This window comes from Taudactylus pleione, unplaced genomic scaffold, assembly GCF_031769625.1.
Source record: "Taudactylus pleione unplaced genomic scaffold, aTauple2 ptg000004l, whole genome shotgun sequence".
Lineage (NCBI taxonomy): Eukaryota > Metazoa > Chordata > Amphibia > Anura > Myobatrachidae > Taudactylus > Taudactylus pleione.
The window spans coordinates 7,003,234-7,075,322 of record NW_028284407.1 but is presented as its reverse complement, the minus strand read 5'-3'; the positions used below and the strand labels follow the sequence as shown (position 1 = coordinate 7,075,322).

Sequence of the window (72,089 nt, the reverse complement as noted above, 5' to 3'; positions counted from 1 at the left end):
CCTCAAATGCCACACTGTCCACCAGTTTTTCTATCACATGCCCTTTTGCCCCCAGATTTTCCCTCATATGACCCACTGCACAACAGCTTTTCCCACACATGCATCCTGCTTACTAGCTTTTCCATCAAATAACCTTCAGTCCAGCAATTTGTCCGAAATTGCTCCATCTACTTACCTGACTATCCGCCATGGCTGCACAGAATCTACCTGCAGTGTGTCTCATGTGAAGTTGAGATTGAGATGGAGCAGCAGAAAGGCCCCCACACACTGCTTTGTCACCACTGTAGTTGTTGGGCATCTAGCTGCACCCTTAATTAAGTCTTCAGACACTGGCCTGGTGGGACATTCCTGCTGACTGGTACATTCAGGGATGCCCTCAAATGTTGCCTAAAGCTGCCTAATAGTAGTGCAGAGCCTGCATAAAAGCAATCTTAAGCATGGTAATTACCTCTTCATTTTAGAATGGGCTCTATTTTTGGAAAAAGGTTTGCTATCATAGTTTTCTTTTTCCTTATGACACATTTTTGCCTCAAACTTTAATTATTAAAGTATGAATCTCTATTTTAATGTTACAGCACTGCATTGGTGGAGGAGGCTACATTCCTGAGGGGAACCCCAGACAGTGCGGAGACTTCGGAGCATTTGACTGGGATGGATATGGTACACACACTGGGTGGAGTAGTAGCAAGGATATTACTGAGGCTGCTGTACTAATCTTTTACCACTGATCTACCTGCTATTTTGGATATTAGATGAATACAGAAACATGTAAGAACAGAGGGGACGCTATCTTTTCATCCTTTAAACTATCACAAAATCAGAGATATAATTCAAACATACTGTATTTGCCTTTAATTAACTCTCTTGCTACATAACATTCAGGAAGGCTTTGTACCTGATGGGGCAGAACATGGCATCACCATACTCAATAGAAATAATTGGGGCTGTATAGAGATTTTTGGGTCACCAGATATCTATTTTATTGTGTTATCAGACTCATTGATGCATCACAAAACAAAATCAATGATTTGAAGCACAAAAATGAGCCCCATAATCCATAGAAGCTGCACTTCCAAACTACAGTATCATCTACTTCCCAGTTTTACCAAAACATTAAGGAAATGCACACCACATGTGCCAGGCTATGATACTTTAAGTTCCAAAGATTGAGAATCTCTCCCCAAGGAAGTGACAATGTGGTTTTGATATAACTATATATTTTATTAAATATGTATGGGGCAGCACAGTGGCATAGGGGTAAGCATTGTTGTGTCTTACCACTAAGACCATGGGTTCCACTACGATTTCATTTACAGCACTATCTGTGAGAAGAGTATATGTTCTCTCCCTGTATTTATGTAGCCTTCTTTCAGGTACTTGAATTTCGTGGTAGAGAAATAAACATTCTGTGTAATGTACTGTTGGTACTATAACAATAAAATATAATAATCATAAGGCAAAAACTCTGAATTGCATGTCTTCAATGTATTTTTGTGAATTATACTTTAATTAGCCGAAGTTAACATTGATTTTTCAACGTACTCATATTTAAACATAATTCTGCTTTGTTTTTTATTTTTTTAAATATTTTTACACTATTGCCCAGCATGAGCCAGAAAAAAAGAAGTAATATATATTGTGGGTCACTCTGTGTATAGATGTGAAAAGTTATTTTAACTATAAGGAAAAACTGTCACTATGGGGATCAAATCATATTTATTTTGTGCCAAACTCCCAGTGGGTCATCACTAAAATTCCCAAAATTCATGATGTATGCTCACTTGCCCTTAGGATTTGAATACATTTTAGAGAGGACCCCTCTTTCACATAAGGGTTCCCCTGAGTTTATTGAAGCCAGGATGGAGGGGGTCCTTCTTCATACATGGACCTCATCATAATTTCAAGAGTAGGGACCAGGCTTTTAGTTATTTAGATTGGAAAAGATGTTCTAATATTTAAGAATTATTTACAAATGTTCTGACTAGAGTAAACTGGTAAGTGGACCACAATACTTTGTTTTAATAACTCAGCTTATTCATGGAAAACTTTTGGGTCTATGCAATTCTTTTTAATTATCTGGGAATATTTTGGATCCTGGCAGCTGGTAGGAAGTAAGTAGTTGCTGGCAGAGTCGTAACTAGCTATATGGGCAGCACCGCCAACCTTCCATGGTTCTTGTATCTTGCTAGCAGGGTGCCTGGACCGGCACCCTGCAGGCAGAATCGCAGATGCAGTGCCGCCCGCTCTGAAAGGCAGACTGCAGCCATAACAGCCGCCCTGAGCATCCTAAGGGGCATATTCAATTGGGTGCGAGAATAGCCAAAAAAAAACGCACCTGCAAGGTTTTTCCTGCAGGTTGGGGTTTTTTGCTATTCAAATAGGTGCAGATTTTTTTCTCGCACCTCCAGAGCTGTCGGTGATTTAAGGTAAAAACACCGGGGCTTGGTCTGGCACCCCGGCGGTACCCACCCTGAGGGCTGATTAAGCAATTAGAGGTTTCCAATTAGCTTAATTAGTCCTTAATTACTTACTTTCCGATGCGGTGTCTTCTTCCTCCAGCGTCGGAAGCCGGGTCTTCTGCAGCAGGGTGAGTATGTCAGTGTGTGAGTGTTTGTTAGTGTTTATGAGTGAGTGTGTGTATAACCCCCGGTTTGTGTGGACCCCCCAGTGTCTGTGTGGCCCCCCCTGGAATGGGCGCTGGGAAAGCTACATCTCCTAGCAGCCCTTGCCCCTCCTACCAGCCCCTGGAGCCTCCCAGCAGCCCCCGGGACTCCCAACAGCCTCCTGAGAAGATAGAGGGGAGGCCCAGGGAGCCGTGGAGACCACCAGAGACCCCTGGACAGGTAAGTGTTTTCAGGTCTGAAAAACCCATGACCACTTTTTTTAAATTGGATACCGTGGGTATCGGGAGCGTGCATACCCGCGGTGTTCCAAAATTGGGTGCGAGGCGCACAAGGTTTTTTACTTGGCTAAACCTCGCGCCCAAATGAATATGCCCCTTTGAATGCTCCAGGCAGCGCTGTTGTTCTGGTCCCTTATGACCCCATGCCCATGGCATGACATTATGATGTCATGTGCTGCGGGGTGCGTGGCGGCACCGGGCGATGTAACTCAAGGTTACGGCACTGCTTGTTGGCATTGGTTTTCTTAAAGTGCGTCATCATTTCAAGGTCTCCCTTCATAGATTTCCTGGTTTAGAAAACTATTCTATTTTTTTTTTATTCTGTTTTTATTGAGTTTCAAAAAGCATGAATAAACAGAAAAGGATGGTAATGAACAGCAACTGGCCAATGGAAAACTGCCATAACACAGCTGTACAATAAGTTCAATAGCTATATCATTACACTGTAAAAGTGTTAATGATCAGTGTAAAAGAAGCAAAACTACATTGGTAAATATATGGAAAAAAAAAAGAGTTCACAATAAACGAAAAGGACAAAAATAGAAATAAAAAAGGGGGTCCGACTGCTCTGGGGTATAAGGTTAGTCTAACCACTACAACACACACTAGACATGCAAACATAAATACAGTATATACAAAGTAGTACTTGTCAAAGAGGGCTGATTCTCAATTCAGGGATGAGGAGTAAAATCTTACATCTAATAGACAAAGACGGGCGTATCTAAAATGGGTGCAGGGTGTGCGATGCACACGGGCCCCTGGGTCCAGGGGGGCCCACACCGCACACACTACACCCATATTATCTAAAACGTACCTCTCCGAGGTTCCGGATCGAGTGTCTCAGCACTTATCAAAACACCTGAAAATTACCGTGGCGGCCTTTTTTGCGTGTGCAGTGAGGAAATCGCCAGGAAAATGGAGGCCGCGCCATTTCCCCGGCAATCTGCGCATGCTCAGTAGACTCTGGGCACACTCTAGTTATTACATAAAGTAATTTTTAGAGATACGTACTATGCATGGCTTACTATTAACAAGAGATTAAATAGAACCACCTTAATGACTAAATACATGAGCATCTGGGGTAATCTGAGTGTCCAGCTTGGCCTGTTTGATTCCTGTTTTAAAGAATTAAGGAAACAAGAATTAAACAGGCCCGGCAGAATACCCAGATTACCCCAGATGCTCATGTATTACTATTTAGTCATTATGGTGGTTCTATTTAATCTCTTCTTAATAGCAAGCCATGCATAATACGTATCTCTAAAAATGACATAATGTAACAACAAGGGTGGCAGGTCAGCCTTTGACGACTGCAACAGAGCCTCAGAGGAGTAAGGTTGAACAAAAAGACTTCTTCTAAATCTGGGTATAGAAACCCTGGCTGTCTCAACGGGATATAGGGCCTGATTCAGAGCCGCTCGCTATTTGCGGTTGTTCGTTTAAAAAAAGGGGGTGGCTATTCAAATGAACCGTTCGCACTTTGCGGTCTGTTCACGCCTCTAAGTCTGAACGAGCGAGCAAAACTTTCGGTCGAAATTTTGAAAAATACGCCCCCTTGCCGCTCGCACCATACGTCATGTCCGCTATTTATTAGATTAATCGAGTACATCGAACAGCGTATGAACTGCTCACTATTCTTGTGGTTGGTTTTTCCAACCGCTATTTTGCGAGCAGTTCTGACTAAAACAACCAAGTGACGTGGTCAATGACGCTGCTGTATTAATTATGCACACCCATAAAACACCCGTTTTGACCTTTAAGCACGCCTGCGTTCTGAATTCCACTCCCCGTTTTCAAGCACCTTCCCCTATATAGCTATATAGCGAACAAACGATTTTCGGCCGCACTGACTGGTTCGCGCATGCGTATTACAATCCGTACGCATTCGCAGTTGTGCGAACATCGCTCACGAGCGGCTCTGAATGAGGCCCATAGTCAGGAAGCTGGCGGTCTAAATTCTGACCGCTGACTTCCCAACTGTGAAAGCCCGGCAGGGGACTAAAAATAGGCATAGAAATCCTGACGCCTATCATTAGCCCCACGCCGAAATCCCGACACCTGGCATTCCGAACGTAGGTAAGCCAAGCTTCGGGAGCTCTTAGCCGCAGGGGGGGAGGGTTAGGTTTAGGGACTCCCGGGGAGACTTAGGGTGAGGCACCCCCCTGCAAAGGTTAGGATTAGGCTAGGGAAAGGGAGGTTAGGGTTAGGCACCCCTCCTGGGAGGGTTAGGATTAGGGTGCAGGGAAGGGGGTGAGGTTTAGGCACCCCTGGGGGGGAGGTTAGGGTTAGGCACTGCTAAGGGAGGCTTGGGGGGGGGGAGAGGTAGAGATAGCCTACTTACCTCCCCTGTTGGGATCTTCATCTGCCGGTGTCAGGATTTCAACCGCCGGGCTGACATCTGGCGGTATTACATACATTTTGTTACATACATCTTGATAGGGAGCATTTGCATGATGTAAGTTAATTTAGGAAATAATACTGAATTGATGACTGCATTTCTGCCCAAAAGAGAGAGGGGTAAATTATTCGGGATGTAGTCTGGAAGCCGACGGTCTAAATGCCGACTGCCAGCTTCCAGACTCTCTAATCCTATGGTTTAGGGCTCCTGGGGGGGACTTAGGGTTAGGCACCGGGGAAGGGGGGGTTAGGTTTAGGCACTTAGAGGGGAGATTAGGGTTAGGCACCGGGGAAGGGGGGGTTAGGTTTAGGCACTTAGAGGGGAGATTACGGTTAGGCACCGGGGAAGGGGGGGGGTTAGGGTTAAGCACTTGGGGGGGAGGTTAGGGTTAGGCACCCCTAAGGGAGGGTTAGGTTTAGGGGGTAGAATTAGGTTAGCGATACTTACCTTAGGGACGATCGGGATCTTCACCCTTGCCGGGCTGCTGCTGTCGGGATTTGAACCTACTACGCCGAATTATTCCAGTCATGGGCAAATTTTTCCAGTTTAAAGATGACTCTCATATAATTTTGTTTGTATTAATACAGCAATCCATGGGGAATATATATACCAAGATATTTAACTTTATTGTAGACTATTTTGAATTGTGAGAGGACTGGTGTGGGGTGGAACTGTGAGTTCCCAGGTCCTTTAGGGAGGTCCTCCGTTTTGTCAATAATAATTTATAGCCGGCAATGAACCTTGACATGCCTCTGACTAAACACATGCATGACTATGCTTTTTCACAGATGCTAGATAGAGAATAGAACAGTATTCTTAATCTGACAAGGACAACATCACAGAAACAAAATCACATGTATTAGGGATATTTCTAGGTGGCTACACCCTGGTGACAGTATGACAATAAGATGTTATTTTCCTTAGAATTCTGTTATCATCCTCAGGCTAAAATTAAGTACATTGTGCCAGCCATTATGTCATTGAGATGGCAGGTTATGATGGCCCTGTAAGGGCAGTTGCAGGAAAACCTCAGATTTTAATCTACATGATCACAGAGTGGGGTGTGACAGTCTGGTTTGAAACCTTCTTCTCTGAATTGAGTCGGGGAGAGGGGGGGGTTCAGTTTGCTGGAAGAAGTGGGGATGTGGGGATGTGTCCTGGCATCAGGCAGCCAGTGAGAGCTGTGAGGGGTGGAAGATAGTGGGGCCTCCCAGTCCCTCCAGCCCTTACTATGCACTTTGCTTGATGGAAAAAATACTCTGTATATATAAAAATACCACATGTAAAAAAGTCAGTAAAGCACTTCATTTTTAATGTAGCCTTAGATAGGGCTAAAGCAAACTGTTAGCAGGGGGCAGGGTCTCCCTCCATCTTGTCCCCAGCAGCTAGTTAGACCTGTGAAGAGGGTGGGCCTCCCTTTGTCACTCACTGCTCGACTGACACCAAAGCCCATTATATAAGAGATAATTAGTACACAAAGGTATATGGACATAAAGCCAATGTAATAAATCTAATAATATATCATTATCAGAAATAGCTGCAGTTGTTCCAAAAAAATAAAAATTTGGAACAACTGGTAAATTTCTGTTGCGACAGAATAATTAATATAATCCGATTTCATATAGAATATATTGGTTTATATGGAGTTCATTTTCAGTGCAATATTGAGAATGAGGTTATAAGAACAGTAAATGTTTTTATATAGTTTATTGCATTTTCAATGGAACAGTTAGGATGCTTTAATAAGAGGCTTCAGGATAGTTGATAGAAAAGAATCTAAGCAAAAGAGGTTAGTCTTTCATTAGTAATGCAGGTTAGCTAAGATGGAGTGTTAGTTGTTGAATAAAGCATATCTGTACTTCAATAAGCAAGATTCAATTATGTAACTAGTAGCGTATATGTAAAACAAGCATAACAACAAGGTGTTGTAAGCAAATTAAACAATTCCTCCACCATACTACATACTTTCAACTGCTGGTTGTCCCATTTTCACAGCATTGAGAGAAGATAATCGGTCTCACTGAACTTAAGAAAGCATTCCTCACATATTAGTAAAGTCCATCCACATAATAACCATCTGAAATTGGCAATGAAGAAAATGTACTGTACTCTTTGGGTAACTTGCACCATACAATAACAATATAGCATTGATCACTGGACTGCCAATCACGTAACTTAACGCATTTCTCCACCTCTTTATTTCAGTGGTTTCATCGGAAGGGTCATCACTTGGGAACTTGTCATGTATAGATAACAAACATGTACTTATTTTTATATAGACTTATGCTGTTCTCCCGAGTCATTGCATTGATAACAGTGTGATGAGTGTATATACTTTTAGTACTTTACTTCCTGGCACAGTCTTTAGTGAGGTGAACAAATTAGTGACATTTGTATGACTTTTGTAATGTGTAATAAGAGCTACCTAAGCGTGCAGTACTGATACTACTGTACAAGCAAATAATATTAAAGATTTAGAATATTACATTATACTAACACAATGAAAAATGATCACATGAACAGAGCACTGTAGTATGCATCAGGCATGCACTTAACATTTGTATACATATCTTGCCTGTTTTTGCACTGCATGGCTATAAAACCAAGGGCATGCTTTTTATATTGTAATCTAAATGAACTCTGTTACAAGTTGTATCACTATATAGTATACCCTAATCACATACTGTTTATAGTCATACCATAGCAGCCATCCTAGATGTGAGATTGTAGGGCCTATTCATAATTGAAGGCCGTATGGCCTCCGATGATGAAGTATTGCAGTGGGGGATAGATTACACCGGAACAATTCATCATTGCTCCGGTGAAGGGACAACTGCTCCGAAAAGCAGCTGTCCCCTCGGTTAGTATCGCAGCTACAGAAGTAGCTGTGCTACTTACCTCCTCCCCGTCGGTCCGACTACGCATGCGTGACCTCAGGTCATGCATGCGCACAGCTGCGGGGGAGGTAGTAAGGAGGTGGCGGAGGGATCCCTTTTTGCTTCCCTGCAACTCCTTCCCATAGGAAGGAGCAGAGCTTCGAGAGCGAGTGGCGTCTGAAGATGGCGCTTGTCCTTGGCAACAAACTCTGAAAACTTTCAGTTTTGTTTGCTGAATACCAGGGGGTCCTATCAGACCCCTGATGATGGATGGCCTGCTACCATAATTATGCAGAAACTAGTGTTTCCGCATGGTTACCGGGCCATTTATCGTTTGATGAATAGGCCCCTAAGTCCCAGATTTCCCCAGTTTATGCCCCAGACCTGGTCAGTAAGAACAATTCTTTCACTCAGCTATTAATGAACCTTTGCTGATTTGCACAACCATTAATATTCCATCATTCTTCTATTTCTCTCTAGTATTTCTCTCTAGTTTGCTGAATACCAGGGGGTCCTATCGGACCCCTGATGATGATGGCCTGGTAACTTAAATATGCGGAATCTAGCATTTCTGCATAATTACCGGGCCATTTATTGTTTGATGAATAGGCCCCTTAATCATATACACGATATATAACATTTCCTTCCAACACATACATACAGAATCTTCATTACATTACACAATATAAATAGATAACCATATTGTTATGAATAATACCTGAAGACAAGTGTGATACCTCTAGAACCACTAATATGTCACATCTTTAGTGCAGATTATATGGATTCTTACTTTCAACTAGGATTAGCTCATCCAATAACAATGGGCAGCTCAGTAACCAGTAGAGATGTGCGCCGACCCCCGTGTTTTGGTTTTGGATCTGGATCTCCCTTGGTTTTGGATCTGGATTGGTTTTGACAAAACCTCACCTCCGTGTTTTGCTTTCGTGTTTTGGTTTTGGATCTGGATTTTTTATTTAAAAAAAACAGCTAAAATCACATAAAATGGGCCTTTTTTTGTTCCTACAGTATTAATAACCTCAATAACATTTATTTCCACTCGTTTCCAGTCAATTTTGACCACCTCACAGCTCACAATATTGATTTGTTCATCTTGTTTAGGCCCAAAATTTGCACCAAGAAAGCTGGCTGACTGAGCTAAGCTGCAGCAGTGGGCGGCACAAACACATGGCAGTTCAACTTCAAACATGGCACATCAGGAAACACTTTTATTATTCAAGAGAGGCCTGAGTAAGTTGGAGTATGTATGTAGTTGAAGGTAAGGGCAGGGACAGGAATGGTTGATTGGTAGTAAAGTTTAATTCGTTTTTTGATTCAAAAGAAAATGTATGAGGGAGAAGGGGAGGGGAGGAGGCTTTTACAAAAAAATGTTATACAGTACCATTTACATCAGTCCTTGCCACAGAAGAATCCTTGAGCAAGGCGGCTGCTGCTGGGAGTTGATTTTCTCATCCCAGAAGGCGACCAGGAAGAGTGCTTTCCAAAAAAAAATAAACAATTGACAAATAATGCTTTGCAAATCTTCTATAAAGGCATTTCCCATAGTGGCCTTCAAACTGCAGTTGTTCCCACTGTCCACTTAACCATATGAGATATGTGAACAAGCAGAACAGAGCAGCAAATGCAACATTTCAGATTTAAGGTTTAAGTCTTACGTTGTGTCTTTCTTGGGAATTCTTTCTTGAGCGCCATGCCTGCTTGCTGGGAGTGGATTTTTTATCCCAGAAGGGGACCAAAAAGTGTGCTTTCCAAAAATAAAAAAACAATTGACTTAAATAATCCTTTGCAAACCTTCTGTTCTGTAATGGAATTTCCCAACCTGTACAGACACATTAAAAAAACAGAGGGCCTGATTCAGAGCCGGACGCTCTGACCAGAGCGCTCGCTCTGAATCAGGGCCCTCCTACCTAAAAATGGAGCGGCCTCTTGGACGCTCGCATAGCTGTGGGTTACCACCCACAGCCTATGCGAGTGGCCATGATGATGGTCGCGATGGTCAAGACCATCGCGACCATCGGGCTTGCGACGAGACCCTGCGGTAGGGTCTCGCTGCCTCAAGCCCTGGAGTGATTTAGGCTCTATCAGAGCCAAAATCACTCCCACTGACATCACTATTGATGTCTGTGGGGCCGACCCCAGACGGTAGGCGTTCCCATGGGAATGCCTCTGTCTGGCAGCCATGCCCACCAAAGGGGGCGTGCTGTAACTCACCATCGACAGCACGCCCCCTTTGGTGCGAGACCCCGAGTGACGGATTCCCCGTCGCTCGCCGGGTCTCGCGCATGCGCACTTAGGCACCATTGACCCGCTTGCGAGCGTACAGCGCGAGCGGGTCAGAATCAGGCCCAGAGTTAGTTAGTGGCCTTAAAATTGCCATTGTTGCCACTGTCCACTTCTTAGATATGTGAATATGTTAGAATGTAGAAGGCCAAAAATTGGGTGGAGCACACATGGCTGATTGATCAACCATGGTGACTGGATTAGTGTCATAAGGAAGAGGAGGCTGCAACTGGGTGTCATGTTATAAGTTGGCAATATGGGGTATGTTGCTGTTAAGGGATCAGGCTGGTTATCAGTGGACACATTATTATAGTTGTTGTTATTTAGGGTTGCCATCTCCTGAAGGGTGTTTACCAACAGACAGAGACTACCTACCTATCAGCTCAGGCATATACACTTCCTGAGGAACAGAGCTCTGTTCTCTGGAGGGAAGCCAAATAGGTGGGAGCCCCTGTTCCAACATCTGAAGCTCTTATTGCTCCACATCATCTATTATAGATGAAAAAAAATTTAATCGGGGACATTTAGCTCCTCTTTCTGTACCCTGCTCACCCTTTTTGGACAGGAAGTCCAGGATGGATGGTTTGGAAGAAGAAGGCCTAACAACAGATGGGGATGGTCATTATCAAGACCTGGTCCCCCCAGTGGGTGTAGTCTGGGAGGTATTGGTTGGCATGCAGGCAGCGGAATAACAAAGGCCTCCATGTTGTCTGTGCTTACTATTCTGTATTTCAGTTTGCGATTCAGGTAGGAATAAAGTCGGCTACAGTACACAGTGACAGAATCACTGGATGTCTTAGTGCATTCAGGCCAAGTACGATCCATGAATTCCCAGACAGATTCCGGACAGATGAATCCTTTGCTTGTAATAATCTTTGGTAATTCCTGGGTGTTATAGCCAGACACTTTGAAGGCTGTAACTTTGAACTGCTTTATAGAAAACATGTGAATGAAACCTTTCCACACTGCAGAACATGATGGAGAAATCGCTTGAAGTTCAGCACCTAGAGCATCTTTTTTCATGTTCACTGAGGCCTATCCTGACTTTTGTTTACGTTTTTGAATAGAACAGTTTTAGAATTTAGGATGTCTACTCTATATAGGTTTGTAAATAAATATAGGCTTTAGTTTTTTAGAGCATATAACTATATAAGCTGTTAGGATAACATTTCTGCTATGTTTAAGATAAAAAAAAAAAAACTTTTTGTAACCCAATAACTTAAAAAATAAAGTTTTCATGCAGCCCCTTGACAAACAGCAGCACAGCACCCCTGCACATTTATGCTGATGACAGTGACAGCCAGGTGTGGCTGACACGTACACAATAAAAATTGTTTATTTACTATTTTGGGCAGCAGCCCCTTGACAGACAGCAGCACAGCACCCCTGTGCACCTACGCCGATGACAGTGACAGCCAGGTGTGGCTGACACACACACAATAAAAATTGTTTATTTATTATTTTGGGCAGCAGCCCCTTGACAGACAGGAGCACAGCACTCCTGCACACCTACGCCGATGACAGTGACAGCCAGGTGTGGCTGACACGCACACAATAAAAATTGTTTATTTACTATTTTGGGCAGCAGCCCCTTGACAAACAGCAGCACAGCACCCCTGCACACCTACGTCGATGACAGTGACAGCCAGGTGTGGCTGACACACACACAATAAAAATTGTTTATTTATTATTTTGGGCAGCAGCCCCTTGACAGACAGGAGCACAGCACTCCTGCGCACCTACGCCGATGGCAGTGACAGCCAGGTGTGGCAGACACACGCACAAAAAGAAATTTGACAAAAAAAAGACACTATGTTCTCCGCAGTGTTCCAAAGAGGGCCCCAGAGACAGACGTTACAGCATATTGTTACAGTGTCACTAATGACAGCTCCGGGCTTGAGCTATCATTAGTGCTGGCGAGCCAGCCAATCAGCGGCGGCTTCCATTAGCGGCCACTCATTGGCTGGGACCCACGTGGGCTTAGCCAATGAGCGGCTCCTCCACGTGAGTCCCAGCCAATGAGCGGCCGCTAATGGAAGCCGCCGCTGATTGGCTGGCTCCCCAGCACTAATGATAGCTCAAGCCCGGAGCGGTCATTAGTGATACTGTAACAATATGCTGTAGCGTCTTGTTACAGTGTCTCCCGGCCCTCTTTGGAATACTGCGGAGAACATTGTGGGACAACAGGTGAGTATTGGATCTTTTTTTACAGGTACAACCATTGGATACTTTATGTTGAGAAGGGGACATGAACATCTGGGAGCAGGTGAGTATGTATGTGTATGTATGTATGTAATAAAACTTTAGTTTCACGGTGTGTGTGTCTTGTTTTTTTTTACACATTTCGTTACAGGTGAACTACAGGTACCAGTAGTTCACCTGTAATGCCCCGCATGCTGGTACTTGTGGTTCTCAAAGTACTAGCATGCGGGGGAGGCTTGCTGGGACCTGCAGTTCTACTGTAAAGACAATGTTGTTAATTCAATTTTTAACACTACATGTACACTATCAACCCACCACCCACCACCCAGGGGTGGCGGGGATAGCCACGGACTATCAGCCTAGGCCAGGGGTGCCCTGGAGAGGGGGGTCCCCTTTATTGGAGTAGTCCCCAACTCCCCAGGGATTCCTGGCCTGAGCTGACTAGCGGTCAGGGCTGATGCTGTGGCTGGGGGGCCTGGTGATAGGGCACCCCTGGCTGTGGCATCAGCCCCCCACTAGAAAGGGTCCAGTGCTGGTTTTAATTTTAGAGGTACACCTATGCAAATTTTTTACCCCTATAATATAAACCAGGACTGGCCCTGCATCCTGTTGCTGGCACCTAATTTACGGTGGAACCCTACTCATTTTGTTCCTCGTAATTTTTGGAACCAGGACTGGATGGCTAGTCCGGGGCTGGTTATGCTTTTGGGGGGGGACCTTATGTTATTTTTTTTACTAACTTTAACAATTATTTTACAGGTTCAATACATAAGCAGCCTTCACATATTTCACTGGTATGTGCAGGCTTCCAGTAAGTAATCTCATCTAAACTCTCATCTAAACTCGCAATTTTGGGGAAAAATCTCACTTCACTTCACCATCGGAAAACTCACTTTCAGCTAAACTCACTTCTTAGTAAATTTGCGAGTTTTAAAAGGGAAAACTCTCCTGAGTTTTGGTGAAGCAAAGTGAGTTTAAACACAACCAAACTCGATTCTTAGTAAATTTACCCCTTAGATTGATATTTTTTTTTGACTATATATATATTTTTTTTTTGAGTCCAGAACTTGGGCCCAGATGGACACAGCACCAGCCCAGATATATCTGCACCAGCCCAGATGGACACAGCAGACAGCAAAGCACCAGCCCAGAATGGATCAGCAGCACCAGCCCAGGACACAGCAGACAGCACAGACAGCCCAGATGGATTCAGCAACAGCCCAGATGGACACAGCAGACAGCACAGTGACAGCACCAGCCCAGAATGGATCAGCACCAGCCCAAGACACAGCAGACAGCACCTCCGCAGCCCAACACTACCCACCCTCCCTGTTCAGTCTCCACAGCCGGAGTGAAATGGCGTCCATCGCGTGGTCCCTTATATACTACTGTACACTGATCATTAAGATGAAGCTCGCGAACCACCAGATTTCAGACTCTGTAGTTTTGCCTCGGTTTGAGATCCGAGTCAGGCGGGAAAAATCGAGCCTGCTTCGATCTGACTCGGATCTGCTAAATTCAGGTGAGTTCGGATCTCAGAGATCTGAACTCGCTCATCTCTAGTAACCAGTGGTTTTCACAATGTACCCTCACAAAAATATTTTGGCTTCACTTTGCCAGATACGCAAGTCCCTACCTCTTGAGTGGGTTCCTAGTGTAACATGGGTGTAGAAGTCAAAACCAAATGGTATATATGAAAGGAAAGTGAGACAGAGCCAATGGTTGGTATCACAAGCAATGTTTCTGAAGTGGAGGACAAGCTGGAAGGTTAGTGGCACAGACAAGGTTCAGAGATGGTAAGACAGGCAAGGGACTGTTCCTACACAGGTTCAACATAGGAAATATACTGGAGCTGAATCAATGGGAAATACCTAATGCTCGGGCACTGTGCAGTATTAGTTTAAATGGGCAACGAGATTCAAATTTGGTGCCATTTTGATGGCAGTGATCCCCTGACTGTCACAATATACCATACACAATGTCATGTGCCTGGCCTTAGAGGGCGTTCTTGTGGCAACACCAAGACCAGCCAACAAGAGAGGAAGCAGCCACCATGCCTGGAGTAAAGGACAGCAGAGCAACCAGATGTGGTAGTGATAGAGAGACTGCACCACCAGAACTGATCAGATGGAGCAGATCTCTGGTTTGCAAAAAATAGAGATTTTAACCTATAGCAAGAATATTCCTTTTTTAAACCTGAGCACAGTTACTGGAACTCTAATGCCCAAAGACTTCAAATCTAGCTAGTAAAGGCTTATCAATAATGAGATATTTTTGTGGTTTATAGGTAGAAAGGACACTAACTAGGTCTTCTAGGTGTTATAAGATGTAACACTTGACCTTATCCACTATACTAATATCTATTAGTGTACAAATGGTATGTGGTTAAGCAACAGTCAATGTTAATCTGCAGGTGGATTACAGTTATATATTCCAAATTTGGATACCCAGTAATGGTAACTATATTAGAAACCTCACTGATGTATAATCTTATTGAATATAAAGGATAACATTAATGTATAATAATGTCTGAGTGCAGATAGAGTATTCATATAAACGGCCAAATCCAACCTAATAATTATGAAACAAATCCAATTGTACATTCCAAGGTCATGGGCTGGAGAAAGACAAAATAACATTAAACATTATGTGGTCAGTGCTGGCAGCAAACAAATGATAGCCATAAGGATAACAAATGTCAGGAAAAAAAGAAAATGGCAAATACTGTAGGCGACTACTCCAAAGCAGGACCTAAAAAGAAAATACAAAGGAGAGCAGCTGTGTATCTTACAACTTTGTTAAATGCCTGTAAAAAGAAATGTTAATATATCCATTCATGTGTAATTTGGGTTTAACCCTTTCACAGTCCGAACAAAGCAAATTCTAGTAATGTAAAAAAATTCTTGCCATGTAATATAGAAGAAGAGAGATGTGTATAACTTAATTCCAAAAATTCTCAATTTGACCACAGAAAGGGAAGAAGAGTCATTTTACATAGGACATCAACCATTAGTTGTTAAGGGCAACTTTTTCACTGGTCTACTTCTCCACTCTTTTCCCTGTTCGATACATCAGGGGCATATTTATAATGGGTGTAGGGTGTGCGGTGCACACAGGCTCCTGGGTCCAGGGAGGGGGGCCGCACAGCACACCCTTCACCCATACTTTTTTTTTTTTATACTTACCTCTCCGATATCCCACGGAATAGGGCTACAGAAAACACCAGGAAAATAACCACTGCGGCCATTTTCCTGGCGTTTTACTCATGCGCAGTAGGAAATCACCAGAAAAATTACTGCCGCACCATTTTCCCTGTGATCTGCGCATGCATGCAGAGTCTACCGCTGCTGTCAGTTCACTGACGGCACCCAAGGAGAGAGGAGGGGGCACCAGATGGGGAGTGAACACGGACCCCCGTCCTCTCTTAATACACCCCTGTGATACATGATACATCTCCTCCAAGATTAAAAAAAGAAAAAAAAAACTGTTCGAAAAAGTGTTTGGGACCAGCCTGTTCCTGTGAATGTGGATAGTACAATGTATATGTAGTGTGGGGACAAAATGTTACCCATCCTTTCCACTCCTGGGCTCTTATTTTTGCTGCCTCCCTCAATTACCCCCACACCTCACTTTGACCTTCATCTCACATGTTCTAGCGCCTTTCTCTATTCTTCATCACTTACAGTATGTAAAAAAATGCTCAATGATGATATAAATACCAATATAACAACCAGCTATGTAAAATATCTGCTTTCTTTGCACAATCTGTATTTATTTCTTTAACATGTGGACCTAGCAAAAGTCATGTATGGGCCAAATTCCTGATGTATACAATGCTTTGTTGTTCACAATCCCTCATAATGCACAATTAACAAGTAACATGTTCTAAAAGTAAAATGAAATACTGTATATACAGGCAGATATAAAATCACATATTTATACCTGGAGGACATTAGTGTAAATATGACTTTAGCAGCCTTTTAAATGTGTTACAGTTAGGGGTGTGCACCGGCCACTTTTCGTGTTTTGTGTTTTGGTTTTGGATCTGGATCTTTCTTCGTGTTTTGGATCTGGATTGGTTTTGCCAAAACCACCCTTCCGTGTTTTGGGTTCTGGGTTTTGTGTTTTGGATCTGTATTTTTTTGAAAAAAAGCATAAAAACAGCTAAAATCACAGAATTTGTAGGTTTTTCTGCTCCTATGCTATTATTAACCTCAATAACCTTAATTTCCACTCATTTCCAGTCTATTTTGAACACCTCACACCTCACAATAGTGTTTTTATGTCCAAAAGGTTGCACCGAGGTAGCTGGATGACTATGCTAAGCGACACGAGTGGGCGGCACAAACACGTGACCCATCTAGGCGTGATACTGCAGTGGCAGACAGGATGGCAGTTTGAAAAACTAGGCCCCAAACTGTACATAATGCAAAGAAAAAAAAGAGGTGCAAGATGGAATTGTCCTTGGGCCCTCCCACCCACCCTTATGTTGTATAAACAGGACATGCACACTTTAACAAACCAATCATTTCAGCGCCAGGGTCTGCCACACAACTGTGGCTGAAATGATTGGTTCGTTTGGGCCCCCACAAAACAAGCTGGCAATTAATGTGTCCCTGCACAAACTGGAGGCAAGATGTCATCCTCATCCACCGATTCCTCACCCTCTTCAGTGTGTACATCCTCATCCTCACAAAGTATTAACTCGTCCCCACTTGAATCCACCACCACAGGTCCCTCTGTACGTTCTGGAGGCTGGTCTCCCTGGAAGAGCTGATAATTCATTTTGATGAACATCATCTTCTCCACATTCTGTGGAAGCAACCTCCTACGCCTTTCGCTGACAAGGTTCCCAGCTGCACTAAACACTCTTTCGGAGTACACACTGGAGGGGGGGCAACTCAGGTAAAATAGAGCCAGTTTGTACAGGGGCCTCCAAATTGCCTCTTTTTCCTGCCAGTACAGGTATGGACTGTCTGACATGCCTACTTGGATGCTGTCACCGATATAATCCTCCACCATTCTGTCAATGGTGACAGTATCATATGCAGTGACAGTAGACATGTCAGAAATTGTTGCCAGGTCCTTCAGTCCGGACCAGATGTCCAAACTTGGTCCTGCCTGCCCTGCATCACCGCCAGCGGGTTGCTTAGGATACCTAAGTTTTTTCCTGGCAGCCCCAGTTGCGGGAGAAAATGAAGAAGGAGCTGTTGACGTGTCACGTTCCGCTTCAGCTGACAGTGTGTTCACCAGCAGGTCTTTGCACCTCTGCAGGCTTGTGTCGGCCGGAAAGAGAGACACCACATAGGCTTTAAACCTAGGATCGAGCACTGTGGCCAAAATGTAGTGGTCTGATTTCAACAGATTGACCACCCTGGAATCCTGGCAAAGCGAATGAAGGGCTTCATCCACAAGTCCCACATGCCGAGCGGAATCGCTCCGTCTTAGCTCCTCCTTCACTTTCTCCAGCTGCTTCTGCAAAAGCCTGATGAGGGGAATGACCTGACTCAAGCTGGCAGTGTCTGAACTGACTTCACGTGTGGCAAGTTCGAAGGGCTGGAGAACCTTGCACAACACGGAAATCATTCTCCACTGTGCTTGAGTCAGGTGCATACCCCCTCCTTTGCCTATGTCATAGGTGGATGTATAGGCTTGTATGGCCTTTTGCTGCTCCTCCATCCTCTGAAGCATATAGAGGGTTGAGTTCCACCGCGTCACAACCTCTTGCTTCAGGTGATGGCAGGGCAGGTTCAAGAGTGTTTGCTGGCGCTCCAGTCTTTGGCACGCAGTCGCTGAATGGCGAAAGTGGCCTGAAATTTTTCGGGCCACCCAAAGCGTCTCCTGCACGCCCCTGTCGCTTTTCAGAAAATTCTGCACCACCAAGTTTTATTGTGTGAGCAAAACATGGGACATGCTGGAATTTGCCCAGATGTAATGCCCGCACAATATTGGTGGCGTTGTCAGATATCACAAATCCCCAGGAGAGTCTAAGTGGGGTAAGCCACTGGGCGATGATTTCCCTCAGTTTCTCTAAGAGGTTGTCGGCGGTGTGCCTCTTACTGAAACCGGTGATACACAGCGTAGCCTGCCTTGGAACGAGCTGGCATTTCTGAGATGCTGCTACTGGTGACGCTGCTGCTGTTGCTGCGTAAGGTGATACATCTACCCAGTGGGCTGTCACAGTCATATAGTCCTTAGTCTGCCCTGTTCCACTTGTCCACATGTCCGTGGTTAAGTGGACATTGTGTACAACGGCATTTTTCAGGACACTGAGGACACTTTTTCTGACGTTTCTGTACAGTCTCGGTATCGCCTGCCTAGTGAAGTGGAATCTAGACAGGATTTGGAACCGGGGACACACTACCTCCATCAATTGTCTATATCCTACTGCACTAATGGCGGATACCGGACGCACATCTAACACCAACATAGCAGTCAAGGCCTCAGTTATACGTTTTGCTTCAGGATGACTGCTGTCGTACTTCATCCTCCTCGCTAAGGACTGTTGGAGGGTCAATTGTTTAGTAAAAGTAGTGGTGTTCCTACTTCCTCTCTGGGATGATGAACGACTCCCAGCAGCAGCAACAGCAGCAGTGGCAGCAGTAGGCATAGCAATGCAGGATCCTCCGGAGGAATCCCGGATAGGAGAGTCAGTCATGCCAGTGACATGGCCTGCAGGACTACTTCCGATCCTGACTAAGGAGGAAATTGACGAGGAGGGAGTTGACGGTGTGGTTTGCAGGCGCTTGGATACAACAGGACAACGGGATATAGGTGTCCCTGGACTGCTTACGGTCTTAGCCAAAGTTTCTGAACTTGACAGTAACATTTTATTAACGCGCTGCAGGTGCCGTATAAGGGAGAATGTTCCTAGGTGGTTGACGTCCCTACCCCTACTTATTTCACCTTTACATATGGTACATATGGCAAGACAGTTGTTGTCCGGATTTGGATAGAAATATTGCCAGACCAAAGAGGTGGAATGTTTGGTCTTCTGCCCAGGCATGACCGTGATGGGCTTTTTCATCCCACGGACAACAACTGTCTCCCCCGGAGCCTGATTTAAACAAACCACATCACCATCAGAATCCTCCTCGCCAACTTCCTCCTCAGCGCCACCTACACCAGTATCCTCATCCTGTTGTACTTCAACAGTGACATCTTCAATTGGCATATCAGCAAGTGGACTGTGGGTGCTCCTTTCAGCACTTGCAGGGGGCGTGCAAATGGTGGAAAGGGCCACCTCTTCCCGTCCAGTGCTGGGAAGGTCAGGCATCGCAACCACCACCACACTTGGACTCTCCTTGGGGATTTGTGATATCTTCTTAGAAAACACAGTTCTTCGCTGTGCTTTTGCCTGCTTAACTCTTTTGATTTTTTTAGTGGGAGGAGGGCTTCCATCGTCATGTGAAGCTGAACCACTAGTCATGAACATACTAGGGATCGACCGTAGCCGTTCCTTGCCACTCCGTGGCGTAAATGGCATATTGGCAAGTTTACGTTTCTCTTCAGCTGATTTAAATGTTTTTTTCAAGGTCATTTTCCTGAACTTTGTCATTTGGGATTGTATGTGCCCTCTATTATGACATTGGGCATCGCCCTTGGCAGACGACGTTGATGGCATGTTATCGTCTATGTCATGACTAGTGGCAGCAGCTTCAGCACTAGGAGGAAGTGGTTCTTGATCTTTCTCTATTTTATTTTTATCGGAGAAAGTTTGGTCCTCCATTTATGTTATATCGATTTGATATATACGTGCGGCTAAACACAGAAAATATTTTTTTATTTTTGCTGGAGAGTAGTGCACTTTGTGGGTTACACCAGCCTTTAAGAAATGAGCCAGCCGGCTCTTTACTTATGGGACACAGGCGCACGCTTGGCGCTGCTCCTTTGTTGATGCACGTGCGGCTACTGCGCACACAATTCACAAACACAGAAATTAATTTTTTTTTTGGTTTGGACTGGAGTGTACTTTGGGGGTTACAGCACCCTTTAACGGTCAAGCCAGCCGGCCCTTTACTTATGACACAGGCGCACGCTTGGCACTACTTTGTTGATGCACGTGCGGCTACTGCGCACACAATTCACAAACACAGAAAATATTTTTTTTTTGTTTGGACTGGAGTGTACTTTGGGGGTTACAGCACCCTTTAACGGTCAAGACAGCCGACCCTTTACTTATGACACAGGCGCACGCTTGGCACTACTTTGTTGATGCACGTGCGGCTACTGCGCACACAATTCACAAACACAGAAAATAATTTTTTTTTTGGTTTGGACTGGAGTGTACTTTGGGGGTTACAGCACCCTTTAACGGTCAAGCCAGCCGGCCCTTTACTTATGACACAGGCGCACGCTTGGCACTACTTTGTTGATGCCCGTGCGGCTACTGCGCACACAATTCACAAACACAGAAAATAATTTTTTTTTTGGTTTGGACTGGAGTGTACTTTGGGGTTACAGCACCCTTTAACGGTCAAGCCAGCCGGCCCTTTACTTATGACACAGGTGCACGTTTGGCACTACTTTGTTGATGCACGTGCGGCTACTGCGCACACAATTCACAAACACAGAAAATAATTTTTTTTTTGGTTTGGACTGGAGTGTACTTTGGGGGTTACAGCACCCTTTAACGGTCAAGCCAGCCGGCCTTTACTTATGACACAGGAGCACGCTTGGCACTACTTTGTTGATGCACGTGCGGCTACTGCGCACACAATTCACAAACACAGAAAATAATTTTTTTTTTGGTTTGGACTGGAGTGTACTTTGGGGGTTACAGCACCCTTTAACGGTCAAGCCAGCCGGCCTTTACTTATGACACAGGAGCACGCTTGGCACTACTTTGTTGATGCACGTGCGGCTACTGCGCACACAATTCACAAACACAGAAAATAATTTTTTTTTTGGTTAGGACTGGAGTGTACTTTGGGGGTTACAGCACCCTTTAACGGTCAAGCCAGCCGGCCCTTTACTTATGACACAGGTGCACGTTTGGCACTACTTTGTTGATGCACGTGCGGCTACTGCGCACACAATTCACAAACACAGAAAATAATTTTTTTTTGGGTTTGGACTGGAGTGTACTTTGGGGGTTACAGCACCCTTTAACGGTCAAGCCAGCCGGCCTTTACTTATGACACAGGAGCACGCTTGGCACTACTTTGTTGATGCACGTGCGGCTACTGCGCACACAATTCACAAACACAGAAAATAATTTTTTTTTTGGTTTGGACTGGAGTGTACTTTGGGGGTTACAGCACCCTTTAACGGTCAAGCCAGCCGGCCCTTTACTTATGACACAGGCGCACGCTTGGCACTACTTTGTTGATGCACGTGCGGCTACTGCGCACACAATTCACAAACACAGAAAATAATTTTTTTTTGGTTTGGACTGGAGTGTACTTTGGGGTTACAGCACCCTTTAACGGTCAAGCCAGCCGGCCCTTTACTTATGACACAGGTGCACGCTTGGCACTACTTTGTTGATGCACGTGCGGCTACTGCGCACACAATTCACAAACACAGAAAAAATATTATTTTTTTAGCACTTTGGGGGAGCACCCCTGATGGACAGAGCACCCCCTGGACAACACTACAGCACCCCTTTAGGACTGGGACACGGCACAGGACTTTGGAGTGGACACAGCCCCTATGGACAACTGACTGCACAACACAGTCCAGCCAGCCCCTACGGACTTTGAAGTAGTGGACACAGCCCCTATTAACAACAGCAGCACAGCACAACACAGCCAGCCCCTATGGACTTTGAAGTAGTGGACAACAGCAGCACAGCACAGCACAACACTACTCTGCACTACACTACACTACACAGCCCAGCCAGCCCTAACTCCCACCCTCCCTCTTCACTGTCCACAGCCGAGTGAGAAAATGGCATCGACGCGGGTACCTTATATAGGATCCAAAACCCGCGAGACTCGGAAGGCGGGAAGATGACGTTTTGCCTCGATTTCAGAATCCGAGTTAGGCGGGAAAAGTCGAGCCTGACTCGGATCGGACTCGGATCGGGGGGGCTCGGGGGGGTTCGGATTTCAGAAATCCGAACCCGCTCACCCCTAGTTACAGTATGTGGTTAAGCAGAATCCAGCATGGGAACTGCCTCAAACTGACCAATCAGCACAGCCACAGTTATTCTATGGAAGAAGCTGGACACCAATTATCCAGCGAAACGCGTTAAGTTTTCCTGAATACTGCTGCACTATTCTTGGATGCAACTCCTGCTTTGTATAGGATCTTTAGACACAGAACTACTGCTGTATGGACATTCCTTTATTCACCTACCTCAGGATACAGCTATCAGTGGACTATCGATCCGGTCTTTATCATCTGCGGTCATCGCTAATAGGACTGTGACACAAGACTATACCACTTGGTAAATATTTGCTGTGTATGATTTCTAAAGGAACTACCTTTGGAAATGGGTCCATATCACAGCTAGTGTCTACATAACCTAATCCATGGATTTGTGAGTCCTCCTATAAATAGCTATCTAAGCACCAATTTCATTATATATATTATGCTTCTACATGTAATTGCCGATATACATTTTTTTTATCTATGCTATGCAATAAATGTGTTTTATTTGATCTTTTATACATCCGTTTTTGAGCTAATCATTTGCTTGATTAAACAATTTATAAATATTTACAAGCGCTGGTTTCCAGATACATATATTCCATGGAGCGTGTCCGCGAATGGCCTCTCATTCTCATCGGGGCTCCTTAAAGGGCAGTCACGTCGTCCATAAGGGTTTTAAAATTTGCAAAGAATCCAGGATGCTACATGGGCCAAATAGGAGTCCTCCCTGTGGACTGAGTGAGTAATAAATAACAAAAGGAGAGTGTGCTGCAGAGTGTTTATTTAATAAAATACTTTTGTAATACATTTTTTACAGGTGGGCCTAGAGGTGCTAGTGGGTCCTTGCCAAATGTCATCATGCCCTGGCAGGTTTGCCGTGACCTGTAGTCCACCTGTAAAGAATAATGTTATTTATAACTAAAAGTTACTATTACCTCTCCACCCAAAACTACAAGGGATGTGGAGAAAAGCACTGAGCTGAAAGCCCAGGGCTGTTGGTCCTTAAGAAGGGGGGAACCCATTTTTTGACGGGGTCTCCACTTCCCTAGTGATTCCAGCCCTGGCTAACACGTCTGGGACTGGTTGCGACTATGGCAAGGGGACCTCACGCTCGGGCTGGTTATCATTTTACAATGTAAACAAATAAAAGCCTGTACAGATCATAGTGATCTGTTCATTGCTTGTCACAAACTTGCCTGCCAGTGGCAGGTCTATTATTTGGGTGGCTTTGCAGCGGCTTTAAAACCCTGTAAATCCGGGGATTCTATACTTCTACTGAAAAAACAATCAATGGTGACCTGATGTTTAACTGTGTTCTAAAGTCTGAATTGATGTCGGATTCCTGCCAGATTTGCCTTCAGTAAATTAGCAGATTGCAAAACCATCAGGAATCCACCGGAAAAGCCAATACCGATGCTTAATAAATATACCCCATAGTGTCTTTTTTAATTAAAGCCATTTATTGGATTAAGGTGCTGTTGTTTTTGGATTGTCTGATGTGTGGTGTGTACAAAGGTTGTTATTGTGAGATATGCATGGCAAGCAAAAGCATTGCATAATAATCAAACGCTCTTTTCATCTTGTGACCTAAATACTAGCTACTGTATGTCTCAAGATCAGAAAACAAGATCTTCCAAAGGCAATGAATAGCTTACACATAAAGTCAGTGATAGCCAGTGATAGATAGTGATAGTCAGTGATAGTTTGTTAGCAGCCTAATATATTAGTACATTTACCAATGGAATGTGGGTGGTTATAAACTGAAGGGTAAAACATAACGTTCAGAACATTCATTATCATTCCAGAAGACAAGAAGTGAAGGAATGGTAAGAGCCTGCTCACTGCTCACTATACAGCCAAGTGATGGAGTAACTAAACTTGCATTACAAATGTCTCAATCAATGTTCACTTCTAGGAAATGTCCGTGCACATTGTTGTGGTCCTGCTGGCTCTGCTCGTCACTGGCCGACACTCATGCGGTGAGTTACATATAAAGTTCCACATTATAGTCTTTGCACATCAGTGACATTTTCATTGCACCAGGGCAATCTCTTCCATTGGGCTTGTTGGGCAGTTGCCCAAGGGCCCGAACCTTGCAGGGGCCCACCAATCCACCCCCCCTGCAGCCCGGCCAGTTGGTAAATTTGTATTATTTTTATAAGCCAGCCGCCGGTGCTCTGTATTCTGATTTAACCTCTCCCACCCCATGCCCCCCCCCAGTGAAAAATACTCGCCTCATTCCCCATTTCACTTCATCCGACGGCTTCAGACCAGTCAGACAGAGCCTCTCTGCATGTGTGGGAGGTCTAATGGCATGCAGAAGGGTTTAATTTTTTTCCCGTGAATGGGTGGGTAGGGGCCCCAGTGCATTGCTTTGCCCAGGGCCCACACTGCTGTTAAGATAACCCTGCATTGCACTCCAAACCTTATTTCTCATTTCAATTTCAGTTTTCCTTGAATTCCTTCATTCCAATTTACCTGCACTCTTAATTTCTCATTTCACCACAATTTAATTAAAACTTTGATATCATTCATCCACTAAGGGTTGGGTTAGGGTTGGGGATGCGGTTAACATAACGCCCAGCATCCCCAACGAAGGTAAACCGGCGCTTTCTAGCTGTTAGCCGCATGATGGACGGTTAGGTTTAGGCACCGGGCATAGGCAAATGCAGGGGGGTTTCCGTCTGCCTGGAAACCCCCCTCCCCAGCCCACACCATGACCACAATAGAAATAGTAATACAATGGAATTTTACTAGCGCTGCATGTTCTTTTCAGTATCATAAATGAAAAAAATAGCACCACCTGTGGATCTTTTAACATGTATCAGCCTGTAATAAATAACCTGTGCACCAATTAGGGGATTTGGAAAACATGCACTGTTAGGGATGTCCTGCTACAGAGCCCAATATTTACATATATGTCCAGGGAAGTGCTAAAGTTCTTCTGCTGCTCCCCCAGACTCCTGGACTTGCTTCCATGCCCTCAAATGGTGCCCACATCTAAAATAAAAACATTCAGCTCAGACAGGAAGGCCCTACTGCCATATTTAATGGCTTACTGTGACCTCTGGTCCTATAAATTCTGGAATTATGACACATCAATTTGTTTGATGCATATTAAAGCTGGATAAGTGGTAATTATGCTCTATTCATGGACTGGCCACAGTCACTCTAAAATCAAGCATTTGGAAACCCCCCTCTAGAAATTCTGCATTTGCCACTGCCGGGGACAGGGTTAGGCATCCCCCGGGCAGGGTTAGGTTTAGGGTGCGGGAAGGGGGGGTTAGGGTTAGGCACCACTTGTGGGAGGTAAGGGATAGGCACCACTTAGGGAGGGTTGGCGGGGTAGAGGGGAGGTTTAGGGTACTTACCAGCCTTAGGATCTGCACTGTTCAGGCTTCCAGTGTCGGTATTTGGTCCACCGGTAATAGATCCGCGGCATTAGATACCGGTTCCCTCGGGTTTCCAGATCAGCCTTGTAAACTCTACGCTGCATACAGACATCCATTTGCTGCTGTTACCTGTTTTCTATCTGCTAATACTGCAGATTCTATGCTGCATACAGACTTATCCATTTGCTGCTGTTACCTGTTTTCTATCTGCTAATACTGCAGATTCTATGCTGCATACAGACTTATCCATTTGCTGCTGTTACCTGTTTTCTATCTGCTAATACTGCAGTTTCTACGCTGCATACAGAATTATCCATTTGCTGCTGTTACCTGCATTCTATCTGCCAATACTGCAGCTTCCACGCTGCATACAGACTTATCCATTTGCTGCTGTTACCTGCATTCTATCTGCCAATACTGCAGCTTCCACGCTGCATACAGACTTATCCATTTGCTGTTGTTACCTGTATTCTATCTGCCAATACTGCAGCTTCTACGCTGCATACAGACTTATCAATTTCCTGTTGTTACCTGTATTCTATCTGCCAATACTGCAGCTTCTACGCTGCATACAGACTTATCCATTTGCTGCTGTTACCTGTATTCTATCTGCCAATACTTCAGCTTCCACTCTGCATACAGACTTATCCATTTGCTGCTGTTACCTGCATTCTATCTGCCAATACTGCAGCTTCCACTCTGTATACAGACTTATCCATTTGCCGCTGTTACCTGTATTCTATCTGCCAATAATGCAGCTTCTACGCTGCATACAGACTTATCCATTTGCTGTTGTTACCTGTATTCTATCTGCCAATACTGCAGCTTCCACGCTGCATACAGACTTATCCATTTGCTGCTGTTACCTGCATTCTATCTGCCAATACTGCAGCTTCCACTCTGTAGTCTGTATACAGACTTATCCATTTGCCGCTGTTACCTGTATTCTATCTGCCAATAATGCAGCTTCCACACTGCATACAGACTTATCCATTTGCTGCTGTTACCTGCATTCTATCTGCCAATACTGCAGCTTCCACGCTGCATACAGACTTATCCATTTGCTGCTGTTAGCTGTATTCTATCTGCCAATACTGCAGCTTCTACGCTGTATACAGACTTATCCATTTGCTTCTGTTACCTGCATTCTATCTGCCAATACTGCAGCTTCTACGCTGCATACAGACTTATCCATTTGCTGTTGTTACCTGTATTCTATCAGCCAATACTGCAGCTTCCATGCTGCATACAGACTTATCTATTTGCTGCTGTTACCTGTATTCTATCTGCCAATACTGCAGCTTCTACGCTGCATACAGACTTATCCATTTGCTGTTGTTACCTGTATTCTATCTGACAATACTGCAGCTTCCACGCTGCATACAGACTTATCCATTTGCTGCTGTTACCTGTATTCTATCTGACAATACTGCAGCTTCCACGCTGCATACAGACTTATCCATTTGCTGCTGTTACCTGTATTCTATCTGCCAATACTGCAGCTTCTACGCTGCATACAGACTTATCCATTTGCTGTTGTTACCTGTATTCTATCTGCCAATACTGCAGCGTCTACGCTGCATACAGACTTATCCATTTGCTGTTGTTACCTGTATTCTATCTGCCAATACTGCAGCTTCTACGCTGCATACAGACTTATCCAATTGCTGTTGTTACCTGTATTCTATCTGCCAATACTGCAGCTTCTACGCTGCATACAGACATCCATTTGCTGTTGTTACCTGCATTCTATCTGCCAATACTGCAGCTTCTACGCTGCATACAGACTTATCCATTTGCTGTTGTTATCTGTATTCTATCTGCCAATACTGCAGCTTCCACTCAGCATACAGACTTATCCATTTGCTGTTGTTACCTGTATTCTATCTGCCAATACTGCAGCTTCTACGCTGCATACAGACTTATCCATTTCCTGTTGTTACCTGTATTCTATCTGCCAATACTGCAGCTTCCACTCTGCATACAGACTTATCCATTTCCTGTTGTTACCTGTATTCTATCTGCCAATACTGCAGCTTCTACGCTGCATACAGACTTATCCATTTGCTGTTGTTATCTGTATTCTCTCTGCCAATACTGCAGCGTCTACGCTGTATACAGACTTATCCATTTGCTTCTGTTACCTGCATTCTATCTGCCAATACTGCAGCTTCTACGCTGCATACAGACATCCATTTGCTGCTGTTACCTGCATTCTATCTGCCAATACTGCAGCTTCTATGCTGCATACAGACTTATCCATTTGCTGTTGTTACCTGGATTCTATCTGCCAATACTGCAGCTTCTACGCTGTATACAGACTTATCCATTTGCTGTTGTTACCTGCATTGCTGAATCGTAAATAAACCTTTAGTACATTCCTGCCTATAAACCTCTAAGATTCACCTGCCTAGAACCTCTAAGGCAAAACCTGCCTATACCTTCTAAAACCACAAGATGTCGCTAATTAGCGTTGTGTTTAATTTATACCATTCATAAAACTCTAAGACAGTTGAATAGCGGTCCAACGCGCTAAAGATTATTATTCAGGTAAAAGTACAGATGTTACCACGCTATGATCTAACAATGAGCGCAAAATAAATTGTACAAATATTAGGTCATAAGGTACAGTCAATACATACGCGTGTGCTCTGGGACCAGATACCGGCATCAATAATGAGACCTTCGTCGAACAGCATAACAGGAACACCGCAGACTGGCATCTTGTTTCAGAGCACTCACATATATACCCGTACTGGGATAAGCAATACAATAGAATACGTTGGCAGGTTCTCATTGGTTCCTCTTCTTGCTTCTTCCATTACGGTACAATTCATAGGTCAGTGCAAAGACACAACCCAGCCTCTAACAGCCTGATTGTGTTCACCTTACCGCTGCATAATAAATCTAATCTAACTATGGCATACAACATTTCAAGAAGTTATTCTCTCTAACATTCATATTTCATAGCCGCATGTTCTGATCTTCTCACCGATGCCACCGGAACGCTGTGGGAACAAAGTAGATCAGTACGGCACCAAACACGGTCCAATTGTCATTTACTAAGCCATAGTTACAGAAAACATTAATTTCTTTATATGCTAGCATTGCGACTAAACCAAGTAATAATTATCCTTTTTGCATTACGGGACCATTGCTTTTAAATGTATGTATGCGGGGAGAAACAGCACTGAATTGCATTGTGCGTCTGAGGGTCGGTGGGGCACTCAGCGAGCAGCACTAAGCTGGAAGGGCATCTATGTGTGTGTGTGGCCATGCCAGTGTAATTTTGGGAAGGATCACTAAAAAGCTGACTGTTTTCTTTTTAACATTGTGTGTATGAGTTGCAGGGAATTTTGCTACTTTTCAAATATAAGTCTGTGTGTGATATTATACACATAAGTCCATGCATGATGGGCCACATGCACACACATACATAAATACATACATATATACATATATATATATTAGGGGTGAGCGGGTTCGGATTTCTGAAATCCGAACCCCCCCGAGCCCCCCCGATCCGAGTCCGATCCGAGTCAGGCTCGACTTTTCCCGCCTGACTCGGATCTGACATCGAGGCAAAACGTCATCATCCCGCCTTCCGAGTCTCGCGGGTTTTGGATCCTATATAAGGTACCCGCGTCGGCGCCATTTTCTCACTCGGCTGTGGACAGTGAAGAGGGAGGGTGGGAGTTAGTGCTGTGTAGTGTAGTGTAGTGTAGTGCTGCTGTTGTCCACTACTTCAAAGTCCATAGGGGCTGGCTGTGTTGTGCTGTGCTGCTGTTGTTAATAGGGGCTGTGTCCACTACTTCAAAGTCCATAGGGGCTGGCTGGACTGTGTTGTGCAGTCAGTTCTCCATAGGGGCTGTGTCCACTCCAAAGTCCTGTGCAGTGTCCCAGTCCTAAAGGGGTGCTGTAGTGTTGTCCAGGGGGTGCTCTGTCCATCAGGGGTGCTCCCCCCAAGTGCTAAAAAAATAATATATTTTCTGTGTTTGTGAATTGTGTGCGCAGTAGCCGCACGTGCATCAACAAAGTAGTGCCAAGCGTGCGCCTGTGTCATAAGTAAAGGGCCGGCTGGCTTGACCGTTAAGGGTGCTGTAACCCCCGAAAGTACACTCCAGTCCAAACCAAAAAAAAAATTATTTTCTGTGTTTGTGAATTGTGTGCGCAGTAGCCGCACGTGCATCAACAAAGTAGTGCCAAGCGTGCGCCTGTGTCATAAGTAAAGGGCCGGCTGGCTTGACCGTTAAGGGTGCTGTAACCCCCGAAAGTACACTCCAGTCCAAACCAAAAAAAAAATTATTTTCTGTGTTTGTGAATTGTGTGCGCAGTAGCCGCACGTGCATCAACAAAGTAGTGCCAAGCGTGCGCCTGTGTCATAAGTAAAGGGCCGGCTGGCTTGACCGTTAAGGGTGCTGTAACCCCCGAAAGTACACTCCAGTCCAAACCTAAAAAAAAATTATTTTCTGTGTTTGTGAATTGTGTGCGCAGTAGCCGCACGTGCATCAACAAAGTAGTGCCAAGCGTGCGCCTGTGTCATAAGTAAAGGGCCGGCTGGCTTGACCGTTAAGGGTGCTGTAACCCCCGAAAGTACACTCCAGTCCAAACCTAAAAAAAAATTATTTTCTGTGTTTGTGAATTGTGTGCGCAGTAGCCGCACGTGCATCAACAAAGTAGTGCCAAGAGTGCCCCTGTGTCATAAGTAAAGGGCCGGCTGGCTTGACCGTTAAAGGGTGCTGTAACCCCCGAAAGTACACTCCAGTCCAAACCAAAAAAAAATTATTTTCTGTGTTTGTGAATTGTGTGCGCAGTAGCCGCACGTGCATCAACAAAGTAGTGCCAAGCGTGCGCCTGTGTCATAAGTAAAGGGCCGGCTGGCTTGACCGTTAAAGGGTGCTGTAACCCCTGAAAGTACACTCCAGTCCAAACCAAAAAAAAATTATTTTCTGTGTTTGTGAATTGTGTGCGCAGTAGCCGCACGTGCATCAACAAAGTAGTGTCAAGCGTTCGCCTGTGTCATAAGTAAAGGGCCGGCTGGCTTGACCGTTAAGGGTGCTGTAACCCCCGAAAGTACACTCCAGTCCAAACCAAAAAAAAAATTATTTTCTGTGTTTGTGAATTGTGTGCGCAGTAGCCGCACGTGCATCAACAAAGTAGTGCCAAGCGTGCGCCTGTGTCATAAGTAAAGGGCCGGCTGGCTTGACCGTTAAGGGTGCTGTAACCCCCGAAAGTACACTCCAGTCCAAACCAAAAAAAAAATTATTTTCTGTGTTTGTGAATTGTGTGCGCAGTAGCCGCACGTGCATCAACAAAGTAGTGCCAAGCGTGCGCCTGTGTCATAAGTAAAGGGCCGGCTGGCTTGACCGTTAAGGGTGCTGTAACCCCCGAAAGTACACTCCAGTCCAAACCTAAAAAAAAATTATTTTCTGTGTTTGTGAATTGTGTGCGCAGTAGCCGCACGTGCATCAACAAAGTAGTGCCAAGCGTGCGCCTGTGTCATAAGTAAAGGGCCGGCTGGCTTGACCGTTAAAGGGTGCTGTAACCCCCGAAAGTACACTCCAGTCCAAACCAAAAAAAAATTATTTTCTGTGTTTGTGAATTGTGTGCGCAGTAGCCGCACGTGCATCAACAAAGTAGTGCCAAGCGTGCGCCTGTGTCATAAGTAAAGGGCCGGCTGGCTTGACCGTTAAGGGTGCTGTAACCCCCGAAAGTACACTCCAGTCCAAACCTAAAAAAAAATTATTTTCTGTGTTTGTGAATTGTGTGCGCAGTAGCCGCACGTGCATCAACAAAGTAGTGCCAAGAGTGCCCCTGTGTCATAAGTAAAGGGCCGGCTGGCTTGACCGTTAAAGGGTGCTGTAACCCCCGAAAGTACACTCCAGTCCAAACCAAAAAAAAAATTATTTTCTGTGTTTGTGAATTGTGTGCGCAGTAGCCGCACGTGCATCAACAAAGTAGTGCCAAGCGTGCGCCTGTGTCATAAGTAAAGGGCCGGCTGGCTTGACCGTTAAGGGTGCTGTAACCCCCGAAAGTACACTCCAGTCCAAACCTAAAAAAAAATTATTTTCTGTGTTTGTGAATTGTGTGCGCAGTAGCCGCACGTGCATCAACAAAGTAGTGCCAAGCGTGCGCCTGTGTCATAAGTAAAGGGCCGGCTGGCTTGACCGTTAAAGGGTGCTGTAACCCCCGAAAGTACACTCCAGTCCAAACCAAAAAAAAATTATTTTCTGTGTTTGTGAATTGTGTGCGCAGTAGCCGCACGTGCATCAACAAAGTAGTGCCAAGCGTGCGCCTGTGTCATAAGTAAAGGGCCGGCTGGCTTGACCGTTAAGGGTGCTGTAACCCCCGAAAGTACACTCCAGTCCAAACCAAAAAAAAATTATTTTCTGTGTTTGTGAATTGTGTGCGCAGTAGCCGCACGTGCATCAACAAAGTAGTGCCAAGCGTGCGCCTGTGTCATAAGTAAAGGGCCGGCTGGCTTGACCGTTAAAGGGTGCTGTAACCCCCAAAGTACACTCCAGTCCAAACCAAAAAAAAATTATTTTCTGTGTTTGTGAATTGTGTGCGCAGTAGCCGCACGTGCATCAACAAAGTAGTGCCAAGAGTGCGCCTGTGTCATAAGTAAAGGGCCGGCTGGCTTGACCGTTAAAGGGTGCTGTAACCCACAAAGTACACTCCAGTCCGAACCAAAAAAAAATTTATTTTCTGTGTTTAGCCGCACGTATATATCAAATCGATATAACATAAATGGAGGACCAAACTTTCTCCGATAAAAATAAAATAGAGAAAGATCAAGAACCACTTCCTCCTAGTGCTGAAGCTGCTGCCACTAGTCATGACATAGACGATAACATGCCATCAACGTCGTCTGCCAAGGCCGATGCCCAATGTCATAGTAGAGGGCACATACAATCCCAAATGGCAAAGTTCAGGAAAATGACCTTGAAAAAGACATTTAAATCAGCTGAAGAGAAACGTAAACTTGCCAATATGCCATTTACGACACGGAGTGGCAAGGAACGGCTAAGGTCGATCCCTAGTATGTTCATGACTAGTGGTTCAGCTTCACATGACGATGGAAGCACTCCTCCCACTAAAAAAATCAAAAGAGTTAAGCTGGCAAAAGCACAGCGAAGAACTGTGCTTTCTAAGAAGATATCACAAATCCCCAAAGAGAGTCCAAGTGTGGTGGTGGTTGCGATGCCTGACCTTCCCAGCACTGGACGGGAAGAGGTGGCTCTTTCCACCATTTGCACGCCCCCTGCAAGTGCTGAAAGGAGCACCCACAGTCCACTTGCTGATATGCAAATTGAAGATGTCACTGTTGAAGTACAACAGGATGAGGATACTGGTGTAGCTGGCGCTGAGGAGGAAGTTGGCGAGGAGGATTCTGATGGTGATGTGGTTTGTTTAAATCAGGCTCCGGGGGAGACAGTTGTTGTCCGTGGGATGAAAAAGCCCATCACGGTCATGCCTGGGCAGAAGACCAAACATTCCACCTCTTTGGTCTGGCAATATTTCTATCCAAATCCGGACAACAACTGTCTTGCCATATGTACCATATGTAAAGGTGAAATAAGTAGGGGTAGGGACGTCAACCACCTAGGAACATCCTCCCTTATACGGCACCTGCAGCGCGTTCATAAAAAGTTACTGTCAAGTTCAGAAACTTTGGCTCAGACCGTAAGCAGTCCAGGGACACCTAAATCCCGTTGTCCTGTTGTATCCAAGCGCCTGCAAACCACACCGTCAACTCCCTCCTCGTCAATTTCCTCCTTAGTCAGGATCGGAAGTAGTCCTGCAGGCCATATCACTGGCATGACTGACTCTCCTATCCGGGATTCCTCCGGAGGATCCTGCATTGCTACGCCTACTGCTGCCGCTGCTGCTGTTGCTGCTGCTGCTGGGAGTCGTTCATCATCCCAGAGAGGAAGTAGGAACACCACTACTTTTACTAAACAATTGACCCTCCAACAGTCCTTAGCGAGGAGGATGAAGTACGACAGCAGTCATCCTGAAGCAAAACGTATAACTGAGGCCTTGACTGCTATGTTGGTGTTAGACGTGCGTCCGGTATCCGCCATTAGTGCAGTGGGATTTAGACAATTGATGGAGGTAGTGTGTCCCCGGTTCCAAATCCCGTCTAGATTCCACTTCACTAGGCAGGCGATACCGAGACTGTACAGAAACGTCAGAAAAAGTGTCCTCAGTGTCCTGAAAAATGCCGTTGTACACAATGTCCACTTAACCACGGACATGTGGACAAGTGGAACAGGGCAGACTAAGGACTATATGACTGTGACAGCCCACTGGGTAGATGTATCACCTTACGCAGCAACAGCAGCAGCGTCACCAGTAGCAGCATCTCAGAAACGCCAGCTCGTTACAAGGCAGGCTACGCTGTGTATCACCGGTTTCAGTAAGAGGCACACCGCCGACAACCTCTTAGAGAAACTGAGGGAAATCATCGCCCAGTGGCTTACCCCACTTAGACTCTCCTGGGGATTTGTGATATCTGACAACGCCACCAATATTGTGCGGGCATTACATCTGGGCAAATTCCAGCACGTCCCATGTTTTGCTCACACAATAAACTTGGTGGTGCAGAATTTTCTGAAAAGCGACAGGGGCGTGCAGGAGACGCTTTGGGTGGCCCGAAAAATTTCTGGCCACTTTCGCCATTCAGCGACTGCGTGCCGAAGACTGGAGCGCCAGCAAACACTCTTGAACCTGCCCCGCCATCACCTGAAGCAAGAGGTTGTGACGCGGTGGAACTCAACCCTCTATATGCTTCAGAGGATGGAGGAGCAGCAAAAGGCCATACAAGCCTATACATCCACCTATGACATAGGCAAAGGAGGGGGTATGCACCTGACTCAAGCGCAGTGGAGAATGATTTCCGTGTTGTGCAAGGTTCTTCAGCCCTTCGAACTTGCCACACGTGAAGTCAGTTCAGACACTGCCAGCTTGAGTCAGGTCATTCCCCTCATCAGGCTTTTGCAGAAGCAGCTGGAGAAAGTGAAGGAGGAGCTAAGACGGAGCGATTCCGCTCGGCATGTGGGACTTGTGGATGAAGCCCTTCATTCGCTTTGCCAGGATTCCAGGGTGGTCAATCTGTTGAAATCAGACCACTACATTTTGGCCACCGTGCTCGATCCTAGGTTTAAAGCCTATGTGGTGTCTCTCTTTCCGGCCGACACAAGCCTGCAGAGGTGCAAAGACCTGCTGGTGAACACACTGTCAGCTGAAGCGGAACGTGACACGTCAACGGCTCCTTCTTCATTTTCTCCCGCAACTGGGGCTGCCAGGAAAAAACTTAGGTATCCTAAGCAACCCGCTGGCGGTGATGCAGGGCAGGCAGGACCAAGTTTGGACATCTGGTCCGGACTGAAGGACCTGGCAACAATTTCTGACATGTCTACTGTCACTGCATATGATACTGTCACCATTGACAGAATGGTGGAGGATTACATCGGTGACAGCATCCAAGTAGGCATGTCAGACAGTCCATACCTGTACTGGCAGGAAAAAGAGGCAATTTGGAGGCCCCTGTACAAACTGGCTCTATTTTACCTGAGTTGCCCCCCCTCCAGTGTGTACTCCGAAAGAGTGTTTAGTGCAGCCGGGAACCTTGTCAGCGAAAGGCGTAGGAGGTTGCTTCCACAGAATGTGGAGAAGATGATGTTCATCAAAATGAATTATCAGCTCTTCCAGGGAGACCAGCCTCCAGAAGGTACAGAGGGACCTGTGGTGGTGGATTCAAGTGGGGACGAGTTAATACTTTGTGAGGATGAGGATGTACACACTGAAGAGGGTGAGGAATCGGTGGATGAGGAGGATGAGGATGACATCTTGCCTCCGTAGAGCCAGTTTGTGCAGGGACACATTAATTGCCAGCTTGTTTTGTGGGGGCCCAAACGAACCAATCATTTCAGCCACAGTTGTGTGGCAGACCCTGGCGCTGAAATGATTGATTTGTTAAAGTGTGCATGTCCTGTTTATACAACATAAGGGTGGGTGGGAGGGCCCAAGGACAATTCCATCTTGCACCTCTTTTTTTCTTTGCATTATGTACAGTTTGGGGCCTAGTTTTTCTAACTGCCATCCTGCCTGCCACTGCAGTGTCACTCCTAGATGGGTCACGTGTTTGTGCCGCCCACTCGTGTCGCTTAGCATAGTCATCCAGCTACCTCGGTGCAACCTTTTGGACATAAAAACACTATTGTGAGGTGTGAGGTGTTCAGAATAGACTGGAAATGAGTGGAAATTAAGGTTATTGAGGTTAATAATAGCATAGGAGCAGAAAAACCTACAAATTCTGTGATTTTAGCTGTTTTTATGCTTTTTTTCAAAAAAATACAGATCCAAAACACAAAACCCAGAACCCAAAACACGGAAGGGTGGTTTTGGCAAAACCAATCCAGATCCAAAACACGAAGAAAGATCCAGATCCAAAACCAAAACACAAAACACGAAAAGTGGCCGGTGCACACCCCTAATATATATATACATACATATACACACAAGCACACATGCATTTTTCTGATGTTTTTAAACTGCAATTGCAAAATGTGTTCATACAGTGAATTTAGTTCTCATACAGGGTGGAGGCTCCCAGCAGTGCAGTCGGAGCCCCACTCTTTATTCTGCTTGTTTTGGTTGTGGGGATGGACTCAATTGTGTAGCTCCATAGCTAGGCTACATTACAATTGCCACAGCTCATATATTCTTATGTAAAAATGCTCATAGCACCACGGTATATTGTGTCGTGTTATGGTATAGGGATTTTCTCCAGGATGGGCTTTGTATAGGATTCCAAATGCTAATAAGTTAGTGTTTATGTGTTAAACACTGTCTGCATGCGTTTGAGGGAAGGCTGACTATCTATTTTTTTTACAAAATAGTGCTGTGAGATTTTATCATGTTGGGAAGTCATTTTTATGTGTGCTGAAAACTGTCGGTATGTGTTGGGGAAGATTATTAAAAAGCTGTTCGTGTTACTTTTTAGCAACTTTGAGTACTGAATAGCTAAATTGCGACTTTTTAGCAATATGGCGCTGTGTGTTGGTATTATGTATTTTTGGCAAGATGGCGCTGTGTAAGCTTTCTTTTCTAAAATGGAGTCTTGCTGCCATTCACAAGATGGCGTCGTGCAGGTTTTCCTGATTGGCAAACAGATTCTGTCTTATCCAATTATTCGGTTTCGACAGCATTCTATCTGCCAATACTGCAGCTTCCACGCTGCATACAGACTTATCCATTTGCTGCTGTTACCTGTATTCTATCTGCCAATACTGCAGCTTCTACGCTGCATACAGACTTATCCATTTGCTGCTGTTACCTGTATTCTATCTGCCAATACTGCAGCTTCCACACTGCATACAGACTTATCCATTTGCTGCTGTTACCTGTATTCTATCTGCCAATACTGCAGCTTCTACACTGCATACAGACTTATCCATTTGCTGCTGTTACCTGTATTCTATCTGCCAATACTGCAGCTTCTACACTGCATACAGACTTATCCATTTGCTGCTGTTACCTGTATTCTATCTGCCAATACTGCAGTTTCTACTCTGCATACAGAATTATCCATTTGCTGTTGTTACCTGTATTCTCTGCAAATACTGCAGCTTCTACACTGCATACAGACTTATCCATTTGCTGTTGTTACCTGTATTCTATCTGCCAATACTGCAGCTTCTACGCTGCTTACAGACTTATCCATTTGCTGTTGTTACCTGTATTCTATCTGCCAATACTGCAGCTTCTACACTGCATACAGACTTATCCATTTGCTGTTGTTACCTGTATTCTATCTGCCAATACTGCAGCTTCTACACTGCATACAGACTTATCCATTTGCTGTTGTTACCTGTATTCTATCTGTCAATACTGCAGTTTCTACGCTGCATACAGAATTATCCATTTGCTGTTGTTACCTGTATTCTATCTGCCAATACTGCAGCTTCTACGCTGAATACAGACTTATCCATTTGCAGCTGTTACCTGTATTCTATCTGCCAATACTGCAGTTTCTACGCTGCATACAGACTTATCCATTTGCTGTTGTTACCTGCATTCTATCTGCCAATACTGCAGCTTCTACGCTGCACACAGGCTTATCCATTTGCTATTGTTACCTGCATTCTATCTGCCAATACTGCAGCTTCTACGCTGCATACAGACTTATCCATTTGCTGCTGTTACCTGCATTCAATCTACCAATACTGCAGCTTCTACGCTGCATACAGACTTATCCATTTGCTGCTGTTACCTGCATTCAATCTACCAATACTGCAGCTTCTACGCTGCATACAGACTTATCCATTTGCTGTTGTTACCTGCATTCCATCTGCCAATACTGCAGGTTCCACGCAGCATACAGACTTATCCATTTGCTGTTGTTACCTGTATTCTTTCTGCCAATACTGCAGATTCTACGCTGCATATAGACTTATCCATTTGCTGTTGTTACCTGTATACTATCTGACAATACTGCAGCTTCTACGCTGCATACAGACTAATCCATTTGCTGCTGTTACCTGTATTCTATCTGCCAATACTGCAGTTTCTATGCTGCATACAGACTTATCCATTTCCTGCTGTTACTTGTATTCTATCTGCCAATACTGCAGCTTCTACGCTGCATACAGACTTATCCATTTGCTGCTGTTACCTGCATTCAATCTACCAATACTGCAGCTTCTACGCTGCATACAGACTTATCCATTTGCTGCTGTTACCTGCATTCAATCTACCAATACTGCAGCTTCTACGCTGCATACAGACTTATCCATTTGCTGCTGTTACCTGCATTCAATCTACCAATACTGCAGCTTCTACGCTGCATACAGACTTATCCATTTGCTGTTGTTACCTGCATTCCATCTGCCAATACTGCAGCTTCCACGCAGCATACAGACTTATCCATTTGCTGTTGTTACCTGTATTCTTTCTGCCAATACTGCAGATTCTACGCTGCATATAGACTTATCCATTTGCTGTTGTTACCTGTATACTATCTGACAATACTGCAGCTTCTACGCTGCATACAGACTAATCCATTTGCTGCTGTTACCTGTATTCTATCTGCCAATACTGCAGTTTCTATGCTGCATACAGACTTATCCATTTCCTGCTGTTACTTGTATTCTATCTGCCAATACTGCAGCTTCTACGCTGCATACAGACTTATCCATTTGCTGCTGTTACCTGTATTCTATCAGCCAATACTGCAGCTTCTACGCTGCATACAGACTTATCCATTTGCTGCTGTTACCTGTATTCTATCTGCCAATACTGCAGCTTCTACGCTGTATATCTGCTGCTGTTACCTGTATTCTATCTTCCAATACTGCACCTTCTACGCTGTATACAGACTTATCCATTTGCTGCTGTTACCTGCATTCTATCTGCCAATACTGCAGCTTCTACGCTGCATACAGACTTATCCATTTGCTGTTGTTACCTGTATTCTATCTGCCAATACTGCAGCTTCTACGCTGCATACAGACTTATCCATTCGCTGTTGTTACCGGTATTCTATCTGCCAATACTGCAGCTTCTACGCTGCATATAGACTTATCCATTTGCTGTTGTTACCTGTATTCTATCTGCCAATACTGCAGCTTCTACGCTGCATACAGACTTATCCATTTGCTGTTGTTACCTGTATTCTATCTGCCAATACTACAGCTTCTACGCTGCATACAGACTTATCCATTTGCTGCTGTTAGCTGTATTCTATCTGCCAATACTACAGCTTCTACGCTGCATACAGACTTATCCATTTGCTGCTATTACCTGTATTCTATCTGCCAATACTGCAGCTTCTACGCTGCATACAGACTTATCCATTTGCTGTTGTTACCTGTATTCTATCTGCCAATACTGCAGCTTCTACGCTGCATACAGACTTATCCATTTGCTGTTGTTACCTGCATTCTATCTGCCAATACTGCAGCTTCCACGCTGCATACAGACTTATCCATTTGCTGCTGTTAGCTGTATTCTGTCTGCCAATACTGCAGCTTCCACGCTGCATACAGACTTATCCATTTGCTGTTGTTACCTGTATTCTATCTGCCAATACTACAGCTTCTACGCTGCATACAGACTTATCCATTTGCTGCTATTACCTGTATTCTATCTGCCAATACTGCAGCTTCTACGCTGCATACAGACATCCATTTGCTGCTGTTACCTGTATTCTATCTGCCAATACTGCAGCTTCTACACTGCATACAGACTTATCCATTTGCTGTTGTTACCTGTATTCTATCTGCCAATACTGCAGCTTCTACGCTGCTTACAGACTTATCTATTTGCTGCTATTACCTGTATTCTATCTGCCAATACTGCAGCTTCTACGCTGCATACAGACTTATCCATTTGCTGCTGTTACCTGTATTCTATCTGTCAATACTGCAGTTTCTACACTGCATACAGAATTATCCATTTGCTGTTGTTAACTGTATTCTATCTGCCAAAACTGCAGCTTCTACGCTGCATACAGACTTATCTATTTGCTGTTGTTACCTGTATTCTATCTGCCAAAACTGCAGCTTCTATGCTGCATACAGACTTATCCATTTGCTGTTCTTACCGGTATTCTATCTGCCAATACTGCAGCTTCTACGCTGCATACAGACTTTTCCATTTGCAGCTGTTACCTGTATTCTATCTGTCAATACTGCAGTTTCTACGCTGCATACAGACTTATCCATTTGGTGTTGTTACCTGTATTCTATCTGCCAAAACTGCAGCTTCTATGCTGCATACAGACTTATCCATTTGCTGTTCTTACCGGTATTCTATCTGCCAATACTGCAGCTTCTACGCTGCATACAGACTTTTCCATTTGCAGCTGTTACCTGTATTCTATCTGTCAATACTGCAGTTTCTACGCTGCATACAGACTTATCTATTTGCTGTTGTTACCTGTATTCTATCTGCCAAAACTGCAGCTTCTATGCTGCATACAGACTTATCCATTTGCTGTTCTTACCGGTATTCTATCTGCCAATACTGCAGCTTCTACGCTGCATACAGACTTTTCCATTTGCAGCTGTTACCTGTATTCTATCTGCCAATACTGCAGTTTCTACGCTGCATACAGAATTATCCATTTGGTGTTGTTACCTGTATTCTATCTGCCAATACTACAGCTTCTACGCTGCACACAGGCTTATCCATTTGCTATTGTTACCTGTATTCTATCTGCCAATACTGCAGCTTCTACGCTGCATACAGACTTATCCATTTGCTGTTGTTACCTGCATTCCATCTGCCAATACTGCAGCTTCCACGCTGCATACAGACTTATCCATTTGCTGCTATTACCTGTATTCTATCTGCCAATACTGCAGCTTCCATGCTGCATACAGACATATCCATTTGCTGCTGTTACCTGTATTCTGACTGCCAATACTGCAGCTTCTACGCTGCATACAGACTTATCCATTTGCTGCTGTTACCTGTATTCTATCTTCCAATACTGCAGCTTCTACGCTGTATACAGATTTATCCATTTGCTGCTGTTACCTGCATTCTATCTGCCAATACTGCAGCTTCTACGCTGCATACAGACTTATCCATTTGCTAATGTTACCTGCATTCTATCTGCCAATTCTGCAGCTTCTACGCTGCATACAGACTTATCCATTTGCTGTTGTTACCTGTATTCTATTTGCCAATACTGCAGCTTCTATGCTGCATACAGAGTTATCCATTTGCTGCTGTTACCTGTATTCTATCTGCGAATACTGCAGCTTCTGCGCTGCATGCAGACTTTAGTGGCACCTGTGGAAAAATATTTGTTAAAACGTAGTGTTTATAGCTCCTTTATGAGGATATTGTTTTAAGGTGAGGTCCGGTTTAACACGTAAGTTGGATCGCACTGTAATAGTCCAAAATCTGTCCCTACCTTGCCCTCATAGAGATGGTGCAGCGGGACAGGTCTGGATTATGATGTTACGTTGGTGGAGAGCGGCCTGGCCTCAGCTCTCTCTCCACGTGCTGCCGGCATCTGGCCGTGTGCGGCTGCTATAGATGACGTCAGCGGGACAGTGCGGATAGTGTATGTGGCTTCCACGAAGGTCAGCTTGCTGCCGGATACCAATCACCTGAATGCCTCTAACGCGTTTCGTACCATTCGGTACTTTGTCAAGGATAGCATTGGGCTGATCTTAGGTCCTTTATATACCTATAACTTTATTAACTAATTGTTTAAAACACAGGAAGTTGTCACCGGAATCACTTTAATAAAGGCGGTAACCACATGTTTGTCCTCCATTTTTATGGATTCTCCTATAATTTAATAAATAAATACGGTGCCACTGAAATTGTTAAAAAGATTAAAAGTAAGAGAAAAAATAAAAGGGGGTGAACGTTATATAGTTATAAAAATGCATTTAATTCAATATCGATATTGAGACCAGATGGTTGTAATGTTCTAAGATCATAAATCCACCTGGTTTCATTTCTTTTAAGGCTATCTACAATGTCGCCACCTCTCCAATTTTTGTGGATTTTTTGAATGGCTGTAAACTTCAGACCCATAGGGTTTCTTTGGTGTACAAGGGCAAAATGATTAGACACACTATGGGTCTGTAAGCCTCTCTTTATGTTGTAAATATGTTCAGCTAGCCTTATTTTTATCTTTCGTTTAGTCTGGCCTACATATTGGAGCCCGCAAGGGCATTCCAATAAATAGATCACCTCTTCACTCTCACAAGAAATGAATTCTTTTATTTTATACGTTTTTCCCGTTATATTAGATTTGAATTCATGTTTAGGTTTAGTAGATATTGTTTTTTGATTTTTACACGCTACACAGCTTAAACAGTAGTGATATCCTTTGTTCTTCAATGATTTCTCATGGTCCAAAGGGATGAAGCTTTTTACTAGTTCCTGTTGCATGTTTTTCGCTTTACGATAAATGATGTGTGGATTTTCAGAAATGTATGGGTTTAAATCAGTATCCAGTTTAAGAACATGCCAATGTTTCTTCAGTAAATCTTCTATTGTTGTGATATTGCTGTTGTACTGTGTAATAAATGAAATTCTGTTCTCTGTAGGCTTATTTTTATTTTGATAAGTAATTAATTCTTTCCTTTCTAATTTTTTGGTTTTAAGTATTTGAGTGTCTAATTCTTTCGGTTTGTATCCTTTACTGATGAAATTTGTTTTCAATGTTTGACTTTGTTTAACATATTCCTGATTTTCTGTGCAATTTCGTTTTATTCGTCTAAATTGCCCTTCAGGTATGTTCTTAATCCACTGTCTATGGTGATTGCTTGATACCGGTAGGGCATTGTTGCCACTAACATTCTTTATATGAGTTCTCGATTGTAACTGGTTTTCTTTGATATAAATTTCCAAATCGAGGAAAATGACACTTTCTTTCTGAAGGGCAATTTAGACGAATAAAACGAAATTGCACAGAAATTCCTGAAATTAGAGAAACATTACATTCAGGAGGCTAAACAATGGTGGGAAATCACCACCTTAAATAAATACCTAGAAAATAACATGATTCCAAAAGGTCTTAGAATTAATAAAGTAGCGACATTTCAACCTATACAAACAGACTTCTATAAAAAATGGAACAATATATCAGATAATTGTTCAATAGAACTTATAAAACTAATCATTGCAGATAAAAAATTAATATTAGAAAAAACTAATGAGAATATAGAATTATACGAAAAAAGATTTGAAGCTTTATCAGGTATGGAAGATTTTAGGAATCTGATTAGAATGACAAATGAAAAAATAGAAAAATTAGAGGAAACAATAATCATGCAAAAACAACGAAAATTCAAGAGAGATATTGAGGAGTTGGAATTACACAAACAAAATAATAATGAAAAGAGGATGAATATAAAACATATATCATACCCATCGCACAACTTTAAACAAAGTGGACCTAGAGGGATCTTCAATCAGAACCCCCATAAAGAATATAGGTCGAAGAAAATATCACAACAAACACAATATCAACAACAACAAAAAAAGAAAGAACCTCTTATCAAAGCCACACCACAGTTAGAAATGGAAGACAAGATTATAAACCATATAACAAACAAAATTTTACATTTGGAGAGAACCCTTATAAAATCATAAAAGAATCATATAGAAATGGTAGAGAAATGGCCCTAAAAGAAGAACGGGTCGAATTCAACTCGTTAATACAAAATATATCGGAGAAAAACCATAGAGATAAAATTGAAACTATACCAAGGAAATACTCTCAAAAAAGGAATCTATATGAGGACTCAGAGGAGGATGAATTTGAAGATGATGAGATTAATTTTTTAGAAATAATCCATGGTGTAAAGAAACCACCGGATTTCATACAAACCTCACAGAACAAAAAAGTAAGAAAAATATCCATGGACGAAGAAGAGGTACAAGAGGAGGCAAGAAACAAAAGGAGAAATATATAGACTCCAAAATGATAATTTATAATCTGAGCTCAAAAATCTTAACACAATCTGAAATTTCAGTATTGGAAAAAGGACTCAAATTCGCTCCACAATCATCTATAAATAAATAGAATTTATACATTGACACCCAGAAATTTGTTCGAAAACTCTGTTTAAAAAAGTTTTATGCAAAAGAAACAAAATCATTAACGAATTCAAAAACCGAGGAATACTTCAAACATACTAACTTTAAAACACGATCAACTTTCAATCCCACATATTGTAAAGGACCACACATTGAAACCTTTCAGAAATTAATAGAAAAGGACATCTCTACCCTATCAAAGAAACAAAAAACAAAAAGGAATCTATCGACGGAAGAGAAGAGAAGTTTAGAAACTTTAAAAAAGGACAATTCAATAATTATAAAACCTGCAGACAAGGGTGGAGGAATTGTACTTATGGACAAATCAAAGTACAAACAAGAAGCAGAACGACTATTGAGCGACACAGAAACATATCAATTATTATCTAATGACCCTACTGGAAAATTCACAAAAGAACTAGAAGAAATCTTGAACGAAGGGTTAGAAATGGGAATCCTAAATAAAAAAGAACTCCATTTCATTTGGGAAAGAAATCCAAAAATTCCAACTTTTTATTTTCTCCCCAAGTTACATAAAGACCTACAGAACCCTCCCGGCCGGCCGATTATATCAGGCATTAACTCAATCACGAGCAACTTATCCAAATATATAGATTTCTTTCTGCAAGAACTGGTGTCCCAACAAAGAAGCCATCTCAAAGATACCATTAGTATATTACAAATTTTAGAAACAATATCCTGGAAGGAACAATACATTTTAGTTACAAGCGATGTTAAATCCCTGTACACATGCATATCACATGAAAATGGATGTGACAGTACGAGATACTTCCTCTCCACTAAAACAGAAATTAAAAATGAACAGATCAATTTTATCATGACAGTCATTGAATTCATTTTAACACGTAATTATTTCTGGTACGAGGGGCAGTTCTATCTGCAAAAACGAGGAACCGCTATGGGAACCTCCTTCGCACCCAGTTATGCAAATCTCTTTGTTTCAAAATGGGAGGAGGAATGCATATGGGAAAACAACGAATACAAGTCATACTTGATCTGTTGGAAAAGGTACATCGACGATGTGTTCTTTATATGGGACGGCCCGAACGAAAAATTAAAAGAATTCATTGAATACATTAACAGAAACGATTTGAATTTAGAATTCACCACGGTTACAAGTAAAGAAAGTGTCATTTTCCTCGATTTGGAAATTTATATCAAAGAAAACCAGTTACAATCGAGAACTCATATAAAGGAAGTTAGTGGCAACAATGCCCTACCTGTATCAAGCAATCACCATAGACAGTGGATTAAGAACATACCTGAAGGGCAATTTAGACGAATAAAACGAAATTGCACAGAAAATCAGGAATATGTTAAACAAAGTCAAACATTGAAAACAAATTTCATCAGTAAAGGATACAAACCGAAAGAATTAGACACTCAAATACTTAAAACCGAAAAATTAGAAAGGAAAGAATTAATTACTTATCAAAATAAAAATAAGCCTACAGAGAACAGAATTTCATTTATTACACAGTACAACAGCAATATCACAACAATAGAAGATTTACTGAAGAAACATTGGCATGTTCTTAAACTGGATACTGATTTAAACCCATACATTTCTGAAAATCCACACATCATTTATCATAAAGCGAAAAACATGCAACAGGAACTAGTAAAAAGCTTCATCCCTTTGGACCATGAGAAATCATTGAAGAACAAAGGATATCACTACTGTTTAAGCTGTATAGCGTGTAAAAATCAAAAAACAATATCTACTAAACCTAAACATGAATTCAAATCTAATATAACGGGAAAAACGTATAAAATAAAAGAATTCATTTCTTGTGAGAGTGAAGAGGTGATCTATTTATTGGAATGCCCTTGCGGGCTCCAATATGTAGGCCAGACTAAACGAAAGATAAAAATAAGGCTAGCTGAACATATTTACAACATAAAGAGAGGCTTACAGACCCATAGTGTGTCTAATCATTTTGCCCTTGTACACCAAAGAAACCCTATGGGTCTGAAGTTTACAGCCATTCAAAAAATCCACAAAAATTGGAGAAGTGGCGACATTTTAGTTAGCCTTAAAAGAAATGAAACCAGGTGGATTTATGATCTTAGAACATTACAACCATCTGGTCTCAATATCGATATTGAATTAAATGCATTTTTATAACTATATAACGTTCACCCCCTTTTTTTTTTCTCTTATTTTTAATCTTTTTAACAATTTCAGTGACACCGTATTTATTTATTAAATTATAGGAGAATCCATAAAAATGGAGGACAAACATGTGGTTACCGCCTTTATTAAAGTGATTCCGGCGACAACTTCCTGTGTTTTAAACAATTAGTTAATAAAGTTATAGGTATATAAAGGACCTAAGATCAGCCCAATGCTATCCTTGACAAAGTACCGAATGGTACGAAACGCGTTGGGGCATTCAGGTGATTGGTATCCGGCAGCAAGCTGACCTTCGTGGAAGCCGCTTACACTACCCGCACTGTCCCGCTGACGTCATCTATAGCAGCCGCACACGGCCAGACGCCGGCAGCACGTGGAGAGAGAGCCGAGGCCACGCCACTCTCCACCAATGTAACATCATAATCCGGACCTGTCCCGCTGCACCATCTCTATGAGGGCAAGGTAGGGACAGATTTTGGACTAATACAGTGCGATCCAACTTACGTGTTAAACCGGACCTCACCTTAAAACAATATCCTCATAAAGGAGCTATAAACACTACGTTTTAACAAATATTTTTCCACAGGTGCCACTAATATAAATATTTATTTTAATTAATTTTATTTTATTTATGTAGAGCGCTCATAAACACCCAATTCATTGTATTTAACCTAATGAGCAGCTGACACTTTACAAGCGCAGCACTGTGTACTTTTTATTTATAACCTGTATTCTATCTGCCAATACTGCAGCTTCTACGCTGCATACAGACTAATCCATTTGCTGCTGTTACCTGCATTCTATCTGCCATTACTGCAGCTTCTACGCTGCATACAGACTTATCCATTTGCTGTTGTTACCTGCATTCTATCTGCCAATACTGTAGTTTCTACGCTGCATACAGACTTATCCATTTGCTGCTGTTACCTGTATTCTATCTGTCAATACTGCAGCTTCTACGCTGCATACAGACTTATCCATTTGCTGCTGTTATCTGAATTCTATCTGCCAATACTGCAGCTTCTACGCTGCATACAGACTTATCCATTTGCTGCTGTTACCTGTACTCTATCTGCCAATACTGCAGCTTCTACGCTGCATACAGACTTATCCATTTGCTGTTGTTACCGGTAATCTATCTGCCAATACTGCAGCTTCCACGCTGCATACAGACTTATCCATTTGCTGCTGTTACCTGCATTCAATCTGCCAATACTGCAGCTTCCACGCTGCATACAGACTTATCCATTTGCTGTTGTTACCGGTATTCTATCTGCCAATACTGCAGCTTCTACGCTGCATACAGACTTATCCATTTGTTGTTGTTACCTGTATTCTATCTGCCAATACTGCAGCTTCTACGCTGCATACAGACTTATCCATTTGCTGTTGTTACCGGTATTCTATCTGCCAATACTGCAGCTTCCACGCTGCATACAGACTTATCCTTTTGCAGTTGTTACCTGCATTCTATCTGCCAATACTGCAGCTTCCACGCTGCATACAGACTTATCCATTTGCTGCTGTTACCTACATTCTATCTGCCAATACTGCAGCTTCCACGCTGCATACAGACTAATCCATTTGCTGCTGTTACCTGCATTCTATCTGCCAATACTGCATCTTCTACGCTGCATACAGACATCCATTTGCTGCTGTTACCTGCATTCTATCTGCCAATACTGCAGCTTCCACGCTGCATACAGACTAATCCATTTGCTGCTGTTACCTGTATTCTATCTGCCAATACTGCAGCTTCTACGCTGCATACAGACTTATCCATTTGCAGTTGTTACCTGTATTCTATCTGCCAATACTGCAGCTTCCACGCTGCATACAGACTTATCCATTTGCTGTTGTTACCTGCATTCTATCTGACAATACTGCAGCTTCCACGCTGCATACAGACTAATCCATTTGCTGCTGTTACCTGCATTCTATCTGCCAATACTGCAGCTTCTACGCTGCATACAGACTTATCCATTTGCTGCTGTTACCTGCATTCTATCTGCCAATATTATAGCTTCTAAGCTGCATACAGACTGATGATATTGAAATTAACCTCTATATACCCCTGCCTGTACCTTCTAAAATCCTTCCTATAAACCTCTAAGGATGACGCTAATTTGCGTACGCAGTCATACAATAAATAGAGACTCCAGACTCAGAACATGTGGTTCCGAAGCACAAAGTATTATTGAAGTAAAAGTACAGTCAGTTACACGCTATGATTTGTGTACAATAAGCGCAAATAAATCATAAAGTCACAAGGTACAGTTGATCAAAATACAATGAGAGAGACAGAGAGACAGAGAGACACAGAGAGAGAAAGACACAGAGAGAGAGAGACACACAATTTAGGCGCAAAAGGAAATTATACAGACCCCAAGTACAGTATACATACGCAGGCACTTCCGGACCCAGAGATAGGCATCAGCAAGAGACCCCTCGTCATTCAGCATTCAGCACGAAGACCCAGAACCAGCGTTCGTGCACTCATATTTATACCCTCCACAGAATAAACAGGACAATAGGGAAGTCTGTTGCTGATATCATTGGTTCCCAGGGGTGAAGCATCTGTTACAGCACATTTAACAGGCTGGTTCAAACAGATTCTCCCTGCCTCTAACAGCTGGGGGTCTTCCTCTTCACGCCTCCTGCAGCATCCTAACAGTTGCTTCTAAAATATACATTTTGTTGCTTGTAGGCTCTGCGATCCATAACTCGGGAATGTATGATGCGATCTCCCCACCAATAACACCGGAATACTGTAAAAAGGATACGCATCAGTACAACTCCAAACATGACTTGTTTATCATGTATAATACCTTAGTTATCAAATATCTTTATTTTTCAGCATTTAAACTAACTGAACCAACTTAAATCATACACTTTAGAGCTTATTGAACCTTATGTGTGAATATGTAATGTGTGGGTATTTGGGGTTTGATATAAGGACGCTAGTTATTAATGTGTGTATGAGGAAGGGTGCAGTTAACTCTCACTGAGTGAACATTTTAGCAGTGTGGCATGCTGAGCAAGATAGTTCCACAAGCCCACTCTGTGAGCAGTCCCCCCCCACCTGTCCCAGGCTTCAAAAGAAACTCTTGTGTGAAATGCAAATCAAGCTGTGAAGTTGGGGCCATCCTGTCTGTGTGTGGGGCTAAGACCTGTTTAGGATTTAGACAAATCCAATTGTGTAGATCAATGCCTGGATTATATTACAATTGCCACCACTTTATCTGCATCCAGGGATTCCCAATTTGTATGTAAAAATACCCATTGTCTATTCTATTTACTCTTACTCAGAAAGCTTGTTCTTCCAGTTGCCCTTGGTAGATTAACAAAAACATTGCCATCTGTTCTTAGCTCCTGAGTTGTAACTTGAAATGACGCTGGTCACAAAATGGCGTCTTGCAGATTCTTGTTTCTAAAATGGAGTCTAGCTGCCATTTGCAAGATGGTGTTGCGCACGCTTCAATTTTAAACTGATCTTGTCTCTGCCAATTATTCAGCTTCGACAAGACTTATCCATTTGCTGCTGTTACCTTCATTCTATCTCGCACTACTGCAGCTTCTACGCTGCATACAGACTTATCCATTTGCTGCTGTTACCTGCATTCTATCTGCCAATACTGCAGCTTCCACTCTGCATACAGACTTATCCATTTGCTGTTACTTGTATTCTATCTGCCAATACTGCAGCTTCTACGCTGCATACAGACTTATCCATTTGCTGTTGTTACCTGCATTCTATTTGCCAATACTGCAGCTTCTACACTGCATACAGACTTATCCATTTGCTGCTGTTACCTGCATTCTATCTGCCAATACTGCAGCATCTACGCTGCATGCAGACTTATCCATTTGCTGCTATTACCTGTATTCTATCTGCCAATACTGCAGCTTCTACGCTGCATACAGACTTATCCATTTGCTGCTGTTACCTGCATTCTATTTGCCAATACTGCAGCTTCTACACTGCATACAGACTTATCCATTTGCTGCTGTTACCTGCATTCTATCTGCCAATACTGCAGCATCTACGCTGCATGCAGACTTATCCATTTGCTGCTATTACCTGTATTCTATCTGCCAATACTGCAGCTTCTACGCTGCATACAGACTTATCCATTTGCTGCTGTTACCTGCATTCTATCTGCCAATACTGCAGCTTCCACGCTGCATACAGACTTATCCATTTGCAGTTGTTAGTTACCTGCATTCTATCTGCCAATATTGCAGGTCGGTCCAGCAGGGAGGGTGAGGGTGGTCCAGGTAGGCGGAGCTGGGGCGCGCCGACGCGATCGTTTCATCGAGGCCCCGTCCTCCGCTTTATATTGCTGATATTGCCAGCATTATAAGGCAGGTGGCGGGGCTACAAAGTTGCAATTCAGCGCAAATTGCGTCATCACGTCCCCGGACCGGCCACTTTTGCATTGGGCGTGGAGGGGGGGGGATGTCACGTGGTGCCGGGGGACATGCCTAGGCTTGCGGGGTGACAGAAGCGGAACCAGATTTTCGGGAGGCTCCCGGCAGGCCTGGAAGAGGCGGCAAGTATGGGTTCCAGTTCAGTATCCATGCATATCACAAGTCTGTGGTTCCTACACTGTCATTAGTGTGCCTACAATCCTGTGTATACCCATGAGCCAACGTATAATTAAGCCTCCACTTTTCCTAAACACATCTGTCATAGCTAAGGGTCGCGAGAAGGATCTACAGAATAACAAAACCGTGACAGATATGATAACTCCAGTTAAATATAAATTCAGGCAGCTAGTGGTGATTTTGTTGTCTAAGACAAGAAGATCACTAGGAGGGAAACAAGGGGTAACTTTGTTTTTTTTTGTTTTGTTTTTTTAATGGATCCTGCTTTTGTCTCGGTTTACAATCACCTGATTAGCTGCAGTAAGGGGGAGATGTAAAGTTATTTAGCACAGTCTTTGAAATGACAGAAGCTGATTGTAAGTTGTCCAATGCAACCAATCAAAAAATATTTTTAGAACAGATGTGCGGCGCTGGTCTAAACAAATGGATGCACAGTGATACTTAGACCCCTTGTGTTACCTTGATATAATGAAGTAGATGTCCACTTTTTAGTCCCTTCGAGCTCCAGCTCATGTGAAGTAAAATTGCCACAATATAGAAAAAAGAAAAAACAAGGAGAATAGAACAATCAGAGTCTATAGTATATAAATGATGTAAAGCTAAGCATCGGTTATGACATCCATATAAGGTAGGTAGTTGGTGCGTACCCCACTTACATCTAATAGGAATTATATAGGTATATAAAGGTATCTTTCCTTCCATCCAAACACTTCCCCCAGTAGGTATTTTGAAATTTTAAACAGCGTGATAGTGCATACCTTCACTTACAATTAGTAAGGGTTGTATGTTCTCATCAAGGTTTCTTTGTCTTTTCTAAAAAGACTTTTAAGATTTTCCACCACCATAGGTTCTTCCTCCCCTCATATAAGCATTGAATATGAAAAGGAAGATGGAACGAACCATATGGTTCATTCCCTCTTCCTTTCATATTCAATGCTTATATGAGGGGAGGAAGAACCTATGATGGTGGAAAATCTTAAAAGTCTTTTTGGAAAAGACAAAGAAACCTTGATGAGAACATACAACCCTTACTAATTGTAAGTGAAGGTATGCACTATCACGCTGTTTAAAAGTTTCAAAATACCTACTGGGGGAAGTGTTTGGATGGAAGGAAAGATACCTTTATATACCTATATAAGTCCTATTAGATGTGAGTGGGGTACACACCAACTACCTACCCTATATGGATGTCATAACCGATGCTTAGCTTTACATCATTTATATACAATAGACTCTGATTGTTCTATTCTCCTTGTTTTTACTTTTTTCTATATTGTGGCAATTTTACTTCACATGAGCTGGAGCTCGAAGGGACTAAAAAGTGGACATCTACTTCATTATATCAAGGTAACACAAGGGGTCTAAGTATCACTGTGCATCCATTTGTTTAGACCAGCGCCGCACATCTGTTCTAAAAATATTTTTTGATTGTTGGTTATTGTATTTGAGTGTGGTGAAACTCTTTTTAGAACAGTGAACTAGGCTGCAGGCTCTGCATGTGCACCTGTTAAGGGATCATTATCTTTTGTTTAAAGCATTGGACAACGTCTCCACTTTATCTCTCTCCAAGGCTTGATACATCTCCCCTAAAATCTAATCCAGGCATGTCAGGCTGTCCTCCGTGCATGTCAGGCTGTCCTCCGTATGAGTGCCCAAGTCACACTCAGGTGGCAACAAAATGTAAAAACAAAAAAAAGGGACATGCACATAATTCCTGCATGCACTTGTGCATAAAAGTTAATAGATTAAATTTGGGTAGCAACCTACACACTCTGGGGGTCATTCAGACCCGGTCGCAAGCACCGATGTGCTCGCAACCGGGTCGATGGGTAGCCCTGAGCATGCGCAGCGGCCGCACTGCGCGTGCGCAAGCCCCGGAGCGAGAGAGAAACTGTTGATCGACAGCTCGCCCCTTTTTGTAGGCGGGCCGGGGGGGTGATTTCCAAAACGGAGGCGTTCCGTAAGGAACGCCTACCGTTTGTGGGTGGCCGCACTGACATCATCAGTGATGTCAGTGGGGAGCTTCCTGCTCCATCAGAGCAGAAAGCTCCCTGGGGCTTGCGAATGCCCAGACACAACCTTAGGGTCTGGTCGCAAGCCCCGATGGTCGCGATGGTGATCACCATCGCGACCATCACCCTGGTCGCTAGCTAAGCTGTGGGTGGTAACCCACAGCTTAGCTTGCGACCAGGAGGCCGCACCAAAAAAAAAGAAGTGCCCGCCCTCATTCAGAGAGACCGATCGCTTCTTGCGACCGCCTCTGAATGAGGTCCTCTGAGCCATGGTAGAGGTGTGTGCTTTACGCAATACTGATACAAGTTAAATGAGAGAGGGATTTTATTAAAGAAAGGGAACTGTCCCTAAAAAAGTTGTATGATATCTAACGTTTTTCCTGTATCCTCAGATGATCCATCGCTTCACGAGAAGAAGCTGAGCATTCTGAATTTACTGGCCTGTTGGAAAGATGATTATAATAGCTTCTCTCCATCAAATAACATTGGGGGCAATTACCATAGATATAGGAGCTGCAATGAAATTAAGCAGTCTCAGTCTGGCGCCAGAGGTGAGTAATGTGATCGTAGAACACACATTATAGAAGCTGGAAAATATGCCGGAAAATACTTTTGTGTCCAGGGAATAATTAGGTATAACAAAAAGGTATGAAAACAGCCTCCATCATTAGATGAGGGAGAGACCTCTTAACTCCCTGCAAGGTTAGCGGTGATGATCCATGAAGATGCAATTAGTGTCTTTAAGCCCTGATCACCACAAGGTCACTCAATGGGAAGACAAGTTTGACAAGATTAGCATAATCATATGTTTTAAAAGTGATGTTGCCCATAGCAACCAATCAGATTCTACGTAACATTTAACTAGCACCTTCTAGAAGATAATAGCTAGAATCTGATTGGTTGCTGTGGGCAACATCACTTTTAAAACTCACTTCTAAAAACTCTCACTTTAGTAAATTTACCCCCTAGAGTCTTACTCATCCGAGTAATGGATAGACGTTCTCTCTTCTCCTTATGAGTAGAAATTAATTTTCACAGTCCACAGATCCTTTTTGTTCATTCAGTAGTACTCTTAAAATAAACACACAAAAAATCGCAACAAAAATAGTGCTATATTGCCTTTCAAAATTTCTTATTTTAATAATAAGTTGCACTCACAAAGATATAAAAAAAAAACATCAAGCACATACCCACCACACTCTGGGTTCCTCCTGAAGTCAACTTGCTTCTAAGATGGTTCAGCTCTGCCTTCAGTATGTTGGGCTGATACGCCATAAAAACAAGCACAAGGAATCGCAAACAAATAGTGCAATAATGCTTTTCAAAACACTATAATTTTATTCTATTGCACTCGTATAAATAAAAACATAAATGCTTATATCCACCAAACTGTGGGGTTCTCCTAGTACTGACTTGCTTCTGGGGAATCAGCTGGGCAAATAAAATCTCTCTAGGTGTGTAACAAATGCCGACTCCCTGTCTCACCCTTTCCGGATATTCCCAGACCGTACTCTCCTCAGCAGTCCTCCTGTTTCCAGCGTCACCTGCCTAATAGATTTCAGACCCTTTAGTCCTTCACAAGAGGAATGGTGACACTAATCACTGTTGCCAACTCTGAAATTAGAAACAAGCAACTCTTGAGTGAAAAACAAGCCCAAAACAAGCCCAACCCAATCTGATAAAGCCCAAAACATAAGCCAAATGTAATATGGTGGTACGGGGGTGGGGGTAATTTAATGTAAACCACAAAGTTATTGTTAATTTTATTAAAATACATATAAATATTTGCAAAACATGGCTTTTCCCTGCTCTATGAATAGACTCCACTGTGCGAAGTAATGCGCAGGGCACTCGGGGCCTGATTCGGCATAGGACGGAATTGCAAATGCCGCACACCAGCAGCTTTGTAATTCTGTCCTTCCTAAAATGCAAATGCAGTTGAAGGTGCCTGAAATCTCCTTGCTGCATCTGTGATCCCAGGCTGCGACCAAGGTTGAAGTCTGGGATCACCATTGCAACCATCAATCGAGATGGTTGCACCTTTGGTCAGGACGCGGTAGCTGAAGCTGGCCGTGTTCTGTCTTCATGCAAGGCCAGGAAGTCTGCATCCATGGATGCAGATCCTAGATTTGCCACTCCCAGAAAACGGGGGCTACATGCCCCCGTTTCCAGGAACGCAGGCCGTCTCCGCCCCGCAAACTCCTCTGCCTGTCAATCAGGCAAATGCATACAGGTGCCTGTGCGATATAGCAGGACCCATTCTGCAAATGCACAGAATGGGTCCTGCGCAGATTCCCAAACAACTAGTGAGCACTGTTGAATCAGGCCCTCTGTGCGTGGTAAAGTACAGGACAAAATGGTAATTTAAACAAACACAATAACTGACATATGGGAAAATTTAACTTCTATTGATAGTTTAAACGAGTCATTCTAGTTAACCAAATCTATATAACTAGATATACAGAGAGATATACATACTGACAGAGAGCTAAACATAAATGGATTGGTGAAAGAGCTATATAACATTTGCTCACCTTAGTAGTGGGACCTGGCTATCAAGCCCAAAAACAAGCTACTTAAAATAAAAATAACCCCAAAAACAAGCAGCAAGCAACCATCCAAACAAACAAGCAACTGGGGAAAAAACAAGCCCAATTCCGCTTGTTATAAGTGGACTTGGCAACTATGACAGTAATCTAGGGGCTTCTTAATATACCCACCCTAATCACAAATCATTAAGCACAGCTAATCGGATATTCCAAAACCGGAAGTGACGTTCCGCACTCTCAGATCATGTGATACGGACAATTCCGGATACGTTCCAAGCTGAAGTAACAATCGGGATTCCGGATAGTTCAGTGACCGGAAGTGATTTTACGCACTCCCGGATCATGTGACTTATGCATTTCCTGGTTTTGCATTCCGAGGGTCAGTAGTTTGTGTTCCAGGCTGCGATCCACAACAAAAATAAATGGAGAATATCCGGAAATTTAGCTTCCTTTCAATTTCTAACACAAGTTTTCAATTGAACAGTGGTATATAGGTCCCGATAACATAAAAGAGAATAAGGGCCTGATTCAGACCCACTCGCGAGCGGCTGTCCGCTCGCAAGTGGGTCGATGTTATGGACTGAGCATGCGCACGACGGACGGAGCTCCGTCGTGCGCATGCGCCAGACGCGACGAGCGAAGGAAAGTCCTTCGCTCGTTGTGTCTGATCAAAGGGGGCGTAGTGTCGATGTTGATTGACAGCACGCCCCCTTTGGTAGGCGTGCCGGGGGCGTGCCTCCCTGACGGGGGCGTTCCCACGGGAACGCCTCCCGTCAGAAGCCGGCCCACTGACATCACTAGTGATGTCAGTGGGAGTGATTTTGGCTCTGATAGAGCCAAAATCACTCCGGAGCTTGCGGTTGAAAATCTCAACCGCAGGCTCCGGCTCGCAATTTCGATGGTCGCGATGGTCGAGACCATCGCGGCCATCAAAATGCACGCTCGTATAGCCTGTGGGTGATGACCCACAGCTATACGAGCGTCCAGAAGGACGCTCCATTTTCATGGAGGCCGGCCCTCATTCAGAGCGTGCACTCTGCTCAGAGCGTACGGCTCTGAATGAGGGCCTAAATACATAAGAATAACAATTTAAAAAAAATCATAATGAGATATAAAAGCAACAAGGGATATGATTCATAAAAACAATAAGCTAAAAAAGACAATTAAAAATGATAAAAAATATCTTTGATACCGTATAAATAATTACAGTATACTGCACCAACTGTGCATGGTGTAGACAAAACAGAGACCATAGCAGTTTATTACTTGTAAAGGGACCCAGCATATGCCAGGTCATCTTAATAGCCTCCCACAAGACCTGTCTTGACCCCGATTCTGCCCCCTCTTCCATCCTGTCCCCCTCCCCAATCCTTCCCCGCTTAATACTTACCCCATTCCCAGCACCCACAGAGTTGTCCCCATCCTCTATGGTCTGTTCTGTAGCTGCAGTGGGAGCTGTTGGTTTAAGAGTATCAAGTCCCGGCTTCCACTGTGCATGTCGGAAAAGGGACATACTTTGTTGGGTTATTATATAGATTTCAGTTTCCTGTGCTGATTTAACTAATTGAGGTTTAATTAATTGAAATGAAGGTCAGGTGTAGAGTGTGTTATATTGGATTTATGGAGTCATGTTGGAAGTTAACATAGTACATACTGAATATACAGTAGCTACCTATGTAGATATCAATCTTGTATCAAACATACAGGGCTCTATTTACTACAATCCGCATATTGAATGCAGATTGTAGTGTGATATTGCCGAGTGAATTCGCATTGCGAATTCAGGCAATATCACAGGGATTTACCACAAAACCCTTACAGGGACAGAGCTTGCGATAAAGCTCTGTCCCTGCAAATCCCCTTCAGAGCCTTATCACGGTATTTTCACCAAAAATACCGTGATTAAGTGCCAGCGCATGCGCCAACCGGTCGCCGCTGCTACCCCCCCCGGTGCTAAGCCCCGCCCCTGGTGCTAAGCCCCGCCCCCACGATCACGGAAACCCCCCCCGCGACCCCCCTCTCCCTTAATTACACTTACCTGCATGCTCCGGGCTTCCGGTGATGTTCTCCATTCCTCCGGTCAGGTGATCTCCCATACTGCACTGGGGCCCAATCACCTGATGACCGGGCAGCAGTGCACTATGGGAGACCAGCTGACCAGAGGGGAGTTATCACCGGAGGCTCGATCACTGGTCCCTGGAGTCAGGTAAGTACATTTTTTTTTTTACAATTTTTTTTTTCTTTTTTTTACAGTAATCAGCTTGCGGTCTATTTAGACCACACAGCTGATTACTGGGACCGACTCCCGGGTCTACTCTCCCCGTTAGAGCAGGGCAGGAGGCCGGTAACCGGGGGAGACCCTGGAAAACGCCACCTCCAGGTGGCGTTATTATTACAGGGCTTTCCCCGGTATTTTTTCACATTTTATTTTTAGTAACTCTGGTCGGATCACATTTCCCATTACAATTATGGGAAATGCGATCTGCTTTACTAAAAGTGATACTTAGGGGTTGGAGTAGAAATTTACGAATTCTACTCCAATCGCCCTGTAATAACTATAGGTGATACTAAAATAATGTGAAAAGGGTGTGAAAACACCCTTTTTCACTTTATTTTAGTCAAAATAATGTTAATAAATAGAGCCCACAGTAAGAAAAAGTCCTAACATGCATAGGAAGTGTTCATAATTTGGTTATGCTTTGCAATAGATAATTATAATTGTGCACCACTTGCTTTTTTTGAAGTATAATGACTGTTAATGTGCTTTTATTACAGATGGAATCTACACACTAACTAGTGAAGATGAGGTGTCCTATCAGACCTTCTGTGACATGACCACCAATGGAGGAGGTTGGACTTTGGTAGCCAGTGTCCATGAAAACAATATGTTTGGGAAGTGCACTACTGGCGACCGCTGGTCCAGCCAAAACGGGAACAATGTTAATAACCCAGAAGGAGATGGCAACTGGGCAAACTATGCCACATTTGGTTTGCCAGATGGAGCCACCAGTGATGACTACAAGGTAAGAATGACTTATGGCGTACCACTCAAGATTTTTGTTGTCTATTAAAATTCTATTTAGTTTGCATTATGAAAGGGAGACTTCTCTTACGTATATAAATGTCTTCTCCTATGTGATCAGAACCCCGGCTATTATGATATATATGCTAATGATGTGGGGATATGGCACGTGCCAAACAAGACACCAGTATCTAAATGGAGAGATTCCTCCCTTCTCCGATATCGCACAGATAATGGCTTCCTGTCTGCTGAGGGTGGAAACCTCTTTAATCTATACAAGGTAACATATAAAACCGTTTTTAATTTTTAGACTATCCAAGAAGATAACACTGTGTACATAACTGTAGTAACTAGTGCGGATATCTTTATTTTTTGTTATAGGGGATGCTCACCTTTGTACATCCTATACTGCTAAATAGTACTCCATGAGCACTCAAATGTGGAGGTCCCTTTCTTGGGACCTACTCATTTTAGCTTAGAGAGAACCACTCTATACAGCTTGGGAACCTTAGACACAGGTCCCTAAGAAAAGTGGTGCAGCCGACGCCATTGCAGAGGGAAAAATGGAACCCACCAATCTCAACCACCACCATAATCTCTAGGAGCCCACTGCGATGCATGTTACAATAGTGGTGCTCCTGGCTCCTTCTCTCAACTCCAGATATCCAACGGGCTGTGCCTCCTGTCTCCCACAGTGCCATGTGACTCAGGCATTTGGGGAGGAGGAGCATCCGTTGCTCATCTACACCATGTACTCTCTACAGCCGAAGCTCCACATTCTCCAATAAGAAGATAGAGGTGGCCTCTTATATGCTCCTTCCAATCACAGCTCACCACAACCATAGCTGAACTTACAGGGAACTAGTTGAACAGGTGCTGGAAAATTATTGCCTGCAACTCTGAAGGCAGTATACAGCAGCAGCCTGTACACAGCAACACCTCAGAGCTAGCCCGCACTGATGTCACTGCTCCCCCCCCCTGTGTCACTCAGCATGGTGTCCCCCAGCGCCTGTGCCCACAGGCTTCTTTGTTTTTCCCACTTCCTGCTGGTGCTCTTAAATCTGCAGTATGACAGTATCTCTTTCTGATCTGTCCTCTCTCATACCTTTGAACAGGGGAGAGGATTTGTGGGTGGGGCTATGGGGGGTGTTCTGTGATTGGTGGGTAGTGGAGGCAGCGTCGTAGCTAGACGGCAGTGCGCCCTGTGCAGCACTGCCGCCCCTCTCACTCCCTCTCCGCCCCCTCCCCCCCCCCCGAACTCTTACCCTAACTTCCGAGGAGAGGAGGGAGGGCGGGAACTTCCGCCGATTTTCACTGTCCACTGTCCGGCGCGCACCACTGCCGGAGGTGTCTATCTGCAGACCTCCGGCACAGAGAAGTGTGTGGCCGGTGCCGCTGGAGGATGGCGCCCGGTGCACATGACCCCTCAGCCCCCCCTAGTTGCGGCCCTGGTGGAGGGCAGTGTCAGCTCCAAGTACTGACAGGTGTCTTCTCCATATCTCCCAACCATCCCCATTTCAGCAGAACAGTCCTGCTTTTTGGACACTGGCCCTGATTCAGAGCCGGACGCTCTGACAGAGCGCTCGCTCTGAATCAGGGCCGTCCCTCCTTCATTTTGGAGCGGCCTCCTGGCCGCTCGCATAGCTGTGGGTGACCACCAACAGCTATAGCGAGCGGCCAAAATGATGGTCGCGATGGTCAAGACCATCGCGACTATCGGGCTTGCGACGAGACCCTGCGGTAGGGTCTCGCTGCCGCAAGCCCTGGAGTGCTTTTGGCTCTATCACTAGTGATGTCAGTGGGGCCTTCCCCATACAGTAGGCGTTGCCATGGGAACGCCTCTGTCTGGGCAGCCACGCCCCCGGCACGCCCACCAAGGGGGGCGTGCTGTCAATCAACATCGACAGCACGCCCCCTTTGGTGCGAGACCCATAACGACGGCTTGGTCGTTGTTATTCGGGTCTCGCGCATGCACACGACGGAGCCGCCTCCGTCGTGTGCATGCGCAGTTGGGCAACATCGACCCGCTCAGCGCTCGCGAATGGGTCTGAATCAGGCCCACTGTCCCACCATTGGGCCCTCGGTGGTTGGGAGGTTGGAGGTAACACTCTACTTGCAGAGCAGCGGTGAATGGATGCTGCCCGCATGTACATGGTCCATCCATGCCCCCTCCTCTCTAGCCGGTGGTGCAAGTGAGTAGACTCTGGGACTCGCTGGGAAAATGTAATTTTCCTAGTGAATTTGTGCATTGCTGCCACTGCTGATGCGGGACTCTAGAGAGTTAAGTATTTTAGAACATGGGGCACAGCGGGCAGACGCTGCGGTGTAGTAAGGAGACAAGTGTGCAGCACTGCCGGTGCACACTGCCTCAGTGACTGACAGAAGTGGCTGCGGCTGGCTAGACCAGCGCTGCGGCCGCTGCTAGAACATCATCACAGACACAGCCATGAGCCGTAGCACAAGCAGGCATATTTATTAGCGGCATGCAGCTTCCTCCAGTGGCTGGCGGCCCTAGGCAGCTGCCTTATGGTGGTGCCTGCCCTGCCTCCCCATATCTTTGCCACTTTCCCCTATCAAGGGGAGGATTTTTGATTGTTGGGAGCAGGGCACGAATGTGGGAATGCAGTTGTGCGGCTCCAGGGACTGGGGAAAGAGTGCTGCTGCGAGTCTGTGTCTAGCAGGCAGCCAGTGCTCAGCTGCTAGACACATGCCTATCAGCCTTAAATAATAGATATACATACAGAGATATATATAAATATTAGGGATGTGCAGGCTCGGTTCTACTCGGTTCCGTTCGGTTCTTTTTACCGGATCTTATTGGGTTTCAGCTGTCACGAGTTTTGGATAGCCAATAAGATTCGGTAAAAAGAACCGAACGGAACCGAGTAGAACCGAGCCTGCACATCCCTAATAAATATATATATATATATATATATATATATATATATATATACAGATACAGTCAGGTGCATAAATATTGGGACATTGACTGAATTTTCATATTTTGGCCTCTATTCACCACCACAATGGCTTTGAAATGAAACAGACAAGATGTGCTTTAACTGCAGACTTTCAGATTTAATTTGAGGGTCATTACATCCAAATCAGGTGAATGGTGTAGGAATTACCATGGTTTCTATATGTGCCTCCCACTTTTTAAGGGGCCAAAAGTAATGGGACAAACGAAACAATCCTAAATCTAACTTTCACTTTTTAATACTTTGTTGCAAATCCTTTGCAGGCAATTACAGCCTGAAGTCTGGAACGCATAGACATCACCAGATGCTGGGTTTCATCCCTGGTGACGCTCTGCCAGGCCTCTACTGCAAATGTCTTCAGTTCCTGCTTGTTCTTGGGGCATTTTCCCTTCAGTTTTGTCTTAATCAAGTGAAATGCATGCTCAATCGGATTCAGGTCAGGGGATTGACTTGGCCATTGCATAACATTCCACTTTTTAGACTTAAAAAACTCTTTGGTTGCTTTTGCAGTATGCTTCGGGTCATTGTCCATCTGCACTGTGAAGCGCCGTCCAATGAGTTCTGAAGCATTTGACTGAATATGAGCATATAATATTGCCCCCGAAACATTTCAGAATTCATTCTGCTACTATTGTCAACAGTCACATCATCAATAAATACAAGGGAAGCAGTTCCATTGGCAGCCATACATGCCCATGCCATGACTCTATCATCACCATGCTTCACTGATGAGGTGGTATGTTTTGGATCATGAGCAGTTCCTTTCCTTCTCCATACTCTTCTCTTCCCATCACTGGGGTACAAGTTGATCTTTGTCTCATCTGTCCATAGGATGTTGTTCCAGAACTGTAATGGCTTTTTTAGATGTTGTTTGGCAAACTCTAATCTGGTCTTCCTGTTTTTGTGGATCACCAATGGTTTACATCTTGTGGTGAACCCTCTATATTCACTCTTGTGAAGTCTTCTCTTAATTGTTGACTTTGACACATATACACCTACCTCCTGGAGAGTGTTCTTGATTTGGCCAACTGTTGTGAAGGGGTTTTTCTTCACCAGGAAATAATTCTTCTGTCATCCACCACAGTTGTTTTCCGTGGTCTTCCGGGTCTTTTGGTATTGTTGAGCTCTCCGGTGCGTTCTTTCTTTTTAAGAATGTTCCAAACAGTTGATTTGGCCACACCTAATGTTTTTGCTATCTCTCTGATGGGTTTGTTTTGATTTTTCAGCCTAATGATGGCTTGCTTCACTGATAGTGACAGCTCTTTGGATCTCATATTGAGAGTCAACAGCAACTGATTCCAAATGCAAATGTCACACCTAGAATCAACTCCAGACCTTTTACCTGCTTAATTGATAATGAAATAATGAGAGAATAGCTTTTGAGTTGATAGTCCCATTACTTTTGGCCCCTTAAAAAGTGGGAGGCACATATAGAAACCGTTGTAATTCCTACACCGTTCACCTGATTTGGATGTAATTACCCTCAAATTAAATCTGAAAGTCTGCAGTTAAAGCACATCTTGTTTGTTTCATTTCAAAGCCATTGTGGTGGTGAATAGAGGCCGAAATATGAAAATTCAGTCAATGTCCCAATATTTATGCACCTGACTATATATATATATATATATATATATAGATAGATATATATATTGTTAAATTTGTAAATAAACCTTTTAATACATTCCTGCCTGTAAACCTCTATGATTCACTTGCCTAGAACCGCAAATAAAGACAGTGGAATCTGTGTTTCCAACGCACAAGTATTATTCAGGTAAAAGTACAGTCAGTTACACGCAATCTATACATACATAATTTAGGCGTAAAAAGGAAATAATACAGACCAAGTACGGCTATACATACGCTGCGCCTCCGGACCCAGAGATAGACTTCTGACTAGATATCCTCAGTTCACCCAAAATTCAGCATGAACTGGCACACCAGTGTTTGGACACGTGTATTTATTCCCCCCCCAGACTGAAACAGGACAAAGGGGAAACTTCCTGCTGATCTCATTGGTTCCCAGAGGAGGAGCATATGTAATGACACATTTAACAGGTTGTTTCAAATAGACTTTCCCTGCCTCTAACAGCCGGGGTCTTTCTGGTAACGCCTCCTGTAACATTCCATCAACTAAAACATTTTGTTGCTTATAAGTTCTGCGATCCGTAACTTGAGTTTGCATTATGCGATCTCTCCACCGATAACACCGGGATTCTGTAAAAAGCGTACGCATCAGAACGAGACCAAACATACCTTGCTTATCATGTATAATACCTTAGATATCAAAAACCTCTATTTCTTAGCATTTAAACTAACTTAACCAACTTGAATCATACATTTTGATGCTTATGGAACCTTATGTGCGAATATGTAGTGTGTGGGTATTCGGGGTTTGGTAAGGACGCTAGTTATTAATGGGTGAGATTTAAGTGCATAATCTCTCATACACGAAGTGAACATCCAGTAGTGTGGATGGCTGAGGGTTGTAATTCTACATGCCCTCTGTCAGCAGGCCCCCACCTGCTGTGTTCAAAGGAAAACAAAATCTCTTTTGTTCTCACAGACTCTTGTGTGAAATGTAAATGTATTATCACCTCAAATTGTGGGATTTGGAGACATTCTGTCTAGGATTCAGGCAAATCCAATTGTGTAGATATTATATTACAATTGCCACAACTATACTTTATCTGCATCCAGGGTTTCCCAATTTGTATGTAAAAATACCCATTGTCTCTTCTTATTTACTTCTACTCAGACAGCTGGTTTTTCCCATTGCCCTTGGTAGGTAAACAAAAACATTGCCATCTGTTCTTAGCTCCTGGGTTATAACTTGAATTAATGCTGACCACACAAAATGGTGTCTTGCGATCTCATTTCCAACATGGAGTCTTGCGGCCATTCGCAAGATGGCGTCGCTGCGATTAAATTTTAAACTGAACTTGTCTCACTCAATTATTCAGCTTCGACAATATATATATATATATATTTATTTTTTTTATTAATTTTTTTTAAATATAATTGCATTATCCTCTTGCAGAAATACCCAGTAATGTACAATGCTGGTAGCTGCCCAGCAAACAATGGACCTGCAGTACCTGTTGTGTATGATTTTGGAAATGCAGAAAAGACAGCAAATTATTACTCACCAAATGGAAGAAGTAAGTTTATCCCTCTGAAATGCAATATGCAGATATTTTCGAAAAATAATAAAACTACCATTTTATTTTCCATAGGTCAGTTTGTAGCTGGATTTGTTCAGTTCCGTGTCTTTAACAATGAAAAGGCTGCACTGGCTCTGTGTGCTGGCGTAAAAGTGACCGCCTGTGATACAGAACAGGTATTTAATTAAATGGAAATAATTATTGGTATGAAAATATTTGTCTTCTGACTGTGTCCTCATAATTCCCACTATGAGTAGATCCAAACTTTGGGTCAGGAATGTTACATATTACTTTAATGTCTTAGCAGAGGTGAACAGATCAACTCACTTGTTTTGTGGTTGTTTGCTTTCCTCATTCATTTATCTTTCATCTGTAGCTTTACTCTGTGGGGCTTACTTATTAATTATCATAGCAATAAGAAATGTAAAGATCATCCAGAAGAATTAGAATACACTGGCAGGGACATCGGAGCCTGTCCCAGGAGTATGCTGGAAGCGAAGTGATTGCTAATTTCACTTCTTCCGGGCACACAACTGCGCATACGTGGTCTGCTGATGCGAGTGGGGAGTTCTTAAGGATCCTTCTTGTACTATTTGGGTTATTATGTTGCCTTAATGTACAATGGCTAATGCCATCTGAAGATTACTTTATGTACCGGGACCAAGCTTGGTACGTTTGAGAAATAAGCAGCCTCCATTTCTATGGGGAACTATTGTTCAATTGGAAACGGGGGATCGCAACAAAAATATCCAATATAACGGTAGTTTTTAGGGGATATACTGCAAATATGAATTGATAAATAGGCCACATAGGGGCCTATTCATCAACACTAAAATAAAGTTTTTAAGGACATTTGCCTTAATTACCGTTATTTTAGTATTCATGAAGACACTTAACACAGGAGATATCCCTGATATCTCCTGGTTAAGTCCACCTCCGTTAATTTCCACACTCCCCATACATTAGTATGGGGATATGGAAATTAGGCTATTCATCAAATTCCAAAAGTTATGTATTTTCGGAATTTAATGGAGTTACTATTCGCCACTGTAAGGTGTGGTCAGGTCCCCCAGTGTCTCCCTCCGTCTCTCTGTTCCCTCCTCTGGCTCCGGTGGCTGCTTTGACACTGTGGGCCTGATTTGTGGACAGTCGTTCTGAAAAAGGGGCCGGATATTTAAATTAAGCGCTCGGTCTTTGCGGTCTGTTGACGCCTTTATGTCTGAACGAGCGAACGAAACATGCGCTCGCTATATTGAAAAAACGCCCCCTGGCCGCTCGCATCCTACGTCATCTCCGCTATTTATTAGATTAATCGAGTACATCGAACGGCGTATGAACTGCTCGCTATTCTTGTGGTAGCATTTTCCTACCGCAATCATGCGAGCAGTTCAGGCTAAAAGACAACCAAGTGACGTGGTCGATGATGCTGCTTTGCTAATTATGCACTCCCATTAAACGCCCGTTTTGACCGTTTGGCACGCCTGCGTTCGGATCTCCACTCCCCGTTTTCAAGTACCTTCCCCTGTTACCACCCACAAACGCCTCATTCTGTCACTCAAATTAGCAGGCATTCGCTATTTTGCGAGCACACGAATTCTGACCGCACTGACTGGTTGGCGCATGCGCATTACAACCCAAACGCATGCACAGATGTGCGAACATCGCTCGGAGCGAACGAGCGGCCGCTTACGAGCGGCTCTGAATCAGGCCTTGTGTACTCCCGGCAGAACATAGTAAAGTTTAGAAAGTTTTTGTTTTTTTCCTAAACTGCACTGTGGCCCTGATTCAGAGCCGAACCCTCTGACAGAGCACTCGCTCTAAATCAGGGCCATCCTTCCTAATTTTAGAGCGGCCTCCAGGCCGCTCGCATAGCTGTCAGTGACCACTCCCAGCTATAGCGAGCGGCCAAAAAGATGGTCACAGGGTCTCATAGCCGCAAGCCCTGGAGTGCTTTTGGCTCTATCAGAGCCGTTAGCACTCCCACTGACATCACTTGTGATGTCAGTGGGTCCGGCCCCAGATGGTAGGCGTTCCCATGGGCACGCCTCCGTCTGGGCAGCAACGCCCCCGGCATGGCCACCAAAGGGGGCATGCTGTCACTCACCATCGACAGCACGCCCCCTTTGTAGCGAGACCCATAGCGACGGCTTGGCCATCGCTATCCATGTCTCGTGCATGCGCACAACGGAGCCGGCTCCCTCGTGCGCATGCACACTGGGCCAACATCGACCCACTTGCGAGCGCTCACGAGCGGGTCTGAATTAGGCCCAGTGTTCTGCCGGGAGAACACAGTGTCAAAGCAGCCACCGGAGCATGAGGCGGCTGCAGAGGGCAGGTAAGTGCTGGACAGGGGGAGGTTTTTTTGGGGGGGACACACGAAATTACCGCAGCTGTAGGCAATGCTGCGCATGCGTTGGTTTTTTACGGATGTAACAGTGCATGCGCAGCACTGATTACAGCTGCGGTAAGGTAGTGTAGAGAGAGGGAAAAGTATCTATTTCCGGAAAAGCTTTCATCACAAAAATAACAGCTTTTCTAAATAGATGAATTCCTCCGGTAATTAGGTAGAACTCCATGCGAGTTTTAAACCTAATTACCTCCATCGAATTTTAAGTTATGATGAATAGGCCCCATAGGGAGCTAACTAAAGGCCTGATTAATCACATTTTGCAACTGCAACAGCATACTCAGATCGATCAATGGTGTGTACCAGTGATGTGCGGTGTGGTGAGGCAGAGCCTTTTCCTGTCATACTTGCTCCAGAGTTTTGACTATAAAAATTTGAAGAAAATATTCTAAATATCTTCTTTGTAGTATTCTAATCATTTTTATAGTTAAAACACTGGAGTAAAAAGTGTATTGCAGGTGAGACACTGCCTCCCTTGCCTACCTTTTCCGCACATCCCTGATCAAAACACACCACATTTCCAGCACTATATACTGCTGCACCTTTGTATAATGCCCACATGAACCCTCGGGTTCATATATGTATGTGTAAATCTGACTGTGATGCAACTCAGTGCCCCCCCAGCCATTTACCTGACCTCACGTCACTGGTGCATCGCAGTGCACGTGCGCGAGTTAGCATTACTATCACTCACGCAGAAAGCCATCGCAGAGTGAGTGACAGGCTGTGAGCGTTTGGGGGTGGTGACGGGGAGTGGTCAGAGAAATGCAGGCGTGCCTGTCCATTTGAACAACGTTTCATGGGCTTGCATAAATTAGCCACTGCGATGGCATGCGCAGCTTGTGCACTCACTGTGTGTCACAAGGTTAGCAATTTCTGAGTGAGGTCAGACCTGCTGTAAATATGCCTGAGGAGCCGATGTTACTGATGTACAGTATACCCAGGACTGCAAGACATTACGGATGTGCGAAAGCGGTAGTGGGTGTCTCTATGCTGGCTTTGCGATTGCATCCATTAACATATTTTCGTAGCAGAACTTCATGTGTAATTGCAGCTGCGATCGTATTGGCGAACTGTAGTGAATATGGCCTTAGATCCCTATGGTAAATTATACCGTGCTATGGTTTTTATTTTGGGCAGGGTCCCTTGTCTACTGTAGATAGTCTAGTGGTATAAAGGCTCTTCTTAGAAGGAACATTTTTGGTGCTTGGCCCCTTGGTGGAAGTTCCACAAATATCTTTTGTTTTAAGTTAATGAAGTGAGAACACTAACACAAAATTCACAGGCAGAGCTGTATGACCCCATTATGGCACTTGAGCAAAATCCTAATACAGCAACGCTCCTCCCCAAATTTGTGTTCACTACTTCATGCATCAAAATCACAAATGCATGTGCTTTAAATATTCAATTTTCATTGTGTCTACAGAGCTGATTCCTCTCCCCTTCCAATAAGTTAAAAACAAGTACATAGAAAGTAGAAAATGTATAACTCCTAAGGATAGTTATGATTTTTATTAAAATAGAGTAGGATAGCTTTGAATGGGACAGCAAAACTGTAAATCAGTAAATTGAGATTGGTCCTCTACAATTGATTAAACCAAACAATAATAGCAATTTGCAGAGGCATACCTAACATACTGTATTTGGCATCCAGGGAGGGTCTTTCATTTGGCACTCCCACACTATCCCTTATCATACCGCCCAACATATGGCATTCTAAAATAGGGAACAGGAGTGTGGCTTCGTGTGGAAGGAGGCATGACCTGGCAGCTGTATCTTCTGAGGCAGGGGCTCCCCAAAGCAAAATGGCATCTGCTGTGTCGCCTGAGACATCAGCTGCCACAACAACACACTCAGAGGTATATTTACTAAAGAGAGAGTTATTAGAATTGGAGATGTTGCCCATAGCAACCAATCAGATTCTACTTAACATTTATTTATCACCTTCTAGAAGATAATAGCTAGAATCTGATTGGTTGCTATCGGCAAGATCTCCACTTCTAAAAAGCCGCAGTCACGAGTCAGTCGTACAGTGCATGATGTAACGCTGCGGCTGCTTGGCACTGTGGGAGTGACTACCAGTCTCCCACCACTCCCACTTTGTCCCTGCTGAGAGTCTGTGTCAGTCAGACAGACTTGTCTGCATACACAAGTGATACCCAGTGCGAGCCACCGACACGCCACCCCCCCAGCGGCCATCTTAGTGTGCGTAGCTTCTTGAGAGGGAAAATTTCACACACCTTTTGTCAACACTGGACCTAGCGTTGGGGCCTGTCTGAGCTCTTACCCCATCTACTATTTGCTGAAAGTAGAGACCTCTGCTGCCAGCTGCCCCTAGAATCTGTTAACATGGACATCGTACTAGGAAGTAATCACGGGTCGATCTGCACTGATTAATTTATTTTTGTTTGTTTTCAGCACTGCATTGGAGGAGGGGGCTATATTCCTCAAGCAGACCCCAAACAGTGTGGAGACTTTGCCGCATTTGACTGGGATGGTTATGGGACACACAAAGAATGGAGCAGCAGCAAAGAGATTACAGAGTCTGCTGTGTTGATGTTTTACAGATAACCTGACACCTTGTCCCTGATTACCACTGGCGATGATGTGCCGACTGTACAGTGATTGGCACCGGTTCAACATTAGCTTTGTATTTTTCACTTGTGCTTTAGAAGTGTAGGGATCATTTAGAGTTGGGCATACATTTCTGTATTATGATGTATAATAATCGCATATAAAATGCATCTGTATCTAATAAGGATTTTATTTATTTAGTGTTTTTCTCCAAAAGGACTTAAGGTGCTTTACAGAAACCATGAACATAAATTAATATGGAGGTTTAGGTATACAGAAACCATTTTGGGCTATCAGTCCCAAGGATTAATTATCCTGCCCACAGTGGTACTATGGGGGAGATGTACTAAGCCTTGAATAGAGATAAAGTGGAGAGAATACCAACCAATCAGCTCCTGTCACTTTACAGGCTATGGGCGGTAATCAAATAAGTTTCGTGTCCGCGATAAAGTTTCGCCTGACTGACTTTCCACCTACTTCGCGTGTTTTGCATGCGGAAATATATCGTGCGGGCCCCCACTATTGGCCCTATTCAATTCCAAACCACGCAAAAAAATTGCTGGGAAATCAGCCTGAACCCCCCAAAAAGGTGTACTAACATTGGGGATCAATGTAGATGTCCCCGAATAGCCCTAATAAAGCTATTTGGGGTACTTCAGTTGTTTCAATAGCTTCTTATTAGCGTCTTTTCACAAGTGGTGAAGAATAGCATTAAGCAGTATTTTTTGGTGAAAATAAGTAGTCCTGTCAAATTTGGGGTACTTGAAAATGGGTGCAAGCATGGTTTAAAGTCTCTAAAGTGAAGTTTTAAAAAACGTTAAAAACGCACCTGTAGCAAGCACCTGCAATCTTAAAAACACCTCCTTGCAGACCCCCCAAAAGTCTATTTTGCTAGTTTTTATGCTTGTACCTCCACTTTGTACTTTTTCACCCCCAGTATGAAAGTACTTTTTTGGGGTGTTCTTAACTTTTTTTAGGGATTTTTTGACACCGTTATCCTTTGGAGGACTGTCCCAAGGGTTCTGAGTGGTTTCCCCACCTTTGCACCCCACAATAAAAAAAAATGCACCTCTTTTCTCCTGCTATTCAGAGGCGAATCTTTTTTGCCTATAACATTGCATTGACTTTCCGCGGACGCGAAAAGTATTTTGAATTGAATACGGAGATAAATTTCCGACACGCGAAAAGCCGTGATCGACAACATTTTTTTGCGGATCTTAGCTTTTCGCATCTAATTGAATATGGCCCTATGTTTGAAAAGTGACAGCAGCTGATTGGTTGGTACTTTATATCTCTCTACTTTATCTCTCTCTCTCCTCTTTATTTCACTCCAAGGCTTAGTACATCTACCCCAGGGTGAGGCAGTCATCTTGGTGCACTACATATAGAGTTGCTATATTTCAAAAATAAAAAAACAGAGTCGCAGGGATCCTGCTGGTGCAGTTTACTGCTGTGAAGGCAAAATGCAGACTGAACGTAAAATTTGGACGTACAGGTATTTAAATGTGCTATCCTAAGTTCACCATTTTCCCTGACTATATATGTCCATTTTCAATTACAAAATATGTCTATTAAACAAATTAAGAAACATTTTTAAAAACTCAATTTATGATGTAGATGATTTTCCTTCACTCTTATTTTGGCTTTGAGTGTAAAAGGCTCATTATCTGCTTTGACAGGTGTGAAGAAAAATGGTCAAGAGCCCAGAAGTTAAAGAGGCCTGAGCTGCAAATTTGTGTTTCTTTGATTTAATATGACTGTAATGGCAGACCTCCCACCATGTAATATGGACTGTAATGTCAGGCCTCCCACCATGTAATATGGACTGCAATGTCAGGCCTACCACCATGTAATATGGACTGTAATGTCAGGCCC

The 72,089-nt window shown here is 43.8% G+C and overlaps 2 protein-coding genes across 2 annotated transcripts in view; both read left to right on the top strand.

Moving 5' to 3' along the window:
* Positions 1-728, top strand: part of LOC148543381 (intelectin-1-like) — an 18,977-nt gene extending 18,249 nt beyond the window's left edge. Inside the window, exon 6 of the mRNA XM_088468512.1 lies at positions 576-728. Within this exon, the coding sequence (XP_088324638.1) occupies positions 576-728 (153 nt within the window). The remainder of the gene's footprint in view (positions 1-575) is intronic.
* A 23,829-nt stretch (positions 729-24,557) lies between these two features.
* LOC148543380 (intelectin-1-like) lies at positions 24,558-71,755 on the top strand. Its single transcript, XM_088468507.1, has 8 exons — positions 24,558-24,600; positions 24,690-24,753; positions 53,916-54,074; positions 58,848-59,095; positions 59,216-59,374; positions 65,110-65,230; positions 65,306-65,409; positions 70,059-71,755. The coding sequence occupies exons 1-8, from the start codon at positions 24,598-24,600 to the stop codon at positions 70,209-70,211; spliced, it is 1,011 nt and encodes a 336-aa protein (XP_088324633.1). The 5' UTR covers positions 24,558-24,597; the 3' UTR covers positions 70,212-71,755.
* The last annotated feature ends 334 nt before the right edge of the window (positions 71,756-72,089 follow it).

What these genes read in the sequence shown, in the direction of transcription:
- LOC148543380 (XM_088468507.1), top strand. An exon ending in CACTGGCCGACACTCATGCG is followed by an intron (nt 24,754 to 53,915) that starts GTGAGTTACATA and finishes CTGTATCCTCAG; the next exon opens with ATGATCCATCGCTTCACGAG. An exon ending in CCGCCTGTGATACAGAACAG is followed by an intron (nt 65,410 to 70,058) that starts GTATTTAATTAA and finishes GTTTGTTTTCAG; the next exon opens with CACTGCATTGGAGGAGGGGG.